Source organism: Pyrus communis, chromosome 15, assembly GCF_963583255.1.
Source record: "Pyrus communis chromosome 15, drPyrComm1.1, whole genome shotgun sequence".
Classification (NCBI taxonomy): Eukaryota; Viridiplantae; Streptophyta; class Magnoliopsida; order Rosales; family Rosaceae; genus Pyrus; species Pyrus communis.
The window spans coordinates 20839472-20908836 of record NC_084817.1 but is presented as its reverse complement, the minus strand read 5'-3'; the positions used below and the strand labels follow the sequence as shown (position 1 = coordinate 20908836).

Genomic DNA, 69365 nt, shown 5'->3' with positions numbered 1-69365 from the left:
CATATATAATGCTTACTTTTTTGTCACGTTTCATAATTAGTGTCTAATTCTTGATCTAGTTTCATAAATATTGTACGGTAGTTAGTACAGTTTCATAAATAGTTTCTCTTTTTTGGTCCAGTTTCATAAATAATGTATAATTCTTGGTCTAGTTTCATAAATAGTGTATAGAAATACAACATTGTTTTTGAAATTAAACACGGGTACTACACTATTTCTTAAACATAACATGAACACTATTTTTGAAACTAAACATATATACATGCAAAAAACGACATTAAATCTTTTTTTTTTCTTCCCATTTTTTGGGTGCTTATCGAATTTCATCTCATTTTAAAGCAGAACACAACATTAATTTAAATGAGGAAGAAGAAGAAGTTTATAAATGTGTTGACCCTAAAAACTACCAAGTCTACGTGGCGCGCAGGCCGAGTATCTAATGAGCTAACTACGTCATTCGATTGATGCGGGTCGTGCTAACTCGGCCGCGCTTGACCGAGGAGTAAAATGTGTTGATGTTACGTTAAGGGTGTTGCTGACTTCTTGATCTTGCGACTGCGGTCGAGGAAGGAACATGTCTCGGCCTTCGAGTTCTAGAGCCTGAAGACAAGGTTGCTAGTCTTGCGAAGTTCACGGATCGTCGGCGCCGGGTTCGGTCACAGTGATTATGTTAGTAAGAGCCGAACCGGTACCAAACTATTCGGACACAAGTACTCAAAAGAGATGTGTGCCTTGATGGTGAATGTCGTTCGACCGTCAGAATGCCGAACTCTAAAACTTACTTGTGAAGATCCAATCATAAACAACTCGATGTTCAGTGTGCCGAGCCCAATAACTCGTAACACCTCATTTCACCAAGAAGGCTAATGAGATGACCTCTACTAACAAAGACTCGAAAATCCTTGTCAGCCGAGACTTGGATAGGTAATCAGTCAGCCTTCGATGCAGTGTTGTTTATCCAAACTGAAGGTGCTCCGCAGTCGGCTCATTCTACGGCAACAGTGTTATTTATCCAAACTGAAGATGTTCGCCGGTTGCCTTCACAGTGTTGTTTATCCAAACTGAAGATGCGTCGGCGAAAAAAAAAAATCTCAAGATGTTTGAAAGGTTTCGCATAGAGCGAGAGTTTGCGCACGACAATTTGTGTGTTGAATTTGAAGGACTTCAATCATGCACTCCCCTATATACATATATATATATATATATATAGCAACGGACCTTCTCCTGGCTGAACCAAAGTTGTATTCGAACTAAAACTCCCAAGCCTAATTTGATTAAGATTCGGCTGACCCGAGTTCCAATAGGTTTTTGAACCAAGCTCCATAATGAACAAAGTTCACTCCCATCTCCTCAACATCTTCAACTCTGAAATCCCCTTGTTGTATCAAGACTCGACTTATTCGCTCTTATCTAGATCAATCCTTCTTGCAATAGGACTCGGCTAACCTAATTGGGCGGTTTGTGACCACTAGACAGCCCATAGCATTAGTGGAAGAGCCTTGGGCCGAATAAAAACCTAAGCTCGGCCCAATAATATTATTTTGGGGCCAAACAAAACAAGGAAGAAGAAAAGGTTCTATTTTTTTTTTCTTTTTAAACGACCTGGAGGTGGAGAGATCATTGTCTCCATGGATATGTAGGCAGAAGGTTTTAAATTTGGAAGAAAAAAGTTTTTTTTTTTCTTCAGTACAACGATATATTTTAGGAAATCTTAATGAAACACTTTTGGTATTGTTCACTTTTAACGAAAAAAATCATTTTGACCTTGAAAAATCACTTCTGGTACTATTTACTTACACCTTTATTTTGTTATTTTGATTAAAAACTAAAAATTTTTAGGACTTTTTGTTACTTTTCGTTAGTTTTCCTTATATTTTATACTAAAGAGAGAGTGGAGTTCGGTTAAACTACATAATGGACAACTTAATTTAGTATCGAATTCATCATCCACGAGATTTGAACTAGGAGCTCTCACTTACAAGTGAAAAGAAATACTACCAAATCGTAGTACTGAGTGACAATTTTATTTCTTTTTAGATGACCTGACCAAAACGACATCGATTTGAGTCAGGTTGTATATAATAAAAATTATTAAAAAAAAGAACCTCTCTTTCCTGTAGACCACAAATCCGAGAACCCTCATTTCCTTCCCACTGTTTAACTCCCAGATTCATTTTAGAAACCCAGACGTTCCAGGCCCAATGTGCAATCTTCCCAATTCTCCACCCCACCAGTCGCCACCACCTCTCTCCACCACCACCTGCCGTGCCACCACCTAATTCATTTTTCTACAAATTCATGTAAGTTTTTCAATCTTAAACTCTTAGTACCAATTTATAATATAGCTGTTAACCATTTGAATTGATGTGTATACTTGCAATGCGAACCAATTATATCTTTGGAAAGTCATAATTGCGTTATGGTGGCGATAAGCATTTGTTGGTTTTGGGAAATCTGAGTTTAACTGTGATTTTTTAATATAAACCAAATTTGATGGAAAATAAAGGTGTGAACCAAATTTGATAGAAACTGATGATGTTTGCAAAGATGGTCAATGCTGGAACTTTTAGAACTTCTACATTAGGACAACCCGGTATTGGAATTCTGATTTCACCACTGCCAGCACCACCGCCTTACTCCAATGGTTGTCAGATAGCGTACCCTAACAACGCACGTACTTACGACAATGTCTTTAATTATTAGACTAATAGGCTACCAAAAGTTGGATTAATCGTCATAATTCAAAAATGAACAATATGAACTGAGACGGAAGGGATGGGGCCAAGTTCCTGAAACGAAGTAAAGGCCTGATTAGGAGAATTAATGAAAAATCCTGATCCATATACTTTTAAAAATCAATAAGAAAATTAAGAAATAACAAATAATAATGAACGAGCGAATGGCAAGCATGTCGAACACGTCGGCGCAACCCATTCAAATTCAAGATTCTATAAGATCAAATTTCAAAACACACCCAATCAAATTGATATTCGACCCAAAAAAAACAAATATATATATATATATATGTATGTATGTATGTATGTATGTATGTATGTATGTATCAAATCGATAAAAGATTTCAAAGTTGTGGTTCAAAAAAATACAAGCATGCACCAACGCTCCTGTGAATTAAACAATTCATGAAGACAATTTATCCTGTACCACTGCTTTCACTTTTTTCTAACGAATTTGGCTAAGGGAAACCCTATTCCGTCAGGGGCAAGGCCGAAAAAAAGTTAATTACATTTTGGGCTATTAATTCAGTCCATGTGTGATTGATGTTTACAGGGTCTCATATAGATTAGTTTTATCCTTATGATTAAATATGAAGTTTTTTTGGTTAAATAATAACATAAGGTAGTTTTTTATTAAATTAAAGTTAACTCAAACCCTTTTCATTAAAGCTTCCGTTTTAAAAATCTCCTCACCGTCGAATTTTTGTTGTCCAACCAAGGTATTTTTTTTTCTCTCCTCTAAAAATGAGGACAACTAGTGGCATTGATATACAAAATCAGATTTTGCTCAAAGCTAAAAGCATAGAAATCTGTTTTAAGACTGTTGGTTCGGCCCAATTTTTAATGGATAATACTTGCATCACTCATGTGTGTGTCAATTTCAGGAACTATTGTAATAAAAACTTGTAAATCTTGTGGGACCCATTTATGTGACACATCAACACTTAATTGAATTTTTAACAGAATTGTGATGAAATGACCACATTGATTTGCCACACCTATTTTCAGGGACTACATTGATTGATTTTCAATTTTAAGAACCATCTTGATGGTGAAGATAAATTTCAGGGATGATTTGTGATAAAATCCTTTCTTAATTGCATCCAACATTGAACTCGGTGAGTTAATTTTAGCACCAAACTAGTCATTGGTTATTATCCAATTATTAATGACAAATTATCGATTCAATAACCTAATCACCGTTCACAAAGAACAATTTCGAATCAATAAGAGTTTAGTCTAAGAAAGTTATCAACCAAGGACCGAAACCAAGTGTCCTTATTATTTTTAACATATTTTGATTTGTATATTTTGTTCTTGGAAATTGTTTCTGCCGGCTCTAATATGATGTCGTGTTGTTTCAGGTACAACGCTAAGCACAAGAACGGGTTTTTAGGTGGATACCCACTCTTCTATTTCTTAAGATTTTAATTATGACAAACAATTTTATATTAATTTCATATTTGGTTTGTAATTTTAACAAAAATTATGCATAGTTCAACAAAATTAAAATTAAAATTACAAACCAAATATGAAATTAAAATAAAACTGTTTGTCATAATTAAAATTTTAAGAAATAGAACAACGGGTATCCACCTAAAAACCCGTTCCTCTACTTAGCGTTGTACCTAAAACAACACTACACCATATTAGAGCCAGCGGAAGCAATTTCCAAGAACAAAAAATGTTAAAAATAATAGGGACACTTGGTTTCTGACACACCCCGATCCAGAAAGTCCATTTGGACCCTGAATCGAGCTGTGACGGCCGACACCTGGAAGGTGACGAAGCCATAAAATGTGATAGTGCATAAAAAGTGAATAAATTTGAATCTAAAAGTGTCTAAGTACCAGAGTGCGCTACGAGTAGAAGCGAACCCATTTCACACGCGATGTCAGAGCATAAGTAAGGTACAGTAGTGTGGGTAAGAATCATACCCTTAAAAGTAGCCACCGATACTAAGATTAGCTATATATCCTCGTCGATACGAACCCAGCAGTTAAAACCTGAAGGGGTACAAAACAGAAAGTGTGAGTAAGCAGTAAAACCAAGCTTCCCAAAACTATTACCTTTCTAACAGTAATAACCCATCACTGTAATTCCCTTATCGTTTTCTATAGGACAGTACAACATATATACATATATCCAAACCATACTTAGAAATGACCAAAACCACGGTTTGCCATCAACTCTATCATACATTAATAAGTAGGCCAAATGAATTTAATCAATACAAAGTGATATATCAGTCAGAGTCATCTAAAATGACATGTACAACTTATCCATATCTCATCAATCATGGCTAGCATATAAGTCGGAGTCACCTATAGTGACCTGTACGACTTATCCATATCTCATCAATCCTGGCTAGCATATAAGTCGGAGTCACCTATAGTGACCTATACGACTTATCCATATCTCATCAATCCTGGCTAGCAAATAGCTCAATAAGTATACCTGCACACGAGTCGGAACCACCTAAAGTGGTATGTACGACAGGACTGGGTGTAAATAAATACGCTCAAGTGCTACGATCATGTGAAGATTGTGCGAATAATCGCGGGTCACCTACGAGTCGGAACCACCTAAAGTGGTCTGTACGACAGGACTGTGCACCTACCTTGGATCCAAGGTGAGCGTAAGGTGCGGGAGGTGAACATCACGTGAATAACTGTGCCCTGGCCACGGGCGGGAGCACTAACACCGAGGTGCAGGTTTATGAGCTCTCAATGTATCTCAATATAACATGTGGAACTCATGGCAACCAGTACGACAGTATCGAAGTTGCCTAACACATAACTGTAGTCATGCTATAACTCAATCGATTCAACTAATACCATAAACTCACCTGAACTTACCTGGGTGTCCTGAGTTCACCTTTGCACTTGAAAACATTCCCAATAACTATATGCAAGTAATATACATATGGATATACCATGATGCAATCTAATACTCAACCATGTCGTAGTATTTTCAATTATAAACAATACGGTGAGAAGTGTACAATCAATAACGCCCTACTCCCAAACTACTTATTTTCACGGATAATTATCCATGACAACCCAATTAAAACTAATTTAGCTAACTAATTCATAAAACTAAAACTTGTCTTTACCAATTTCCTTCGCATTACTCAATTTCCCAAACAAGGCTTTTGTCTCAAATATTTTATAGCTGCATCTAACGTCTCGTTAGACTGCCTACGTACCCTAAATAGGGATCAAGCCATTCGTAGTTCATATAGTACTTCAAGCATTCACAATAATTATATATGAAAGTAATATGCCTAATCAATTTAAAAGTGTCGATAGAACTCTCAATAATATGTACGATAAAAAGGAAAAGATGCACTCACCTGGAGTCCACGCTATGATTCTCTAGCGTACGCATCGAGGCGTCCTAAATGATTGGTCCCTGTGACCAATTATCAAATCACATCTCAGAACTCTTATCTGTAGAATATGTCATTCACATAAAACACAACCTCAACGACATTCTAAAATAGTTTGAGACCCATTGACCACAAGTCAATAGTCGATCAAAGATCGACGATAGGGTTTACAACCCTGTATAACTTGACCCGGAAGATCGGCATATCAGATTTCCAATCCGCAACTCCCAACGATCCACAATATGTTTCTAGAATAACATATTAAAATTTCATTACGATACAACGGTTGGATCTTCGCCATTTGCCCAAAACCAAGTGGATGTGAACATTTATTTTACTAACTTACAAATTCAATTCGGGAAGATCCGTACATCAGATTCCCAATCCATAAATTCCTATGATCCTTAAATATTACGTATTATAATGTACCCAAGTTTGGTGACGATCCAACGGTCGGATCGTCGATTCACATTTTCATCAAGCAATGTATCGTAACGAATTTAGGTTCCAACGATCAACCTATGTCATTCAAATAACAAAACTGAATTCAAGACATTCGACATAGCCTAAAAATAGCATTTGCGGCCCACTGGCCACGCGCCACCGCGGGTGGCGGTCGGCCGCCCCGACTCGCCGGAAAATCCAACTATTTCCAAAAATTCTCAAACTTCACAGAAATGAAGATCTCAGTGAGTGGAGCAACTTTCATACCTGCCACGAAGTCCAAAAGTGGACGGAAGACGGTCAATTTTGCCCACAAAGCCGGTGGGTGCCTAAAACTTCCCGACGTCGATTCGTCGTCTACGGTGGTCCAACGGGGTCAAGGTTGGTTGGGTTTTGCTCCTGGGATGATGGGCTACAAAGCCCAAGTGGTGGCATCGGCCATCGCTTTGCCGATTTGCCGGAAAATCAAAAAGGGTGGCTGGAGCACCATTGATTTTCGTCAACTTTCGTGGCCTCAAACCGCCACATAACATGGTTAATCAAGGTGGTTCTTGGGTGGGTTTTGTAGAGGGGAATGAGAGCTTCAAGATGGTGGTGGTGGCATCGAAAAACTCCACCGGAGTTGGCCGGAATCGGCCTTGGAAAATGGGAACTCGTGGTGGGTGCGGTGGAGGGGAAGCCACTTTTTTTTTTCTTTTCTTTTCCTCCATTTCTGATTGGGCTTCAACTTAAATAACCAATTTCTGATTGGGAATTTAATTTAATTAACACTAAACCTTGAATAACCAATTTCGAACGTCCGTAACTATATCGTTATAATCCGGACTCGCAAACGGCTTTCGCCTATGCGTTCACATCCACGAGTATTACGAGAATATGTTAAAAGAATAAATTATATGTCTCTCTAGACGATGGTCAACAGAAGTCAAAGTCCTTGCCTCTAGGGCAATTTCGTAAATTCACACTTTTAAAATAAAATAAAAACGTAAAATTTGGAACGGGTTGTCACAGTTTCCGTCCTTGGTTGGTTAACAGTTAATTACAGTGGACAAGAACTGGGGCATGTGGTTGGGACCGACCTTAGTAGTGTTATAGTCAGGCAACTGCCATTTGCGGCGTTGTCAAATTTCATTTAGCTGTGACTTATACATTTTACTTTTGCTTTTGGAAGATTGGCAAGAGGATTTACTCTTTGAGTTGGTAGCCAAATGGTTATTATAAATAAGAATAGCCAAATGGTTATTATAAATAAGAAATGGAGAAGGATCCACAACAAAGGAATGAACCTCCAACACTAAAATCATGCCTCTCCTAATTGTAGTCACACCGAATGCTCTGGTCCTAAATGCCTAAAATTAGAGCACACTTTTGGTGAAGCCTAAAATGGCTATTTTCTCTCTTTTTTTTTCTTTTTTTTTTTAAATTTTAAATTTTTTAAAGAATACAATTTAATTTATATAAAAAAAAAACTATAAAAATACAAATGCAAACGCATTTGAAACAATTTGAACTACTTATTACCCAAGCTACCAAGGGTGATGTGTGAGATATTAACCCAAATGTCAATTCCAACTACCACATAAAAAAAGGGGAAAATTAGAATCCCCTACAATTTTTCTATATCATTTATATTAAACATCTGTGCCTTTTTAAAATTTGATTAAAGTGCTTTGACCAATAATCACCTCAAGCTAAATTACATGTCATTATTATGTTGTTTAAAATTAAAATATTTTTTGAATTTATCCTTTTATCTGCATGATACTTTTCGTGGAGATATTAGTAATTTTTTCTCTTCTTCCAGATATGTTTTTTCAATCACAATATTTTTATTTTTTTTGTCATGCAAACATTTAATATTATTTCTTTTTCCAAATGGTTTTTTTTTTTTCCAAATAGTTGGTGTGACATCTCACATCACCCAGGGAAGTGATCCTTAAATGTATATTCTCATCCCTACCTAGTACGAGGCCTTTTGGGAGCTCACTGGCTTCGGGTTCCGTAGGAACTCCGAAGTTAAGCGAGTATGAGGCTAGAGCAATCCCATGATGGGTGACTCACTGGAAAGTTGCTCGTGAGTTCCCAAAAACAAAACCGTGAGGGAATGGTAAGTCCAAAGCGGACAACACCGTGCTACGGTGGTGGAGCGGGCCCGGAAGTGGTCCGCCCCGGGCTAGGATGTGACAATTGGTATCAAAGTCTAACCCTGGCCACGTGTGTGCCGACAAGGACGTCGGGCCCCTAAGGGGGGTGGATTGTAAGATCCCACATCGTCCAGGGGAGTGATCCTTAAATGTATATTCTCATCCTTACCTAGCACGAGGCCTTTTGGGAGCTCACTGGCTTTGGTTCCATGGGAACTCCGAAGTTAAGTGAGAAGGGGGCTAGAGTAATCCCACGATGTGTAACCCACTGGGAAGTTACTCGTGAGTTCCCAAAAACAAAACTGTGAGGGAATGGTAAGCCCAAAGCGGACAATATCGTGCTACGGTGATAGAACGGGCCCGGGAAATGATCCGTCCCAGGCCGAGATGTGACCATTGGTATCAGAGCCTAACCCTGGTCACGTGTGTGCCGACGAGGACGTCGGGCCCCTAAGGGGGGTGGATTGTGACATCTCACATCGCCCAGGGGAGTGATCCTTAAATGTATATTTCTATCCCTACCTAGTACGAGGCTTTTTGGGAGTCACTGGCTTCGGGTTCCGTAGGAACTCCGAAGTTAAGCGAGAATAGGGCTAGAGCAATCCCATGATGGGTGACCTACTGGGAAGTTGCTCGTGAGTTCCCAAAAACAAAACCGTGAGGGAATGATAAGCCCAAAGCAGATAATATCGTGCTACGGTGGTGGAGCGGGCCCGGGAAGTGGTCCACCCCAGGCCGAGATGTGACAGTTGGTGATCAACATAAAAGTTCCGAGTAATTTTTTCAATTTTTTTTATGAAATTATATTTTTTTTTGGATGTTTTTTTTAGTATAGTTGTTGACAAATTATTATTAGGTACAATACATTACGTATATATTATCTGCAGGTATATTTGAATTTACAAAAATCATTAATTGGTATGTTTATTTACAATTTTGGTACATTTGATTTGATACATATTGTTAATATTGGTACTTTTGATTTGATACATATTGTTAATATTGGTACATTATTTTTATTTTGGTACGTTTTATTTTGTACACATTGTGTATTGATACGTTTATATTATTCTCAAATCCTACTTTCTCTTAACATACTAAAAGAAACTTATTTCGGTACGTTTGATTTTGTGGGATTTAAAAATGTTTTAAATTATTTTGGAAAGAAAACATTTTAAATCGTAGATAATTATTGCTAAATTGTAGCATTATTGTGAAAATAAATTGAATCTAACAAACTTTTTTTTTTTTCTAATAATTATCTCTAATGGATGAGATTGTAATTAAAAGGCTAGATTATAGGAAATTTGTTACAATATAATGTGCATATAGCACCAAAATTATGACAAAAAAAAAAGTTTAATCAAATCACTAAAAGACATGGATGTTAAATTTAAAAAATTCAAAACTGCTGCGCCTATATAAAAAGATCCCTAAAAAAAGATGCTGATTCATTTCTGCAATTAGGTGCGAGTTGTCTTCAACACCATTAGACATCAAGGAGGCTGAACAGAATGAAGCATTGAAGCATGGAACTTTATTTTCGTACTCTGAGGACAAAACTCCAAATCTTTTAACCATGAAGAACCAAGTTGTTGCTGAAGTCGCCGGTATCCATGGTACATGTGAGCTCTTGAAGTTGTTGAGATGGCGAGTGTCCACCAAAAGGATCCGGTAAGAGCTAGAATAAAAATCAAAACGACACTTAACTTCAACAGTAGCAGCGTTAACTTGTGCCGACTTCTGGGAGTACCAGCCATGAAGGGATCAGATGCAGAGCCATTTTCGGTATTTCCACGTTTGGAAGGAGAATTATCCGGAGAAATTACTCGAATAGGAAATCTAAATGCAAAACTATTGTTATCAGAAGAAGCTCTTCTGTCCAAATCTTCTTTTTCTGTTTCATCTTTCATTGAGAGTCAAAAATAAAAAATCATTGCTACTGCCATACATCCGCATCCTAAACAGACCTCGATGCAGAGGTCTGGCCATTCTTCGATTTCTTGCAAGCACCGGACCAAGAGTCTAAACGAATAGATAAAATTAAAAATCATACACATTCAAAAGACATCCAGTGAAGCTCAAACAAGAGAAAAACAAGCTGAGAGGCGAAAAAAATAAAATAAAAATAAAATAAAATAAGACAGAAACCCACAAATGTTCTTCTACTTAAATCCCAAGAAAATTGCAAAACCACAACAATTTTGAAGACACAGATCAACAATGTAGCTCCATGTCAGCAGCACATTTAGCAATATCTTAGCCAGGCTATCATAGTTTGTTACTAGCAGGAATGTCTACACTTTGCTGCGGGTTTTCAAACTATATCTGACAACAGACATGAAAATATCCATAGAAATATTAAATGAAAATCCTGCAGCAATACAATCGCATTCTTAAATGTAGCAATTTAGACAACCCACGTTTTACTTAAGCAACACTCACAAACCCACGAACAATCCTAGAAAAGATACTAACTTTAGAATCAATTCAAGTATACACTTTACTTTTGTTTCTTCTTACCTAAGCAACACTCACAAAACCACAAAACCAACTCACAAAACCACAAAACCATTCCAACTGCTTCAAATTGATAAAGATTCATCAGCTATTTAACTCTACAAATAAGATAAACATATAAAATTTCGAATTCAAATCGAATCACACAAACAAATTGGTTATGAATTGAGAACTATACCTTGTATGCATACCTAAGAAAATGTTGATTTTCTTTTGTTTGATACTAATGGAATAGGCGGCTTGCAAATTCTTCTTACTATTTATTTCTGGATTGCTATCAAATTGTGATAAGGAATCAAATTAGACTAATCGGGGTCAAGAAAATAGGAGGGGGTGGGAAGTAAGTGATGCTGGGGGGGGTTAAGAGTCAAGACCAATTAGAAATAAAGTGAAATAACTAGTGTTTTAAGATGTGCAAATTTTAGAAAATGGAATTTAATGGGTCTGAATATTCCGATTTGAATCTACTGGATCCATTGTGGTAACCGTCAAAGTTTATTAGATGGAAGCAAGTTTGTAGCATCAAGATGATCAATCTTGAGCTTTTCGCTTGCAATCCTCCAAATGGGTACTACGGTGACCGTTGAGCGTGATCAAGCAATTTTCTTGCAAGAAGGGTTGAAGGTATATACCCATGCTTTCATATTGCTGCTGATAAGTGCTCTTTGAATTCCTATCCTTTTTGATAAAGATTTTGTGCTATTACCATCTTTATATAGAGGCTTGTATGGTTCATTGGTTTGTTACTTGGGGCCTTAGAAACCTCGCCTTTAAAATGTCTGTAATCATAGTCCAAACTAACTGCTTTGTCAATGAGTTAAGGTAACATATTCATTGCAAATGTCTTGCGTGCAATATTTCTTGGAAAATATAGTTAACAAAATGTGGAAACTCCTAATTCCACAAAAAAAGTGCAAAACTTGTGCTGGCTTCTTATCATAGGCAGACTCCAACGAGACATAGATTACACAGATTTGGCCAACCACTGACCCGTTTGCCCTTTTTATAACAGTGAAGAGAAGTGTGATGGACATCTGTTTATTAATTGCAGCTTAATTTTCTCATAAGTTTGGAGTATTACCAGTGACTGATTGATTTAGGGTTTATACCAGTGATGAGGAGGTTTCGAAGTTAAGTAAGGCTCTCCTCAAATTGAAGATGATCTCAGGCTACTACTACCACCAATGGTCATATGCACAAGATTAATTTTGGTGGGTCGGTTGTACCTTCCCAGGCTGCTGCAGGTTTTGTGTCATCGGAGTCAATGGCTCACCCATGGTAACTGCTGCTTGAACACCATTTAAAGTTTGCAATGGGCGACGTTTTTAGAGATGGTTGTGTTGAAGGACAGACAGCTTTATGTTTATTGACTTTTTTAAATTAGTGCAACCCATCTTGGCATTTGAGGGTTATCAATGAAGACATAAAGGTCATTACCTTTCTATTGCTAGAAATGCTGCAGGTTGGGCAAAACTACAGATGAGAATAAAAAAGGGAACAAATCAGAAGCTAATCTCGCCTAATGGTCATCTCACTTTTAGGTGGGGATGCATACGTCATACGTGGCTTTTAATAAAGAGCTAATTAATCTTGCCTAATCCTTTATTTCTTTGCAAAAGGTGAGAGTAAAAAAATTAGGAAACTCTGATTAAAGAATATATTCTATAGAGTAGGAGAAGAAGTGCCACCGCTCTTCTCTACAAATTGCTTTATAACTTAAAAGCACACTCGAGTCACCTCCATCAGCTTCTTATCAAAATCACCCTTCTCTACATTCATAATTTGGCTGTCATGCAGCAACCACTCAAGAGCTTCTATAAGTTTGCAGTCATAATTTATCATGTCATACAGGTCTATCTTATCGATCAGCTTGAAGGCGGACCTCATGCTGTATATGAAGTTCTGAAGCTTGAACCTGGCATACATTGTTTTCAACAACTCTTCGTCCAGTACAGCAAGTTCCCCAGGCTCCTTCTTCACTATCCCGATTGGGATAAGCAGAGACCTCTTAGCCTTTCCGACCTTCTTCTCCTCTGCTTTCACATGTTGGGTGCCATTTGCATCAGCCAGCGTAGAGCTCTTTATACTTTCATGCACTCCCCAGCTACGTACAGATTCAAAGCAGCTTTTAGTAAATATATAAAGCCTCTCTCAATTTTCACTCCAAGTACATGCATGCTAACGTAGACACCAAGTACTAATCGAAACCAAGAGGCAAAATAAATAAATAAATAACTAGTCTCGTCGGTTTCTAAGTCCCTTCGAAGAGGTGCAGTTCTAAATAGTTCATGGTAATCCTTTCTGAGGCTTCTTTCACCTTCAAACACCTGATCATTTAATTTCCAAATATGCGCATGTATAAGTTAATCTTTTCCATTTTCTTTTTACAGAAGACATATACGTACTGCTTAAAATGCATGCAACAAGTAAAGTTATACCTTGATGGATACTAGGGTTTTCGGGTCTGGATAAGTGCTCAAGGTCCGAGACTCGTTAATTGGAGTAAAGACGGCACCCTTGCTAATCAATTTGGTCATCAAACCAGCATTCATTTTGATAAGGAGACGAAAAGGATCAGTATTATCAAGGAAAAGTTGATCTGGAAGCAAAGTAGAAAAAAAAAATTGTTAGGTATAATATCATCAAACCCTAATTAAACAAGCAAATACAAGTGAAACGAGGATACCTTTAAATTTGGTTTCATCCCCACCTTCTCCTTCTCTGAGTCTGAAGAGGACTCCACCCGCAACTGCTGCACCAGCCTCAATAGGATTGATACCCTTTTTCTTCGGCTCTTTCCCGTCCCGTTGAAGAAGTCCTTCAACAACTTTTGCACCTTAGGAATTCGACCAGTCCTCCAACAAGCACAATCTCATGAATATATGTTTTATTAATGCCAGCATCTTCTAAAGCCTTTTTAATTGGCTCAAGAGCCTTAATCTTCTCCTCGTTGTTGTTGTTGTTGTTGTTGTTGTTGTAGTACTTCCTCCTGAATAATTTGATGAAAGAACCCATCATTCTGAGGACTCCGAAGCTGTCTTTACCTCTCACGTGGCTGTCTCCAGTATTTGTAGCGCCCTTGAGCTCGAACACACCATTATTGATGGTCAAGATGTTAACATCATCAATTTTACCACCACCACCACGGACATGATAAACCAACATGTTCTTCTGTTCTTTGTTGTCTAGACCATAGGCAATCGCTGCAGCTGTAGGCTCATCCAGTATCTTAACAACATTGAGCCCGGCAATGTTGCTTGCACTCGTAGTAGCCTGCCTCTGCGCATCTGTGAAATAAGCTACAACAAGCAGCAATATTACACCAACGAATCCAAGCTATATATATATCATATTCATCATCATCACCATATATGTTTTTCTTATTCCTACATGTATCATCCTAGAAGTAATTTTCATTAAATGTATGCATTAATCCAATCATAACTTGGTCCGTGTGTCAAACGCAGAACACGAATGAGATGTTAATTAATTAAACCATTACTTTAGTGCAATATATATACATGGAACGGTGACGACAGCGTGTTTAATTTTCTTCCCCAGATATGCCTCAGCGTTTTCCTTCAACTTAGCCAATATCATAGCACTGATTTCTTCAGGACTAAACACCTTTGTTTTGTTTCTAACTTTGACCTGAATACAAGGCTTTCCATCCTTGTTCACAACCTTATACGGTAACAAGTTAATATCTCTCTGAACTTCCGGATCATCATACCTGGCGTACGTACCAACACAACTAATAAATTAAACTCGGTTGATAACAGTACACAGATTCAAATTTCTATATATGATGAATATGGATAGATAGATATTTAAAAGCAACATATATTTCCCTAATATCTTCCAATAAGCCTCTTGACATGGAATATAGTGCGTTGTGCGTTGAGAGACGCTTGATGCTTTGCGGCCTCACCAATTAAAGGGCCGGTATCATCATCATCATCATCAGTGAATGCAACCCATGAGGGTGTGGCTGTATTGCCTTGTTCATTCGGTATATCTCTACACGACCACTTTTGTTGTTGTTGATGTACACTCCCACACAAGCATAGTTACTTCCAAGGTCGATTCCAATCACAACATCATCGTCTCCTAATGCTAATGTTAATGCTAATATTGTTATCGCTATTCCAATTCCGATTCCAAACAAGAAGAAGAAGAACTCAGATGACATGATTAAATGAGGGAAAGCATCGTCCATCAATTAGTAACATATATACATGCAATAATTATATGAATTTGGTAAAATATACAGTAAAGCTATGTATCTATCTTGGTTTTGCATTATTGATGGATGGATGGACGGATGGATGATGAACTTCCATGAACATGAAAGCAGTTATATATGTACCAGAAACAAAGAAAAGCAGCAGCGCTAAAGTTGACGGCACTGATTTCATCTTCTTCTTAATTGTTACACTGTCTGGCTTTTTGTTAACGTCTGCCGGCAGTGCTTTTCATCTTCCCTCTTCAAGTAGTTATTCGTCTCTCTAGTCTCTGTGAGTCGGACTGACTCCGAAATTTCATTTATGACGTCAAACCTCCTATGGCAATTCGACAAGAGTCCGGAAACCTATTGCCAAAGATTCGGTCGTGGAAATAAAATTCTAACTTACATTTTTAAAGGGAGTTTTAATGAAAAATTTGCGGTATTGTTCATTTTAACGAAAAATCATATTTTTACACCAAAAAGTCAATCCTAGTATTATTCACTTTACCCTTTATTTTATCCTTATCGTTAAAACTCAAAGTTTTCAAACTCTTTTCATTAGTTTTCCTTAATTTAAATTACATGTTATTAATTTCTGAATAGTTGTTTGATGCATGTTTTTCTTATTTAGTGGGATATTAGTTTTTTTTCCAGAACAAACGATTTTATCTACGGAGAGGGGGTTGGGCTAGCTCGGGTTTAGCCTCATAATGGGCTAGTAATAATGTATTTCAAATTCGCCTTTAACGAGAATCGAACCTAAGAATTCTCTCACTTGCAAGTGAAGAGAAATACCACTAGAATGTAGTATTAAGTGGCAATAGGATATTCGTTATTTACTTTATTATTTTTTTTTTTCCAATTATATTTTTTCGATCAAAATAATTTTTTATGTCCTACAAACATTAAATATTATCTCTTTTTCCAAATAGTTTGTTTTATTGATTTTTTTTTTTTTCAAATGGTTGGTGATCCAAGTGTAATTTTCTTTCACATTTTTTTTCGAACTGTTTTTCTTTGCGGTTTTTTATTTGTAATTGTTGACAAATTATTATTAGGTACAACATTATGTATATATTATTATTGGGTACACTTGAATTTGTAAAAAAAAGTTTGATTCATACGTTTATTTGCAATTTTGGTACGTTTGATTTGGTACATATTATTGATATTTGTACATCATTTTCGATTTTGGTACGTTCGGTTTCATATACATTATCCCTTGCTACGTTTATATTGTTTTTAGCCCTATTTTCTTTTAATGTATTGATATAAAAATTATATTGGTATGTTCAATTTTGCGGGATTCAAAAACATTTTAACCGTTTGAAAAAAAAAAATGATACTAAACCGTACTAATCATTGTTAAATTAGGAAGTTTTTTGAAAATAAATTGTATTTAACTTCTTCTTCTTCTTCTTTTTTTTTTTTTTTTTTTTTTTTTAACAATTACTATAGTGTAGAGTTGGAACTCAAATTGCACTAATCATCTGCATATGAATTCAGGCTTCGATTTTGAATCAATAACGATTGTGCCGGGGTGTGTGGGTGTTGTTCTTCACCCAAAACAGGCGGGTTGGGCTGCTGTATTTGGGCCTGGGGTCAGCTGTCATGCGGGTTGGCCCGGGTTTCCCCGAAAGGGTCAAAATGACTCTTTTGCAGCCTTCGGTCCAGATCCAACGACCACCATTTGGGGCGGTTCATCTCGATGTCGTCGAGGAGATCTTGCAGAGAAGAGGCAGACGGTGACATCGAGGAGACCGTGCACAGGGAAAGGGTGAGGGTTGATGGGAAGGTTTGGACGTGGACAGAGGCCTGTTGGTTGCAGAGAGCAATCGCAACATTTATTTGCATGTATATATATTAATATTTATTTGCATGCATGTGTATTGATATTTATACATGCATATAACTGGCCTCTATCCATCCAAGTTTTAATATTTATACATACAAATATATTCGTATTTATTTCAAAATCTCTATAAATCGCAATATTTATTTGCATGTGTGTGTGTGTATTAATTTGTATAAATTCAATCCTTTTTTTTCTTCTATCATATATGAGAAAACCCAATTTGTGAATATTATTGAAAAACAGGAATGGCAGCTCTTGGGTTGGGCACATATGGCGCCAGTGAATTCTAGACTTATGTCTTTGATTTTCCTTTTTTCCTTGTTTTTTTTATTTTGGTTAAAGCAACGATAGTAGATTCTATAGATAAGAAAAAGAGTTATATCAAAGGCTAGCAAAAATGTCGCAGGTAGGGAAAACACACGCACCAGCAAAATGGTACCACACATTCTCTAGTTATCTCTAGAGGGGAAAGGTTAATCAAAACGCTAGATTATAGGAAATTTGGTTCAATATCATGTGCATTCTTTTGACATGATATTTTAAGAAATATGGGTAGTGGCAGGTCATGTAATTTTGGTACAAAAAATGTTTAATTCAAGACATGTGGCATGCAAGTGTATCTTTATCACAGTGGTAGAAAGGTGTTGAGCATTTGCATGACGATGTGGATTTGAATCCCGTCGGTAACTAATCTAACAAAATTTATCATTTAACCAAAAAAAAAAAAGCATGTGCCATCAAAATTATTAGAAGAAGTGTTTAACAAATCTCTAAAAGGCATATATGTTTACCACAATGGATCTAGTAGCTACAAATTGGAATATGCAGACCCAATAAATTCCATTTTCTAGAATTTGCAGATCTTAAAACACTAGCTGTTTTGTCATTTAGTACTACGGTTTAATAATATTCTTTTTCACTTGTAAGTGAGAGGTCTTATGTTACACCTCGATCCCGACATACGTCTAGAATCTACACATGACGTCACCAAGTACTTGAAAATCTAACATACCCAGCTTCCGGGATATGTACAAAGCATAACTCAGGACTCAAATTGCGTAGTAATTTTTGGTTTACTCTATGATTTCATCTAACCTCTTTGTTAGACTATCTACGTACCCTCCAATGGGATCAAGTCATTCGTAGTTCACCATTTGTTAAATTATGAACTTTTCATAAAACACTTCTTAGCAGAAAACATAGAGTACCACACTACATGTCAACCATAAGTCAAACTCATCTTGCCATTCACACACACATATACTTTCCAACACCATTCCAAAATCACATCAATTAATAACTTATACAATACACCAAAATGCAGGGCTAGAGCGACACAGTTTGACCAAAGCCTACATCTCTGAAGCTTTCTCAATTTAAACCGAATCCAATGAATCAAAGGATGCGATTTTAGACCACTCAACGAAATCCAACCATATCGGGTTCCAGACCACTCAACGAAACCAAAATATCAAGTGAGATTCCGAACCACTCAACAAAATCCAGACCAGGATACGATTCCGTATCACTCAACGAAATCATAGAGTAGAAGGGATTTTAGACTTCTCAATGGAATCCGAGTGGATACAATTCCGGACCACTCAACGGAATCGCGGAGTACAATGGATATCAGACCACTCAACGAAATCCAAAGCAGGATACGATTCCGGGAATCCGAACCACTCAACGGAATCACAGAGCATGGGGGACTCTGGACCACTTAACAAAATCCAAATAGAGCAGAGAACCAGACTACTCAACGGAACCCCAGCAGAACCCAGTTCCGGACCACTCAACGGAACCGAGCAAAAGTCCAAGAAACATATCAACGGCTCAAAGAAACAAGACATGAATCAAAGTACTCAAATTATAACGGTTCAACGAAACGAGAAATGAAACAATGAAATGAAATATGAAACAAGAACAAGTACTAAATTTAGAACGGATCAACGAAGCAAGAAAGGAAATGATATCGAAACAATGAATCCTCATGACAATGGATTAACGGTCCATTGCTAGCCCTCACATTTAACAAACAATCCAACATGCATTTCAAATCACATTTCACAAATAGCTTCAATACACAAGTCAAATCACATTTATAAACATATATCAATGGCTAAATATAAAACATTTCAATATAAATCACATTTATAAAATCAAGTGATATCCACAAAGGATACTAAATACGAAATTAGGGTAATAACCATATCACATACATTAAAGTTACTCACTAACCAATGTAGGCCCACTAGACTTCACTTAGTCTCTAGTAGTACTTTTAGTATTTAAGAACGATTTGAAACATGTTGACCAAAAGTCAACTCTCAGTCAACGGTGGGGTCCACAACCCTACATAAATCAATTCGGAATATCCGCCTAGGGATTTCCAATCCGTAATTTTCCAAGAGTCTCATTTATCTTCTAGAACAATATCCTAAAATTTCAGAACGATCCAACAGTTGGATCTCCGCTAATTGCTAGAAATAGGTAGCAGTTAACAATTAGTTTTACAAACTTAAGAATTCAATTCATCAAGATCTATACATCAGATTCTTGATCTGTCAGTTTCAAATGTCCTGAAATATTACATATTATAATGTACTAAATTTTGGTGTCAATCCAACGATCGGATCATCGATTCATATAATGATCAAGTGGCTTACCATAATGAACTAGATTCAAACAATCAAATCACATCATATGGATATCAAATCTGAAATCAGGACATCTAATTTAACTTAAAAAGGCATCGTCGACTCACTAGCCATGTGCCGTCGCAGGTGGCAGTTTCCGACGAACGGAAACCCAATTTTTCGACAAACTCCAAAAATTACCAATTTTCACAAAAATGTAGAGCAATTCAAGGGGAATAATTTTTATACCTGAGCTGAAGTCCAATTCGGCCGGGAAAAGACCTGAAATGCCTCGATCCGCTGAAAACCCTAGAAATGGGTGTTCTCAATTCGACGCCAAAACGAATTCCAACTCCCCAACCAATGCATGGGCTTTGTTCCTAAGGTTGAGGGGAGTCTATTGGTGGTGGTGGTCAATGGAATTGGCTTCAGGAATGGCGGATCGCCGCCATGGGACCATTGGCGCCACTGACGTTGTCTTTCGTAAAACTAGAGCCAAAACTAGTCGGGTTTAAGTGTAAATGCAGGAATGAGGGTCGTGGAGTGCTTTCTAAGTGGTTGTTTGACGTGGTTTGCAAGAAAAACCGATGAAAAACCATCGTAAGAGTCGAAGGAAATCGGGTCGGGTTAGCGAGTCAAAGGGGATTCAGTGCTCATCTCCTCTCTCCCTTTCCTCCTTTCTCTCATTTCTGATTGGCCAGTTTCTCCCCTCCTTTCTCTTCTTTTATTCCCATCTCAGTCATATACATGGCACCCAAATTGCTGCTCCAGCAAATCTGGGAGCCTTCCAAATAATGATCAAATGACCAGTTCGCCTATCTTTGCTCACTTATATCTTATTCGTTATAGCTCTATTTGGCGAAGGGTTTTCGCCTACACACTCGTAAGGTTGAGCTCTATCCAAATATGTAAATAAAAGTGACAAAACACATAGGAATTAAATAAGTCCGCGAAAAGTCCGTTTAGTTCATTAAGGGCATATTCGTCCTTTTACTTATTGAAAAAAACCTATACGCCATAATTATAAACACGTCAAAACTAAGAATACGAAATACGTAATTTTAAATAGTGAAATCCGGGGACGGGATTTCACATCTTAGGTTAGTTTATCGCTAAAGGTGAATTTGAACTACATTATTGCTACCTCATTGTGAGACGAAACCTACTCTCTCCCCATTAGTGTAAATATCTTTTGTTTCAAAAAAAAAAAAAAAAAAAAAAAAAGAGGCGCAACTTAGAGTATATGGGCGAGTACATGCAAATCGGGTACTAATATTAACTCAGCCAAAAATGTGAATTTCAAGTCCAAACCCATCGGCTAGCCTTGACACACCCCGACCTAGATCAAGGCATGCTGGCCGTCACGTGGAAGTGACGTAACCATGTACACAGTGCGGAAGCTAATAAAAAAATAATGGAAATAGTAATACGAATAAATAGAAACTGGTTTTACATAAAGTAATAACAAGTGCAAGCGTAAGTGTGACACTTAGTTCAGAGCATAAAGCCTAAAGCAGTCCAAATGAAAATGACGCAACAAAAGTACACCCGAAGGTGATCCTACGCTGGTGTCTGTCAGATATGCCGAGAAAGTCCTCAGGGAAACCACCAAACGTGCTAGCCAACTAGAACCTGGAGGGGCGCAAAACAAAAGCGTGAGTGGGCAAAAACGAAGCTTTTCGAAAACCATTTAATAAATACGTACTAACCCCTCGCTGTAAAACCTGTATACTTCCCAGAAAAATAGATATATATATATATATACCAATCATGCTCCAGAATATGCCATGCCAAAACCTTAAAGTAAAATGCAAGTGCTCAGGTAATATCGCATCAATATCATATGATCTGTCAGCCGGAGTCACCTAACGTGACCTGTACGGCTGAGTCTAGAGCTCAAATCTCCATCTCACTAACTATACCTGCACACGAGTCGGAACCACCTAAAGTGGTCTGTACGACAGGCCTGGGTGTAATATAGGTACGTTCAAGTGCTACGATCACGTGAAGACTGGGTGAATAATCGCGGGTCACCTACGAGTCGGAACCACCTAAAGTGGTCTGTACGACAGGACTGTGCACCTAACTTGGATCCAAGCTGAGCGTATGGTGCAGGAGGTGAACATCACGTGAAGAACTGTGCCCAACTCTGGGTGGGAGCACTAACACCGGGAGTGCAGGTTATGAGCTCTCTATGCATCTCAATCACTACTGAATGTAAACATAAATTACACTTACCTGGCACTTACCTGTGCGTCTGCAGCACCAATACATACACATATATAAATGCAATTAACCATGCATAACAAATGGCAATATAATATATGGCATAACTAATAAACGTTTAAATCGATTTCTGGGAAAATATAAGTATATAGGTATATACGGAAAACCAAAAGCCCACTCACTGGTATGTGGAAGGGTCGTAGCCCCCCTGCCTCGAGTGACCACGCTCGTCCTCGGGATAGGATTCACCTATATGTGAAACAACTACAAAAACGTTAATTTTAAAGCACATAACCAATCTTTAGAATTAACTTCTCATACAATGATCAAATGAGGTGTATGAATACACCAACGTGATCTACTCAACCTCATGAACATCCCCATATTTTTAAAATAATTTTTCACCGTCGCACCCGCTGGCCACGCGCAGGCACGTGCCTGGCACACTGACGGCCTCAGTTGACGCCGTTAGGAATATTCTGTTATCCCTAACGGATTTCGTCAACGACGTTAGGAATATTCCGTCAGTTTTGACGGAATATTCCGTCGTCTTCTCCGACGAGACTCCGGCGTCGTCGCCGGCGCCGGAAAACCGGGAAATCTTTAAATCGTCCTATCTTCTTCGTTTTTCAACCAAATTTCACGAAATTGGTACCAAAATGAAGCTTACAACGAGAGGAACAAAATCATACTACTTTCAAGTGCTAAAATCCACGAAATCTCACCTGGAAAATCACCCCAACTCCGGCCAAACTCGAAACTCACTATCCCGACGTCCAAAACCTTTAAACGAACCACCCCGAGCCTCCTAAGGACCTCACCAAGCTTCCTACAAGCTTGAAATTCCCAAAAACATGAGAAATTACGTGCGCATGAACAGTACCCAAAATCGGGTATCCCGAGTTCTACGTGAAAACGAAGGTATCCTTACCTGAAATGGGTATGGTTGGACTCCTACGAGCCTCACGAGCATGGATATGTACTTTATTTCTTCGATCTGTGAAGGTTTGATGAGTTTTTGTGTGTGTCCGTACGTTTCAAGGAAAATGGGAAAGGAATGGGGCTCGGGACAGGGTGCATGAATAGGGAGAAAAGGGTGTGGAGTGTGGGAGAATGTGTGTGGCCCAAAACATGCCAACAAAACTCAAAAACATAACACAAAACGTAAAGAAATCGAACTTGGGGCAAAATCGTCTTTTCACGCGTACGTTTTTAAAATTCTCGGGACGGGCTGTTACAAGCCTTGATTGTGTCCATCATCTTTATTTGCATCAAAAGTGCTTTGAATCAGTTAAATTGTGGATATGATTTTGGGAGTTTTAACGAAACACTCTCTATATTGTTCACTTTTAAGGAAAATGACGTTTTTACTCTAAAAAGTCACTTCTGGTACTATTCACTTACAACACATTTTGTACTTTTGATTAAAATTCAAAGTTTTCAAACTATTTTCATTAATTTTCTTTATAATTTTTTTTTATGATATCCTTTTCACCTTGATTTGTATCGCTACATTATAGATTATAATCAATTAGATAGGAATTTGTAAATTGGGGTACAAACACATGGTGAACATTCAAAACGCTCCACACCCACTGATCACCACCAATCACGTGTAATGTTCAAACTCCACAACCACCGATGATGTCCCACTCTCCAACTCAGAGGCCGTTAGCTATGGACTTGTCTTTCTCAATAGGCTAAACCAATCGTACAGGCATCACATGGAACTGATCCAAATCACAACTAAGTTGAATGATTTGGTTTCGTTTTTATGGAAATCACTTGCCTGTATTAATTCTTGATATTTGACATTTTCTTTTCTTCCTTTTTCAAAAAATTTATTATTACTAAGGGAATGATGTAAAGTTTGAAACTATTACAATAATTTAAAAAATATGTGAATTTCAAACCCTGATTACATGATTGGAAATCTAACACCTTATCCGTTAGAATATTATACCACATACATGTTTATTATGTTTGCATGTTTTTAACTTGAGATTTGTGTGTTTGTCGTTGGTTCGATCTGGACGTGGATTGGCGGCCCCCTTTTTACTGATAATCTTTACATGAAAATAAGGTATCAAGGCCTACGAAAAGAAGGGTACTTTGAAATTGTAACCTACAAAAAAATATGGAGTTTGACACCGAGCAGCATCACTAGATAGCTTGAGACTTGCATCAGGTTGGAGGCTGCCCGAAACCCTCATTTTCCCTTCACTATTGCGCGACTCCATGTGACTGTCGAATTCGGCTTTCCACAGTTTGGTATTTTTCTTTGGCAAACTGGTAACTTTCATTAATTTAAAAAAATTTAATACAAGAAATAGAATGTTTAAACACAATTCAAATACAAGCATAGTTTAAAAGTAAATACAATAAAAAGCACAAACCTACAACAACAAAAATTGTAAATGTGAAAGAATGCACACTCCATCACACTAGTTGCGCCGCCATTACCGATCTACCACCACCAACAAAATTTTTAAAAAAAAACCCGTAAACAAAATGAATGAACAAAAAATGAGGGTAAGCGAGTCATTTGCTTAAAAAAAATTCTCAGTCTGGTCTATAAATTGGGTTTTGGGAGGAGTCTAATCGGTTGTCATCCAATCTTTAACATTATGGCATGACGATATGGTTCTATATATATAAAAACTGAGAAGGATAAAAAGGTGAAACATTTCAAATACCAAAAATTGTCCTTCAAAAATTGTAAAAATTACAATTGAACCATAAGAATTTAAAGTAATTCATCACATTCTAATTTTGAATGAATTTTGAATTTAAAACTTTAATTTAAAAAAAAAAAAAAAAAACTCCCATATTAGTGGGTGGTTTCATGGTTTAGCATTTTTTTTTTTTTTTGAATAATTTTTTCATAAAAATATAAAATAGTTATTTAAAAAAAAATTACAAGATATAATCTAATATAAAAAGACCATACACGTGTAGGAGATGCTAGTCAGGAGTTGGTACGATTCCCAATCGTACCAAAAAAAGAAGAAAAAGTGGATAGATCAGTGTGCGGAATTCATGTCAAGTGACTGACAGAAATAAATAAGCTAGATCCGATTATATCAACTAACATGAACTGAATTTCATCAGAATTTTGAAATTAAACGAGTTTGGATGAAAGTAGCACTAGGATATGTGATCTCCTGAAAAATCCTCGTATTGCATCTTTCCACCTTTTTAGTTCTCCAAAAAAAAAAAAAAAAAAAAAGATTTTAAATAGACCAAGGCAAACACTACAATATTCAACATACGGGTTAAGCGAATGAATTGGGATCCTCTGCATGATTTACCCTACAAGACTATACATGACTTTTAATCCACACCGTCCAAAAGAATCGAAAGGTTATCGATGTGCCACGTATTAAATATTCCAGTTTTGTTCCCCACCCCTCCTGCCTCCTGCCTCCTGCCTCCTGCCTCCTGCTGCATGCATCCACGAATATTGAAGAAATTTATGAGTCATCCATGGATAAATCCATCGCAGAACCATGGTGGAAAGTCACAGCATTGTTAACTTGTTACCATGCTGGATCATTCACGTGGTTTGATGGATAAGGAGCGACAGGAAAGGTGGTGTGAGTGACGACTGACGACGGAGGAGGGAAGGAGGGGTCAGCGGAGGCGACAACAGCCATACGATCTTGCCGCACTTCAGAGAAGCCAAGGGATTTGGGTGGGGAAAGGTTATCAAGCTGAGAAAAAAGTTATAAAACTGGAACATTAAATACGTGGCACATTTATAACCTTTGGATTATTTTAAACGGTATGACAAGTCGTGTATAGTCTTGTACGTAAAAAACATGCAGAGGATTCGTATCTCTCTCATTGTAAACGAATAATTTACACTACGGCTTATTTAATTGATTTGCCTTCAAAGTATCATTTAATCTCACTTATATCTTGAAATGGTTTTGTCTCAACGAAATTGTCATTTTCTGTCATGTTGTCTCAGTTCACCACATTTTATTTTTGACACAATTTTTTGTCTCTAACTTAGCTACTAAAACAATCTCAATTTCATTTTCGATAACTCAAAATTCTGTCTATGTGTCTTGCAGACTGATGCGTATATGTACTTGCAGTCGTTGGATCAATAAGTGGCTTGAACTAGATTTTGAAACATAATCCGCTATTTACTTTCGAAACCCAGTCCATTATTTTCTTTTGCAAATGGCTGCAACTCTAGCCGCACACCAATCCGCAATAGAGACAGACGAGTTTGAATTAGTTATGAAAATAGAATTGGCTAAACTGCTAATTTGCTCCTTGAACTATCACTTAACTTTCGATGTTCCCCTGAACTTTTTAAGTGAATAATAAAGGACTTAAACAAATTTTATTGATTGATTTCCCCCATATTGTTAGTTTTTCATAGATTTCATCCAAATTAACGTTAACTCTTATCACATGCACATTACGTGACTCTCTTTTGTGGACAAAAGTGTCACTTCACCAAATCTTCAGATACAAAAGCTATAGAATCACACATATTTGCATAGGTTTATATTTTAGAAATTTAAAATTTTCAATTATTTTAAAAATAAAGCGATTGAACTATCTTCACATGTTGTGCACATGCTTCCATTTAACAAAAATTTGGATCGAATGAATGAAAAATTAACAGCATGGGGAAAATTGGCCAAAAAAAAAAAAAAACAGTTTAAGTCCTTAATTTTCCAATTAAAAAGTTTAGGGGAGAAATCGAAAGTTAAGTGATAATTTAGGGGGCAAATCGTCAGTTTACTCAAATAGAATTAGGATTGTTTTAACAGAAAATTTGAAAGCAAAGAGCTGTGGTACTACACTTTAATTTAACATTTATTCGATGAAATGGACGAGAATTAAGTGAACTAAGACCAAATAAGATAGAAACAACATTTTCATAGGGAAAAACAAGACAAAACCAATTTTATAGGTTAAAATAAGAGAATTGTTACTAGCACAGTGGCACTTCAAAAATATCTTTTTGCATTCCGAATTTTCTATAATTAGAAAGAAAAAAAACATTTGTTAGAAAGTGTAAAATAAGATTTTCAATATACTAATAATAATCCTCTAAAATAAAACTAAATGACAGTTTTAGAAACAAATTAATTAGAATAAATCTTCTATATATAAAATAAATGTGATCTCTCTGAAGTTTCAATAAAATTTACACTATTGCTTACATATAAAAACCAGCGTCAGATTTTTATTTATTTTTTAAAAGTATATATATCTATATATATATATATATATATATATATAGATATATATGATATCGCCATCAAGGGCAGTACTGACGCGACATTATCCTGCACAAGAGTGAAGTCCCTAGTTTCTGACTAGTTTACTGTTAGACGCGTGTCTTGTTTTGGATAACAAATGCGCAACGAAGTTACCATTTTTGGTCTTGATAATAAGATGCTTGGATAACAGCTTATACGCAAGGAATTTACTATATTTGATTTAATTATAAGGTGTCATATGTGTAAAAAAATATACATATTATTGGTTTATTATTTGAATTGAATGCCATAATAACAGTTACGATGAACTTGTTGAGTGCGATCATAACAATGACGATGAATCCATTCGATATAGTTGCTTTCATAATAAATGGATCACGTGTACACCGACAAGATTTGTCATAGTCGTTGGCTTTTTCTTTCCTCTCTCTGCTTTGCAGCTCAGCAGACCAATAATGTAGCTTTTATCTTTTTTACCAGAATAGCTACATATACTCTTGAAATCTATTTCACTGGAAAGCACTTAGCTTTCTCTTCACATCACATTTTAATGCCTTGCTTTTGCTCGGAAAAAACAAAGACTCTCACACAAGATATATATTCATGTACACGTATATATAATTGGAATAAGAAGCTCAAGCATTCAAGGTTTCGTTCACATTCTTTCTTCTACCATTGCCTTCAGATTATTCTCTATTACCAGGTACGGACTAGAAGAGTAATGCTATTGTTTTATTTATTTATTTTTTTAATTTATTTATACTGTTTTGATCACTTGGTTTTCTTATGATATCAAAACTTTGATTCAGTTTATGTTCATTTTGTATTTTGTAACTTGGTGGTTCGGAATGGTGGATTATAATAAGATCTGTGTTTTTATGAGCTTAATCAAAGTTTGAAATTTGGGTTGTGTTTTTATCATAAAACCTCATCAAGCTGATTGAGCTTACAACAGCAACTAAGCCATATCGTACCAAGTGAGGTCGGTTGTACGAGTCATATCACCCATTGCTTTGGTTAGACAATGGATTCCGAAACGAGGAATAACAGTTTTGCAGTTTCATATATTTTGTTGGTAATATTATGTAATCTATGATTTGTAATTGATGATTAAGCAATGCGTAAATCTTCGCTCTGTTTCTTTATTTTTTATTTGTATTTTTTTTTTCTCTTTCTATATACTTGTTAAATTTTGATTTTTGTTCTGATGGAACTGGATCTTTTGACTATTAAGAAATATCAAGGGTAAGATTTTGGTTGCCCAAACCGGTTTGGAAGATTTGTTTTCGGCTAAATATATTCGGGTTTTCGTAGGATCTTGACAACGTATGGTTCTGTGTTTGTGTAGTGGAGTCTGCAACTGAAGCTGGCAAAAGATGTTTATTTAACTGCTGAAAATTTGTATGTGCAGAATGGCCTGTTCAAGATTAGGCAAATGGTTAACTCTTCTAGTATGTTTACTGGTATTGCTGAAAGCAGAAAGCCACCCTGTGGCACTCACTCTCGTCGAGAATGCAGTTGCTAAAGGAGCTGGTACGAAATACAACTGTACCCCGTACAGTTAACTGATTAGAATTGAGTCTGATACCTGAAGTTTCATTTTCATTGCTCAAATGTCTGTTTCTTTTGAGTTTTATTTTTGCACTGTTTATAAATTTGACGTGCTATGCAGTTTGTTTGGATGGAAGCGCACCCGCTTACCATTTCGACAAGGGATTTGGTGCCGGAATCAACAATTGGTTGGTTCATGTTGAGGTTTGTGTTTTTCATATCATGCTAAAATGGATTTTAAAGATAAGAATGACAAGGGTAGAATTTTAATCTTAGAAACTATTTATCTCCAACTTTTCAATGGGAAGAGAAATCTGTTTATTGTATCCGAGTTCTGTTATAACATTAGTCAAATATAGTTGGAGAATTCGGAGGTCCCGTGCCTCAAACCTTTTTCTCTTTTTCATGCAACTAGGTGTACGATTCGTTAGCTTAGTAAGCTTAGTTATTATAAAATTTTGCATTAAAGTTTACAATTTCTTCCATTGATATTTTGTTGTTAGGGTGGAGGATGGTGTAACACCGTTGAAGATTGCCTTGATCGCAAGAGCAATTACCGCGGTTCATCAACCAAAATGGAAAAGACAATGTCTTTTTCTGGGGTTCTTGGTAACAAGCCAAAGACTAATCCAGGTTCGGTTACCTTTTATATCTCATTTAATAGCTTCTGTATTTCAATCAATGTTTTTGCCTTGCCAAAATCATTTTTCATTTCAATGCTAGACTTCTACAATTGGAATAGAATCAAAGTTCGGTACTGCGATGGCTCATCATTCACCGGTGATGTTGAAGCAGTCGACCCTGTAAGTTTTCTAAAGTTAATGAGCAAACCCATGTTTTACATTGATACAAACATCTAAACCTGGTGTCTGTTGTACGTCCTTAACCATCTGCTTTCCCATCACATAACATGTTTCGAATCAAACTAATTTGATCAGGCAACAAATCTTCACTTCAGAGGAGCAAGGGTTTTCCGTGCCATCATTGATGATTTATTGGCAAAAGGAATGAAAAATGCTCAAAACGTATGGCCCGTTCTACAAACTTTCTACTTTTTTCATCCTATCCTCGCTACCGATAGCTCATTAATACCACTTTTGATCACAGGCTCTTCTATCTGGTTGTTCGGCTGGTGGATTAACCTCGATTCTTCATTGTGATAACTTTCGTTCTCTCCTTCCTGTGGGTACTAAAGTAAAATGTCTAGCAGATGCTGGTTACTTCATTAATGCGTAAGCACTAAGCACGTACTTTATATCTTTAATCATGAAAGCTTGACCGAACGTATTTTATATTTATAATCTTTTCTAGTTTCTAAAACCCTATAATGTCTAACAGGAAGACTCTGTCTGGATCACAACACATTCAAGATTTTTACAGTGAAGTAGTTGCGCTACATGTATTGCCTCTCTCTCAAGCCTCCGTTATGTGCAAGTGATAAGAGTTAGCTTCTAATTCTGATAATCTATGTTTTGTGCAGGGTTCGGCGAAGAACTTACCTGCATCCTGCACTTCAAGAATGAGTCCAGGGCTGGTGTGTGTTTATACTCTTGTATGATTTTGCTATTCGCTCTATCCTTATTACTTCTGACATTTCGCTCTACAATATTTCAGTGCTTCTTCCCACAAAATGTGGTACCACAAACCCGAACGCCAATATTTTTGGTCAATGCAGCTTATGATTCGTGGCAGGTTAGCTGATTCTCTTAATTCTTAATGCGTCCTGTAATTTTGATTGTATTCTACTGTGCAGTGTTATTTAATAATAGTTTTCTTAAGTTCAATGACATATCCTGTATATGAGACCCTGATTATAAAATCGACTAAAAGTTTGGTTTGTAATCGTAATAACTTCTTCTTCTATTTCTGTTTGAAATTTGCTAACAATCAACACTTACTGGTTCTCCCTTTCCACATTCGGAGACTATGTTAGTGTGCATTTTTTTTCTGATTCGTTGTTGTATCCGCTCAGATAAAGAACATTTTGGCACCGGGTGTTGCTGATCCTAAGGGTGCCTGGAAAAAGTGCAAGCTTAATATAAAGAACTGCTCGCCCAGTCAACTTCAAACCATGCAAGGTATTTCATAACCCTCCTTCACTTCATACCAGCAGCTTGTTCATGTTTTTGACATGTTGCAGAATTGAAAAAAAAAAAAACCGTCTGCTGGAAAATTGACTCGTCTTTTCGTCTTGGAATATGTTTCAGAATATAGGTTACAGTTCTTAAAAACAATTGCCGGTGCGAGCAATTCTGCATCTCATGGCGTGTTCATAGACTCTTGCTTTGCCCACTGCCAAATTGGAACGCAGGAGACATGGCTGGCAGCTGACTCTCCTATGTTGAGCAAGACGGTAAGAGTACCGTGATCTGCACTCAAATCTCGGTTTTCATTCAGTTTGAACGTGAAAAACTATAACTTGTTTTTAGTTTTTTGTAACGTGTTTACTGTGTTATGCAGACAATTGCAAAGGCAGTTGGAGACTGGTATTACGACCGCACTGCGTTCAAAAAGATTGATTGCCCTTACCCTTGCAATCCCACTTGCAAGAACCGTGAATTTGACTCAAACGATCAGGAAGATTAATTTCTTTATGTCGAAAATATAGTTTTTATGAGCTATATGAGCTGTGAACGTTACATTGATGTAATAGCCTACGTACTTATGGTTCTCGGTAATATTTATTCATTTGAGCTTTGATTTGAAAGTGGTACCGAGCATCTTGTATAGTGTTGCGAATAAAGTTATTCTAGGAGTGTTATTGTGTAACTAAATGTAGAATTCAATAAGATTTAAGAAGTCTTATCTTATTTTGACTTTGAATTACGTAAAACCCTATCTATGATTAGTATAAATAAAGACACAAGGACAAGTGAAAAATACATCTCTCACAAACAGCTGACCCCTTCTCTCTCCAGTCGTCTCTTGCTCTCTCTCTCTCTCTAATTGTTTTATTTCACAACATGATATCAGCAAGAACGTGAAGGCAAAGTCTTGAAACTGCAGAGAAGGGGACGTTCTGCTTCCTTTTAAGCGCTAGGAGGTGCAATGAACGCATATCCGGGAGGCAATACTGGCGCCACCTGTGCAGGGTGCACCCTGAGGTAGGCCAAGCATATATGCTTTGGTTAGATCTGTCCCTGCCCTCTGAAACAAACGACGAGTCGAAAGAAACAGGGGAAAAACTTCACGTTCTCTCAGGATGACGCGACAAGAACTGTCGCTTCTTGCCTCCTGCTTTGATCTTTCTCTCAAAGGATGAACGCTGCGAGGGCTGGAGGGCTTGCATTTTGGACATGAAGGTTAGCCCACAGTTTTTGAGTAAAAATGCGAAGTCGTAGCCATAGGCTAAAGCCTATCCTTCAGATGGCTATCCTTGAGTTTTCAAACAAATAAAAGTCTATAATTTTTTTTTTTTTTTGAACAATAAAAGTCTAAGCTTATCAAGTAGTCACCAGGCCTCCTATCTCATCACAATTCCATCATCTTTTATATGCCTCCACCCATGTGCCCTTTTCAAATCATGCTTTCTGTTCCAGCTAAATTTTCCACCATGTGTGGTCGAGATGCATGCATAATAAATTGGAATTTAAGAAGAAGTTTCTGATTTGAAATTTAAGAAAGAAGTTTATGATTTTTGACTATATTGTATGACGCGTACGTTGACTCGTGTTTTTAAGTAACTTACACGTCGTTGACTTAACAATAAAATATCATATTTTTAATATTGCTCGGAACGAAAAAGACTTACACCACACACACACACACACACGCACACATCTATATATATACATATACATCTATATACACGCACACACACACATCTATATATCTATATTTATATTTGGAATAAGAAGCTCAAGCATTCAACAGCCTTCAGATTATTCCCTATTATCAGGTGCAGACTACGGTGCAATGCTATTTTTTTTTTTTTAGGTATATTTTTAATTTATATTATTTTAAACAGATAAATCTGTCCTATATTAGTTTCCTTTTATCACTTGGTGTTCTTATGAAATCAAAACTTTGATTCAGTTTATGTTCATTTGTGTAATATAAGTTGGTGGTACTTAGGCCCATACGGGCCGGGCGACCGTCTAGGGCATACAAAAATTAGAGGCACCAAAATTTTTAGAGTTGTATATTCATATATATTTTTATAAGAGTACAAATTTTTTAAATTTGGTTAATTGACAAAGAGATTTAACTAGAATTGGTGGCTTCCATTGTTTGAAATTAATAAGGAGTTCTTGGGTTCACTGTTCAACACACCATGACTGGTGGTTGTGTTGTTTAAAATTGACAAGGATGTCCCGGGTTCGAAGCATTAGCTGTGTTTTTTTTAACTTTCCAACTTTTACAAAAAAAATTTCATAAGAGTTTAAATTTATGAAATTTGGCTAAATGATCAAGAGAGTCAATCATAAGCAATGGTTTTTGTTTATTCTTTTCAATTTTCACGATTCTCTATTTGGTTGTTAATTCTTTTTAATTCCTAGCTAGTAGCTATGTGGATTGCAGTTTTTAAACATTCGTTTCAATTCAAGTCTAACCTTCAACAAAGAGTAATGCATAGACTAAATTTGCAAATTATATGATGTGTCGCTAATAGGTTTTTTTTAGTGCTCGTTCATTGCTTATACATATCAATTAAAGACTTGAAAATATCATTATTTTTTTAGTCCCATATTGCCAAGGTTAGTAAATAAGAAGAAAAAAAACACATCACAATTTATATAGTACACTTTAAAAGTTCATATAGAAGGAAAACAAAACTCATAATCTATCTACTTATAAGCCTATGATTTTTAGTTCCCTTATCTTGATACAAAATAAATTAGTTTTTCCGTGTTTCGAAATTATTGAGTTTGAAGTGCTTTTCTAAATATAATTTATCGAAGTCTCACGTATGTAAACAAATAATTTTCTTATATGAAGTTATGACACTTTTTTGACGTCGTCCTGAGCCTCAAAAATCTTAGGACTGACCTTGGTGGTTTGTACTGGAGTATAATAAGACATGTATTTATAGGAGCTCAATCAAAGTTTGAAATTTGGTTTCTGTTTTTTTTCATAAAACCCCATCAAGCTGATTGAGCTTGCAACAACAACCAAGACCTATCGCACTAAGTGGGGTTGTTGTCACTCATCGCTTTGGTTAGACAATGGATTCCAAAACGAAGAATAATAGTATTGCAGTTTCATATATTTTGTTAGTAATATTATGTAATCTATGATTTGTAATTGATGATTATGCAATGTTTCTTTATTTTTTATTTATACTTTTTTCTCTTACTATATGCTTGTTAAAATTTGTATTTTATCCATTGAATGAATGAAGATTCATGGTCTTGGTTCTGAATCTCTGATGGAATTGGATCTTTTGACTGTACGAAAGATCAAGGGTAAGATTTTGGTTGCCCAAACCAGTTTGGAAGGATTTGTTTTCGGCTAAATGTAGTCGGATTACCGCCCATGACGGAGGATTCCTTTGACAAATATATACACAGACTGTATAGAGAGGGATTCTTTATTAGATTTAGAAACAGATTTTTCAGTGAAGAAAAGCTGCCAAATGCTCTGTATATTAATTGCTGAAAAATTGTATCTGCAGAATGGCCTGTTCAAGATTAGGCCAATGGTTAACTCTTCTAGTATGTTTACTGATATTGCTGAAAGCAGAAAGCCACCTTGTGGGAATCACTCTTGTCGAGAATGCAGTTGCTAAAGGAGCCGGTGAGAAAAACTAGTGCACCATGTGACCATGTCTGTTTCTGTTGAGTTTTATTTTTGCGCTGTTTCTAAATATGACATGCTATGCAGTTTGTTTGGATGGGAGCGCACCCGGTTACCACTTTGACAAGGGATTTGGTGCCGGAATCAACAATTGGTTGGTTTATTTTGAGGTTTGTGTCTCCCCTATCATGCTAAAATAGTTCCCGAATTCGGAGTTCTTGTGTCACAAACCTTTTTCTCTTGTCCATGCATCTAGGTGTATGATTAATTAACTCAGTAAGCTTAGTAATTATAAAATTTTGCATTAAAGTTTATGTTCTTACATTGATATTTCGTTATTAGGGTGGAGGATGGTGTAACACCGTTGCAACTTGCCTTGATCGCTCGAATAATTCCCTCGGTTCATCAACCAAAATGGAAAAGACAGTGTCGTTTTCTGGGGTTCTTAGTAACAAGCAAAAGACTAATCCAGGTTCGGTAGATTTTATACCTCATCAATAGCTTTGTGTATTTCAATTAATGTGTTTGCCTTGCTTTGAAGGTTTGCTTTGTTTAAACAAGCATATATATCTTAAGAATTACTCAATAGTGATGAACATACCTATCATTTTCTTTTCACTAACGGTAAAATCATTTTTCTTTTCAATGCTAGACTTCTACAATTGGAATAGAATCAAAGTTAGATACTGTGATGGCTCGTCATTTACTGGTGATGTTGAAGCGGTAGACCCTGTAAGTTTCAGTTAATGAGCAACCCATGTTTTGCATTGATACAAGTCTAAACCTGGTGTCTAATGCACCTCCTTAACCCTCCGCTTTCCAATCACTTGGCATGTTTCTAATCAAACTAATTTGATCAGGCAACAAATCTTCACTTCAGAGGAGCAAGGGTTTTCCGTGCCATCATGGATGATTTATTGGCAAAAGGAATGAAAAATGCTCAATCTGTATGGCCCATTCTTCGAACTGTCTGCTTTTTTCATCCTGTCCTCACTGCCGATAGCTCATTCGTACCACTTTTGATTACAGGCTCTTCTATCTGGTTGTTCGGCTGGCGGATTGGCCTCGATTCTTCATTGTGATAACTTCCGTTCTCTTCTACCTGTGGATACTAAAGTGAAATGTGTACCAGATGCTGGTTACTTCATTAATGCGTAAGCACTAAGCACGTACTTTAATCATGAAAGCTTGACCTAACATATTTTATTTTTATAAACGTTTCTAGTTTCTAAAACCCTAGACTATAATGACTAACAGGAGGACGGTGTCTGGATCACCATACATTCAAGCCTTTTATAGTGAAGTGGTTGCGCTACATGTATTCTCTCTCTCTCTCTCTCTCTCTCTCTCTCTCTCTTTCAAGCCTCCGTTCTGTGAATGTGATAAGTGTTGGGTTCTAATTAATTCTGATCATCTATGTTTTGTGCAGGGTTCGGTGAAGAACTTGCCTGCATCCTGCACTTCAAGAATGAGTCCAGGGCTGGTATGTGTTTATACTCTTGCATGGTTTTGCTATTCGCTCTATCCTTATTACTTCTGATATTTCGCACTAAAATATTTCAGTGCTTCTTCCCACAAAATGTGGTACCACTAACCCGGACGCCAATATTTTTCGTCAATGCAGCTTACGATTGGTGGCAGGTTAGCTGTTTCTCTTATTTCTTGGATGCGTCCTGTACTTTCCATTTTATTCTAATTTCTTAGCACAACCTACTCCATAGTTCTCTAAATTTGCTAACAATCAACAATTACTAGTTCTCTTTTTCCACATTCGGAGAGTCTGTTAGCGTGCATTTTTTTTTTTTCTGATTCATTGTTGTATCCACTCAGATACAGAACATTTTGGCACCGGATGTTGCTGATCCTGAAGGTGCCTGGAAAAAGTGCAAGCTTAATATAAAGAACTGCTCACCCAGTCAGCTTCAAACCATGCAAGGTATATCAAAACCCTCCTCCACTTCATACCAGCAGCTTGTTTACTTTAGTGTTTAAGATGATAATAAGCAACTTAAAACTCCTCGCTGTCTACGAGTTCCCATAGAAGCTTCTTTGGACCTTACCAAGAAACCGTTTTGATACGTTGCAGCATTGAAAAAAAAAAAAAAAAAAAAAAAAAAAAAAAAAGAGCTGTCTGTTTCGAAAATTGACTTGTCTTTTCGTCTGGAATATGTTTCAGAATTTAGGTTACAGTTCTTAAAAACGATTGCTGGTGCGAGCAATTCTTCATCTCATGGGTGGTTCATACACTCTTGCTATTCCCATTGCCAAATTGAATTCCAGGAGACATGGCTTGCAGCTGACTCTCCTATGTTGAGTAAGACGGTAAGATTGAGTACCGTGATCTGCACTCAATCGTGGTTTCATTCGGTTTTAACGTGAAAAACTGAACTCGTCTTTAACGTGTTATTGTGTTATGCAGACAATTGCAGAGGCAGTTGGAGACTGGTATTACGACCTCACTCCGTTCAGAAAGATCGATTGCCCTTACCCTTGTAATCCCACTTGCAAAAACGCTGAATTTTTTTAACGATCAGCTAGTGGGATAGTTTCTATGTGGTAGCGAGCGTCTTGGATCCAATAAGATCTAGGATATTTTAACCTTTATGGCTTGTATTGCTTTGGGTTATATGATTTGTATAAATAAATGCATAAAGCCAAGCGAAAAATATGCATCTACAAACAGCTGAGCCCCTTCTCTCTATAGAGGTCCCTCGCTCTAATTATCTTATTTCACAAATAGCTGAGCCTCTATTACGGTCTCGTGATATTCCTCTCTTCACTTGTAAGTGAGAGGTCTTAGGTTCAAATCTCATAGATAGAGAATTCGATACCAAATTAGGTTGCTCATTGTGTGGCTTAACCGAACTCCACCCCCCTCCTTTCAATGTAAAATATATCATTGTACTAAAAAAAAAAAATGTTATCAACGTCAATGTGACTTTGCCAAGGAAAGGATTATTAAGAACGGTGTTCTTAAAAGAAAGGTGTTGAGAGTGCTCATCATCTAAGTAATTATGAGCCTAATTTACTTTTCGAATTATATATCCTACTGCATTATTTCCTAAATTTTATGCTACGTTTTAAATGAAGTCTAAGAATGAGTAAATCCTACAACCTTGCAAAATATTTCCTTCAGTCACACAAACCGCAGCCGGAGGAGTTTGAGTACAACGTAACATCGGACCACTAGACACTGGCAGGGCTTTTCCTGTGGAGCCCAGGCACATCAACCCCGATGAGCTGGATAGTTTCCTGTCTAATATATTATATTATCAAATTGTCAATACAATTCCATCAAGTGCATAGCATATAATTGTCCGTTCATCTCATATATACATTCAAACAAGAATCCACTTGAGCATCGGTTTAAATTGGCGCAGTCCGACAAAATAACATGTTAAATTGTCTAAAATGAGTACAGCTCACGAAACTTTCCTTCGACCATTCAAAGGTTCGGACCAATGACCCAGTAACAAGAAGTCGACCTTTATTTTCTACTGGACTGATTGGAAGAGAGAACACAATCGCAAGGCATGGAATTCATGGGCTGTATAGGCTGTACAGCGTCGACATTCCAGGGGCTCAGCTGGTGCCAGGAAGCAATGCCATTTTCCTCACTAGAGAAAATAGTCAGTCCTTTCCAAGGAATTATGTACGTTATATTCGTTTAGAAGGTCCATGATCTTCTAAGCCCAACAATCCTTGATTGCTTCTGTTCCAAGTAATCAATCAGACGACACCATTCATCCATTGAAAGAGCTAAAATTGCTTCCTAATAACCTAATTTGCATTTGATATAAAATAATTAAAAAGTGCTAGGTTATAAAAGCACTTTAGGTGGAAGCACTTGTCAAATCCTTCTTCAGCGAGCACTTACACGGTTACACCTGCTTTTTCACGAAGCATTTAAATTTTTATAGAAATGTCGAAGAGTTTCTAATAAAAGTATTCTAGCGTAAGTGCTTCCTAAAGAAACAACCACAAACAAGCCTTAAGATTGTTTTAGCAAACCTTTAAACTGATTGTTAATAACGGTTATGGACTAGAGTGAGTTAAAGAGACGAGCATGGAAGAAAATAAGTTTCCTTTTTCATGAGATTGCTATGTACAGAGGTAGACAGTGAATACACAACTCAAAGCATGAAAAGTTCAAGGTTACTCAAACATGAGGACCTGATCTTAGCACCCTCTCTAATTTCTCAGCCTTAGTGTAATCATTTTCTGTGAGAGAGCCAGCCGGAAAAGGAGTGATCTCCACAACTAGGTGAGGAGTTGGAAGCTCATCAAACAGTGCCCTCACATTGTTGCAACAGACACTTTCTCCATGAGCGGTCTCCCTCCTGATCTGACAACCCTATGAAGGCCCAAAGAATTCAGGACAAGTGAGATTAGATGGCTTTCTGATCACCGCTATTAAGAATTTGACTAAGAAAAAACTAAAGAAAATATAAAAAATATCAACCAAATTGGAAGAGGAAAAGAAATTGAAAAAAGTTTCCTCAAAGTTGTTCCCCACAGTTGTAATTACCTTGTGGGAGGTTGCATCTACAAAGTGATCGTCGTCTGACAGTAAGGAAGCAATACCCTTCAGAAGACGACGCCCTTCAGATTTAGATGGTACCCTGTAGTTCCTTCTGAGTGTGCCCTTTGTTGTAGGATGCCATTTGCTTACTAATTTCCTTTTATCAGCAGCTTCTTTTGCTGATAAAACAAATCAACAGTCGGGGGTTTACAGCATATTTATAATAAGCACGATGATGATAAAAGTAAAGTGAAGCTCTAAATGAAAAATTTGTGAAGTGAAAATAAACAAATACATAGCCCAAAAATTTATATTTACAAAAGCCAAGAATCATTACCTTCAAGCAGAACACAACAACTAGAGTTTCTCAGCCAAAAACCTTTTACAATAACAAAACAACTTTTCATAAATATTGATCCGAGTAGGTAATCAACAATTCATTGTGGCATGTGAACACATTTTGGTCCATCATGGTTGAGCGTATCTGTTAGTACCAATTCAGGAGGTGATATAGGCAAACCCCCTGTTCTATCACTCCATAACCGCAGAACAAGAGGAACTTTTTTCATCAATAGCAAACCTCATGAAACAAAGACTTTGTTCTGATGTGCTTTGGGCCTTTCAACAACATTAACAGAAATATAATAAATGCCAGCAGTATTCTTCCCGCTCCTCGATAGCCTTGAGGATAGAACCACCATATCCATTCTTCCTCATTCACTATCTTTTTTATTTTTCTTTGGCCTGGTCATTGTCTTTCCGATATGCAAACACCATAAAATGCCAATCTCTATCAATTCTTTTTCTTTAAATAACCAAGGCAAATAGCAATCCATCAATTTTTTACTTCATTCGTCCTAGATATTCAGTGTAACCCATCTTGTAACAGAAGCTAGAACATGCCAAGGGCGGCGGCTAGCACAGCAACCCAGTTAATTAATCACAATGAATGATGCTGAAAACTAATTACATACTATGAAAATCATGTGTCCCTTAGATATTCATAATCCTCATGGCACAGAAGCATTGGAACCTCATGCTAGCCTTAAAAACAAAACTCATCATTGACCATTTAACCATATAAATGTTGTTAGTCCCGTGCTTAAATGCTTATCAAACGGGCATATCCTGCGAACAAATTTATCGTTCTCATTGCATCTTCATTCTTCAGTTAGAAACTGAGAGGAAAGAGCTCTACTTTTCTTTTCCTACCTTTCACATACTAAACATACTTTAAATCTTAACTTCCCAAGTTTTATCTGCAACCCAAGTTAAATTAATGCAACAAAATGTCATTCTGTCAAACAAAGAAACAAACCTGGTTTCCCTTGAATGCTGTTCAACCACTTAGAGAACCCCAAATCAACGGACCCACTAACAACCCCATCACCTTCGTCACCTTCAGTTCTTCCCAAATCTGAAAACCAAGTCAAATAATGAACAGATAAAGGCCATCAAAACTATTTAAAACTTAAAAACCAACCAAGGAAAACAGAAACAACCCATTACTTCTGAAACTTTATCAAGAAAAACACAAATCAAAATTTCAGGAGCAACCCATTATTTCTGAAACTTAAATAATTGGTAATACAATCCATATACTGAATAACCAAGAAAAATAGAAACAACCCATCAAAGAAGTATACCTGACAGAAGTGGACTAGCTGGAGATCCAGCCAAACCAGTCTTCAAGAGAGCATAGAAGATGCAGAGCCTGCCAGCCCAGAGGACCGGAGCTTCAAGCAGAGAAGCATGGATTCTGAGCTTGGGGTTTCTGGGGTTTGTGTAAGAATGCGAGCTTTTGAGGGGATTTGTTATGGGTTCAAATCCAAGACCAAGAAAGGGAGATTTGGGCGGCGCAGCAGTGGGATTGTTGAGAATCTGAAAGTGTGAGGAGTGGAAACAAGGGGATGATGCTAAGGTGGTTTGGACTAGAGAAAGGAGCATGTTTCTTCGATTACAGAAATATACAGTGATGAGATTGATGAGAGTGCCGGAGGATGAGGTCAATATTTGTTTGGGGACTGGGGGCAATGTGTGATGCGGGAAAACGTTGTCGTACCGACCCCCTATATTTATTAGGGAGTGTGATATCCATACACCTCATTTTACTTCTCACACATTTTTTTAATTTTCGGCCGTCGGATCAGATGAATTGAAAAAGATCAATAGACATAAATTATCAAAGAGCATGTGAGAAGTAGAATGGGGTGTGTGTGGATAGCACACCCCTATTTATTACTCCAAAATCTCTCATTTTCAAAATCTTAATTATTGACATGAAAATTTTTCAATGTATTACTGGTATATGATTGTGATATCGTCAATTTTTTTTTATTACTACATGATTAACGTTTAATTTTGATCGATTTTCAACATTTTTATTTTTTTTTTGTGAATTTTCTAGTATTTATATTTCCATAGTATATAATATATATATATATATATATATATATATATATTGGGATCTTTCGAGATTGGATATTTGTTCATTAAATTCTTGATTCGTACATGCAGACATGACTTAATTATGACCGTTCAAATAAGAACGGACGAGAGGGAGAAGAATTGAAGAGAGAACGTAAATAAAAAGGGAAAGAATTTCCGGCATGTGCAATCAACATTAAGCCTTTCCTCTTCACTTTTGTCTTACTTTTCAACTACGTTATTCGGAAATAATGGATAACGGATAACAAATACTGAAACATGAAACGAAACGAACGCATTTACAGAACAAAACCTATACAACTAAAGCCACAGTTCCGACGCGGGACTACTGCGGCAAGAAAAACTACAATCTATGCCGTTTTATACAAGATACTTGGCGGATCAAAAAGGGTAGGCGGGCCGAGAGGGGGTCATAAATACAGGATATCGGAAACTCTTCTCTTCATATCTTTACAAACCGGATGTCATTTTGACCAAACGGAGTTCCACAGGCAGGACACTTTCAACGACGTATCTCTAGATTTTTTTGAACGCAGTATTTGCAAAATAGATGATAGCACTTGACGATTACCACCTGCCAATCAAATAATTAGAGCTAACATCATCAGTTCACCGGAAGATTTAGGAGATGGTAACAAATTTGTATCTGAAACACTGGTTAGACAAGGGTATATGCGACAAATATCTTCCTTACCTCCTTCGGCCTATCAGTACAAACACTGCACTGCAAAATATTTTTGCAGAATTTTATTTCAGTTTGGAGTTTCTGTATTGCAGCCTCTCCGGTTTCAGAACTCATCTCAGCAACTATGCTGTTCAATTCCCCGAGTTCTTCCTCAAGGTTCTTCCTTGAGCTTCTGCACAACAAGAATCCAACTTCTCAGAGCTACATTTATGACCAAGTATTACAATGATTAGCTGCACAAACACATCCTGCATAAAGAATTTCCGTACTTGCAAAATCTGATCAAGCAGGGAAGATATAAAGTTGTTCTAGCTTCCTAGCTTGCATATAAGATTGTAGCCAAAGATTTAAGTAATTCCATGAAATCCATTGTACTTAAAACGAACAAACATTACCTTTCATTCTCTAATTCCAATCGGACGTCATCAATATCCTTTTCAATATGCACATGTTCCTTCTCAGAAGATGCAAAGGCAGATTTCAACCACTGCAACTCCTTCTCAGAATCAGCCAATTCCCACTTGACAGTTTCCACGTTGACTGCGAGTTGCCTATCTTACTCAGTAGTTTTTATGGCATCTGTCAGGAGAGCCTTCACCTGCAAGATTAAAGTACACGCTTGATAAAGGTTAACAAATGGAAAAAGATTGTGCATAGGAGTCACCATACCTGCTCTTCACCATGGGAAACTCTAATTTTTAGAGATTCTAATGATGTGTTTACTGTTGAAGTTGCTTCACCAATGCCTGCTTATCAGAGAGTACAAAGCTCTGTGCTTGCTTTGTCTTCACACTCTCAGAAACGAGACCAAAGACATCATTTAAAAACCAAGGACAATAAGCCACCATTCCACCGCACCAATAAATTTGGTAATAATGTGGTGGGAAGAAGGCAACAAAAATCTTAACAGAGACCTTGATATTGTAGTCATCCCTCTCAGTCACCTGCTGCAACAGATGCTGATTTTGCATCTGCATATCTTCATATGCCTGACCAATGGTCTGCGGGAAAACAATAAATTTATCAGAAAGATAGAGTAGGTGAAGCAGAAAAGTGAGCCAACATCATCGTATAAATTATCAAGGAAGAAAAACTCCGGACATGAATAGGATATAAGCATAAACACGCACCTCAATTTCAGATATATAAGCCTCTGCCTCCTTGTCTTTAATTCCAATAGCCTCAGTAAGCACCATAACATCCCTGCAGATAAAGGTGACGCATAGCATTACAGGTTTCATTTTAGTGAAAGAAAACGAACTGCTTATCTAACAGCTGCGAAACAGAATAGTAATGTACTTTAATCAAAAGAAACAAATATTACTAAGCGAAATTGAATGAGATCTGTGTGCTACTAAAGAGAGGAAACATGTCCATAATGTTTGTTAGTAACAGGGGGGCAAGAAGGACACTGAATATAAATATAGAATAACATAATCCTACCTCTATTGTGTCATCTACTACAGGCCTGTTTGGTTTTTTGATAAAAATTTTGACATGCTTCTAATAAAAGCTCTTCTTGCAAAAGAACTTATGAGCAAAAGTCCTTCCTACAAAAGCAGTCCCATATGCACCCTAAATTTCAGAACGAAAAGCACCCAAGTTTGCCTTGATTAAACAATTTCATCTTCAGGGGTAGTTAAATACATACACTGTTCAACTGAGCTCAGTGTGTCATCTCAACATTCCTATGCTACATATATCGGCTAACAAAAGCCCATCTAATTTACACATGGCAAGAAATTACTGGTCGTTTATATTAATTAACCTACAGACAAATTTTTAGTAATGTTTTCCAAATTATGCCAAATGTCCGGTGAAAACACTGCATCTAGAAATAGAATAACATACTACTACCCTTCTTTTTGTAAAGGAGGCGATAGTGTTGAAGAGCAAAGAAAAGACACAGAGATTGCCCGAGCCAACAAGAAATGAGAAAGCTCAAAAAAATAAAATAATAATAATAATAAACCACCCGTATGCTACTATATTCAAAACTAAAATGGAACCAAGAAAACTAACCGCTCTGATGCATCAAGTTTGGCACTTAATTCAGTTATTTCAGCCTCGGTAGCAGAAAGCCTTTGCTGACAAGCAGCTTCTGCTTCATTGGCTGCTTTCACCCTCAACTCTAGACTATGTTCATCCAATGCATTCTTGAGCATTTCAGCTTGAGAGTAAGCTCTGCGTTCTGATTCTTTGATTTCCATCAAGTCTCTGAAATTTAAAATTCAAATCTTAAATGTACTGATAGAAAATAACCTAGATTTATTTACGTGGAATAGAGAATGTGAGAAGCACATAAGGAAACGTAAAGATGTTTATAATAGATAACCGAAAGCTAAAATAGTTCCAAATAAAACTGTCAAACGAATTAGTCGAATCCACGAATCATATAATGAAGAAATTACTGCATTCTATGTCTACCCCAAAAGAAAACAATATAAACCCTCCAAAATGTATGAGAACAAGAAAAACAAATAAATGTACATATACAAGCTTATGCTTTTATACAAAATCCCTACATTGCCCCCACGTGGCACTCACGAAAAAATGTTTACCTGTTTTCATAGCGTTCCTGTGCATACATGTCTAAGAAGATCTGCAGTTCCAGTTTTTCCTTCTGCAACTTCTCAATCTGCAATAAGTACATCTTCATCAATTACTGACCTGAGCTCAGTTATGGTACAGTCCATGCGTCTTCGAACTTAAATGTTATTAAATGGTTACCGATATCTACATATTTTCTTTGCTAACTATTTTCTTGTTAGGTCATAAGTACATACATATTTGTTTATAACATTTATGACCTTTTAAATAAGTAATCCATTGATAGAACTGAAAGAAAAAAAAAACAGTAATTCCAAAAACAAATTGGACAACACTACCACAAGGATATAAACAAATAATTCCACCACAGCATTATTGCCTTAAAGATCAAACTGAAGAATTAAATTGAAAGTTCCAAAAACATTCATGAGGCAAAAAATGAAACAAAATTCTTAACCGCCAAAAATTAATAAACAAACTTTATTTGACTGAGAAACACAGTATACAGGGTAACTTATCAGGTTCATACAGTCAAAGTGAATCTTAAATTCTCAAATTGGATAGAATTAAAATCAAACATCAGGCACAGATATACAAAGGACCTATATGTAGAGGAGTTGATATAAACTGAAACATAGAAAGGTATATATCAAAAACATTGATGAAGCTGAAAAAAGAAAATCCTATATTTAAATGGTCAAAAAATCAAATAACATGGATCCAATAGAAGTGAAGGCAATGGTAATCAAGACTAATAGAGAATCTCACCAATGCCTTAAGAGACTTTATCTCTATCACCTGTTCACCACACTTGTCCCCAAGGATCTTTTGCTCATTTGTCTTCCAAAAACAAAGAATTCGAGAAATTCAGAGAATATTCCACAATTAAATACTAATCAACAGTAACAACTAAAAAGTAGAAGTTGTAAAACTATTAGAAACCCATTCAGATAGCATTAATAAGAATCTTTTACTTTAAGATCAGAAAGGAGTTCTCCCAAAAAAACAACTTGCAGAAAGAAAAAAAATGATTACATTGTATGTGTATATAACTATATATACATGTGTGTGTAATTTGATTCAAGCAACATAATCATAAATATCATTATATCCCTTTCTTTCTGGATTGCACGAGTACCCTTGATCTGTATTCATCACCTCCAAGAAAATAAATAGAAAAAAGAGCAGTGCAACTGATATGAGTATGAGAGAGTTAACTGGGAATGGAAGTAGACCTTTGTACTTAATGAAGCTTTCAATGATTGGGCTTTGTCACGTAAACAAAGTGTTTCATGAGCTGTTTCCTTCCACTGCTTCAACCGAGTTTCCACCATTTCCATTTCTTTACACAAAGATGAGGCCATCAAATGAAACTCTTCTATAATGTCCTTTCTTCCTGCAGCAAAGAGCATTTTCAGTGCCACAAGCTTGGGTAAATTAACAGTTAATATCAACAATATCAAACTTATAACACTTTTACCTGAATCCTGGATAGCTTCTTCCATGTTTATCTCAAAGTCATTTTTTGCAATTATACACTACTGCAGCTGAAGTTCTAGTTCTTCAATCCTAGAATCAGAATAGTCAATGGGATTCCTAACTGCATCTGCTGACTCTAATTTGACATTTAGGTCCTTCTCCCTTCTCACAACAAGAGTCCTGTCAGCCTGAAATTAAACTTTTAAAACATAAAAAATATAGGGCAAGCATTCCAAACATCTGCACATAAACCAAGCATTTTAACCTGCAAAGAATCAGTCAATGCTTTGTATCAGTCCAATTCTGCATTCCAATGTTGGAGTTGATCATTTAGCGTAGAGAACAGTCTTGATGAAAGTACGTATTTGTCATCCTTCACTTCATCCTGGGACAACATATAGCTTTTTTTATCAAAGAAGTAAACAGACAATGAAATCTTTGAAAATATTAATAACTATCAAAACTTGAATTTAAGTTTAGAAACCTGAAATTCTTGCAATTGTTTTGACAGCGGTAAATTTTCTTCAAGTGTGTCTTGATACTCAGAAAGGCGGTCGGCTTCTAGTATCTGCAACAAATGCTGAGAGAGAGAGAGAGAGAGAGAAAGAGAGAGAGAGAGAGAGAGAAGAGAAAGTAAGACGGTGCAACGGAGGACAGGGTTCCATTAACTGCACTAGAAGTATGGTTCTGCACCCCAGGCCCAACATCCTTTTGCATTTCTAGGTCAGCCATTTTGTCATCCAGCTCACCGGTCACCCATAACAAAAAATTTACGCATTCAACAGACACTCAAAAGGCAGCATACCAAAATTTGGTAAAATTTGACACTTGCTCTGTCACAAATTGAACATAGATCCTAAAATATATAGGTATCAACTATTATGAAGTTTTGCCCAAAAACAAAACAAAAAAAAAAAAATATATATATATATATATATATGATGATGATGCATCTCTACACGTGCTGCCATGAACTTTACTTCAAGTGACATGTGCATAAAAAACAGAGGCTTGTCGTAATAAAAATCTCAGAAACCTGTGATGCGCCTAATTTCAGACTGATCTCTTGAATGGCTGCTGAGGTAAGTCTGAATTACGTCAGTATACTCTTTATGCTTCAGATGAAGAAAATCAATCCCTTCGTGTAGATTTTTAACCTCCCTTTCCATCATATCATCAATTTTAGAAAACTGGATGATAGCATCTGAGAATAGCAAGAAAGAAAAGACAATCTATATTCAATACATATTTCCTGGTGCACTTACTCCCTCAAAACATGTTAGAAAATGCAAATGTGATCTTATGAAATTAGTTTGTGCAACTACGAATATAAAATTGAAGCGCTGACCTTCTGAAGATATCTTTCCATCCAAAGTGTGAGATATGTTCATTGGTTTTTCCCTATGAGCATAAATGGTATGTTCTAAGAGTTCCAACAAGTCCATAGTAGACACATGCCACAAAGCGAGAGTTTCTTCAACATATTTAACAATTTCATCATTGCCATTAGCTTCTAGAGAATCTTGTTGTAGGAGTCTAAAAAGAAACATCTCTTCTGCAGAACATGATGGAATTGAACCTACAAATAACTTCAGGTTAATCCAATTTATACGATGAGACAAAAAAACTAAAACTTGGGTTTAGTAACATAAATTTGGACATGCTCGAAAATACCACGAGAATACTCAGCACCATCTAAAATTTCTAAAGCATTTTGGGCTCCTCCAGCACATAGTCCAAGAAGAATTAGATCATCAACCAACGAAAGAGCAAAATAATGAAACCGCCATCAGCAGAAAGTGCATGTCATCCTGGTATACCTAATAGAGACTATGAAAAGGAAGGAAACCAATCAAACATACGAGATAACCTGATTCCATAGCTGATTCATTGTGATTAAGAAATCATCATAAGAACCTTGCTTATCCTTTAATTCCTGAATTTTCGCTTCAAGATCTTGCAAGTCAAGTTTCTGTTTGTCTACCTGCTGATTAAGTTGCTGGTTCTGGAGCTGGAGAGCTGCTGCATTGACCTGGACGGACATACATACACAAACCGCATACAAATATCTTCAATCTGCTTCCAATTTCAAATCAAAATTAATGTGTACTTGAGGCACATTGAACCATAAACGTGCACTCATCTAACTCTGGGCATATTCATGGAATATCATACTATATCCAGAAATGGCTGCATCAAAAATTAGAAATTAACCTCATAACCGTGCTCGTGCTGTTGTTACCCCAAATTACAACATTATTAAACAGAAACCCTTTTCTCTTGATCCCAAAATTTCAATTGGATTCCCCTTTTCTTACACTTTCTCCCCAACCAAACAGAGAAGAGCAGAAATGATAATATTCTCGAACGCAAATCCAAAGCAGAAATTAAACACACCCAATGACTCTCATCACCCTTCAATCACACACCTTTGATCTCAAACCCAAAAATTTATTAGAAAAGCAACAAGCAGACAGTTGAGGGAGAGAGAGAGAGGGATTACGCTGTGGTTCTTGGGCGGAGAGGTGGAGGAGCTACGGGCCATGGTGGGGGAAAGGGAGTTCAAATGACGTCTCTTCTTCTCTGGTTCGTCAGAGTCTGAGTTTTCCATTTACTGTAAATTACAGGAGCTCCTTACGGAATCCACCACACCATTACAACTCTCTCAGCTTCAGTTCAGAGCTTTTCCGTCTCAAAACTCTAGAAGAATAAATAAAATAAAATTCCGCTGATCCGCAGAGAGTATTTGGAGCTGGAGAGGGAGGGAGAGACCCTCGATTACAGTCGGACTCGTGACGACGTTGTAGGAGTATTTATCAAGTATACACACCTCTATTTTCAAAAATGCCAGTTTTTGTATAAACTTTTAAATATATTCAAAATCTCACTTACATCGAGACAAACACCTCAAAATTTTAAAACAAAATAAACTAAAAAACCTAAAAAATGGTAGAGACATGGTGAAGGCATTGGCTGCTGTTGGAAACTTGTGTAACCCTAAACGGCGATGAGTGTAGATAGTTAATTTTTTACATTTTTTCTCCTTTTTTTTTTATCAATTTCTTTCCATGTTTAAATCGTTATCTTTGTTTTTTTGTTCTTTCATCTCACTGATTTTTGGGAAGGCTAGAGAAAGAGGATCGGATCCTCTTTGTGAGGATTCTAGGGATCTTTCAATCATATCCGTTTATCGTATATCGTGTGATTAGTTTTCGTCAAGTACTGTTTATATTCAATTTTAAATAAAAAAGTTTATAATGATTTTTTATCGCATTATGTACGATAAACGAATATAATTTAAGAATCTTCAAGATCCTTACAAAAAGAATCCAGAATACGACGAGGATCCTCACTCATACGTAAATGTGGTTTCGTTGAGTTTTGGTTCTTTGCTAACGTTTGGAGTTCCATATGTAAATATCTCTGTAATTGTGTCAGTTCGTCTAGGCACAAAAAGACAAAAGACAAAAACAAAATGCAGATGGAGAAAAAGTTGTGTTATAAAATTGTCACCGTTGATTTCTTATTTATTATCTGGGCAATATTATACATGGTCCCATATTTAATTGGAACATCAGTGATTGCTACTATTTGAAATGCCAAATTTTCTTTGTTTGTGTTTTTATTCTTCTTATCTTGGCTTGGAAATTGTCAATTAATTGTACTAATAATCTGGACAATATTAAATCAAACATTTTGCTTCTGTAGTTTCTAATCTATGCGGCAGTGTTGTAGTTCTGGCTAAATCAGTATGCACTTCTCCTACAAATCATTATTTGCAAATTGCTTTGTAGTTTTTTTTTTGCGGATTTTTATTGTTTTTCGGTCCTTCTTTTGTTCTAGTAATATATACACATATATATTTTTTGCTGAGGAATATATACATATACATATATATATATGTATATATATATATGCGAATATGCAGGTATATATATGCGAATATGCATGTATTGTCCATCACAGCTTATAGTACAAAGAATCTTTTTATCAACAGCTGATTATTCATATAAGTTGAAGGTATTTTTGTCTATTTAAATGGGATTTTGGACAAAATTGAAAGTTTTTATAAAAAAATGATATTTTTGAAATTGAAAACTAATTTTTTGCTATTATTGATAAATTTCCACGTTGCAGATCACAAGGAATTTACAACTATCACATTTTCATTTTATTTCTCTCATTCTTTATACAAGAAATGTACAATTTCAAATTTATTAAAAAAAAACTAGCAATTTTGACAAGTGGGGCATATAATAAAAGCCGTTATTATGAGAAGTACTTTCATGGCATGGACACACCTCTACTATAGGTTTTTTTCAGTTAGTTATTATGAGAAACACTTCAATGATATTGACACTCGTATTGTTGTTACGACAAAAACTTCCATTGATGTACCGCTACAACAACATCATATCCAGTTGTGAAAAAAAAAAAGGAAATAAATAAATATGTAATTAATTTTTGTTTTTATTATAGGCGGTAATACTTTTTTATATAGGAGAATACAGTAGCAATTTTATTACTTGATAAGTAGTATCTTTAAAATGTACATCTAGATGATATATAGAGGTCGTCGAATCAAGGATATTCAAATTTATAAAGCAAGTCCAATTTGGCCAAATGATGTGCCACAACATTGGTAGAAGGATGGGACACATGTGAATCATCGAAGGAGCGAAGCTAATGCTTCATGTTATAAACAACTAGACCTAAAGAAGAAGAATCCTCTTGAGGGCTTCCAATCGCATGAACTAGCTGAAAAGAATCACTCTCCAGATGCTTGCGGTTTTGATGATGCTCCAAAGCGAGATGCACACCCTCCCTTGATGACATGAACTTCGTAGCCTTTGGACTAGTGATATGAGAGACCATATAAACAAACAGTCCTATGACTACGGCTTTGTGTCGAAAAACAACACCAACGCCACCAAATTTCAACGATCCATTGAAAGCCCCATCAACTTAGAGCTCTTGAAATGGTTTTAAGCCATTTGTTGGAAGTGTGTTCTAAAGGTTAATCATAAGATGATATTTTTACAAACATTTCATATATTAGACTGATTTAGTGACTCATAAGAAATAAGAGGCTTTTCTTAACAATTGCAAAATCATCAAAAAGTGGTGCAATCTTTCCCTCGTGGGCATCAGTTGTAGTGGCTTTGATTCATAGGCTTGTTTTTTTTTTATCGTTTCAAGGTCTTTAGGTGAATAGTACGATGTTTACCTTGTGTATTTGATGGTGTTGGGTCCATCTTGTAGAGTTTATGCCTTTTGAGCTTATCTTTCTTGTTGGTTACGTGTGGGTCTTTCATGGTTTAGAAATCGTACTTCCACGGAGTTTGTTTTGTGTTTTTTTTTTTTTTACTTTTTTAGTTTGTGATGTTGTTGTTTTTCCCTTGGCAAAGGACTAAAAGAACATCTTTTTGATGCCTCGTAGCTAGCAAGACTTCTTTGTCGATGGAGCACTGTCTGTTGCAAGTTCATCAAAATATGATGCAAAGTTTTGTCCTCATAAGCGTTGCCTTTCCTTTTGGTATGTGTAATCATGATACTATTGTTATGACGTTCTTGATTGAGGATCAGTCAACAAATGTGGGTTTCATCTATATTAGAAAGATGGTACAAATGATAGAACAACTAGGTCATACAAGTATCATTTTTTATTATTAATGAAATGTTTCTTACCTTATGAAAACAGTTTGGTTTCATACGTTCTATTTTTTTTGCTTCATTCTCCCTCCCAGTTCTACCTCCCCTTTTCATTTTCCTTACAAAAACTGGAACTTGAATGAAACTTAAACTAGTCACCAAACATTAATCACCATGCAGTGTTTCCTTGTGCAAGCGACAATATATGAATAAGAAAGTTTAATCAGTTGACAACGACTTCAGACTTTAAGGGCAGCAAGAATATTTGGTGAGGTTCGCAAAACATCACATTGAGATCATCCAATTCCATCTATACGTCCAAAGTTAAACTTATAATATCTGTTAATTGTAACCTAAAGCAGGAACAGATATGCACACATTGTTCATGACAGATGGGTTTGGTGTGGCCTTTTGCTTTTTGCATATCATAGAATAATCCACTTTTTCAAATCGCACGCAAGAGAGAAGTAAAAGAAAGAACGCTTAATTTTGAAGTTGAAGAAAACCCAGCACCAGCAGAAAGACAACTTCTTTATATATATGCAATTCATGAAGTACCTCAAACGCCACACTGTCATTGAGATTTTTGTTCTGCCAAAGGAGCAGGCTCGTAGGATCGCTATAGCTAGAGATCGATCGATCGAAGCCTCACTATATGTCATCTCAGAGCGTTCAACTGATTATTCAGGACCGTTATGTAAGTTTCATCATGCTATATATATATATATAGAACCCTAATGAATGTATATGCATGTATTTCAAGATTAGCTTGATCGTTAAGCGAAGTGAATGGATCCTATCTTTGGTCTTAGGATGTTTAACAGGATGCAAATCATGATAGAGCGCTACTTAATTTCATGTTAATTTGGTTTTGATGATCTCGTCACTTCGTCATTTTTGTTTTGTTTTATGGCCTTTTTCTGCGTAAATTTCACGAAAGTTACAATATGCATGGTAAACCAAGTGTGTGGGTGTACTGCGAAATTGTTGGAATTTCAGACAAAACAATACTGGCTAGCCAATCAGGCAATCATGATTACCATATGGTTGTGGTCATCATAGTGAAACATAACTTCTAGATTATATTTTGATAGAGGTGGCGATGAGTTCAAATCTCATGATAAAAATAAAAAGGTTACAGAATCAACCTTATTTGTTGAGTGGACTAGCCAAATGTTAGATTAAAACAGAAGCACTCGAATTTTTACCCTAATGCCCATTCACATAATTTTGCTCGAGGTCTTGAATTTGATTCTCCTCTCTCAGTATCACTAAAAACATTGCAAGTACAGCCACACATAGGTTAAAGGCTTAATTAGAGCAAATCTCCGTTATCTTTTTACTCCAATGAGCATTTGGCATTACCAAATTGTGGTTTTATGTTGAAATTAACCTAAACAAAGTGTATGATGACCCCAAAAAAATTGTCATTTGCGTAATATATCGTATTGAACCTTTTTCGCAAACAGGTGGTCATGGATAATGGCATACTCCAAGTCACTTTATCAAAACCAGATGGAATTGTTACCGGAATACGATATAGTGGCATCGATAATTTGCTCGAAGTTCTAAATGAAGAAGTAAATAGAGGGTATATATACTTCACCATGTAACTGCTTATAGTTCCTTTCTTCGTTTATGATCAATGTTGAAACAGTACCAAAATTAGGTTTGAACAGTTTTACTTATACTAAAACTTGGAAATTTGAAGGTATTGGGACCTATATTGGAGTGAAGCAGGAAGTGTGGGCACAACCGGGACATTTGATGTGTACGTAAAACTACTCTACTATTAAGGTGTTGAGAAAACTAGATATAAATCCAGTTTTGCAGGCCAATTGGACTAAATCCTTAAGGGGAAAATGTGGCAGAAAAAAAAGGTCCATTGGACCTATCGATTAGAAAATGAATTGTACTAAATCCAATAGCAGCTTAAGCTTTGGACTTAATCTAAGAGTATTTAAATTATTGATCTTTATATCTCTTGTATCAAATCGTTTAGTCAATACACTACAAGAAAAATTGCCAATAACCGCTAACATATTAGTGGTACAACATGAGGTTGATAAAACTTTATCAGCGGCTAAAGATGAACATTGCCTTTACCCACCTCATTTTGTACAATAATGCTAGTGGCAATCTTGTCAACTTTTCTTGTAGTGTTCGTGGCTTCTCTTCTAAGCAATAAGTATGGCTCCTGTACAGGATTAAAGGGACAAAATTCAAGGTTAGAGTGGAAAACGAGGAACAAGTAGAGATCTCCTTCACAAGAAAGTGGAATCCGTCTCAAAAGGGAGAACTTGTCCCTCTCAATATAGATAAAAGGTTTGATAATTCATGTAGTTCTTAAGACATGAAAAACTTGAAATAATAATCGAGTGTCACAGTCTTGATCACATGACATTACATTTTGCAGATTTATAATGCTTCGTAATTCTTCAGGCTTCTACTCATATGCCATCTACGAGCACTTGAAAGAATGGCCTCCTTTCAACCTTCCACAGACCAGGATTACCTTCAAGCTCAGAAAAGAAAAGTAGCGAAAACTTTCTTCATTGTTTTCTATCTATAATCAAGTTAGCTATATAATATGTAGTCATTGTTATGGACACTTAAAAATAGTAGTCGAAATAGTAATCGTTGTTCCTCCATAGTGCAAAGTATGAACGCAAAATGATTATTTTGTTGTTAAAAATTGTGATTCCTTGCAAGAGATCATATTTCAGATTCACAGCACTATGAAATCTTGATTCAAATAATGTAACGTTAACAACTTTTGTATATAAGCTAGTATGTTATTTATTGGGAATACTAATTGACTATCTTTAATATTTTTGGTGGGTGATTTATCAGGTTTCACTACATGGCCATAGCAGATAACAGGCAAAGATACATGCCCCTCCCTGACGATCGATCACCTGAGAGAAGTCAAGCCCTAGCTTACCCTGAAGCAGTCCTTCTTGTCGATCCTATAGAGCCAGAATTCAAGGGAGAGGTAAATCTTTCCTCCTCTATAAAGAGGTCTAGCTACTAGCTAGGGTTAATTACGAAAATATTCTTGAACTTAATTGTATCAGAGTTCAAGAGACTAGGGTTTATGGTTGGCTTAGTAAGGTTAGGGTTTACCGAATTTATATAGTTTCAAAATTTCATAGAAGTTTTTTCGAAGAAAAGTACTATATTCATTAATAATAATAAGAATACAATTGCAAATTGTAGGTGGATGATAAATATGAATACTCATGCGAGAATCAAAATCTGCATGTTCATGGTTGGGTCTGTATGGACCCACCTGTTGGCTTTTGGCAAATAACGCCTAGTGATGAATTTCGATCCGGTGGACCTCTCAAACAGAATCTCAGCTCCCATGTTGGCCCCACTTGCCTTGCGGTAAATGAAATAAACTGTTGCATGCAACGACAGAACTAGGAATTTAAATAGCGGTTAACTAATTCAATTTTCTTAAAATATGAATGTGTAGTGAAATTTAAACATTGAGGGTAGGCTAAATTTTTGTTTTGTGCAATAAAGACCATAGCATGCTTATCTCAACAGCAAACAATTTCATCTTTTAAAATTTGGGGTGTGCTAGAGGCCAGGGCAGTCACTAGTTGGCTCCGCCCTTGGTTGCATCCATTGACAATAAGTAGTGTTACAAAATACAAGATACACATCTCTCACGTCGAAAACTTAACATATAGAATATTTGAAAAAATCTACAGAATTAACTATATTATACTTTTTTTTTTCTTCTTAGAAATAAGTTTGATTTATATTGTTGAAAATACAAAGCAGATGTTTCTTAGCGCTCATTATTCAGGAGAAGACCTAGTACTGAAGCTGAAACCAGATGAGCCGTGGAAGAAAGTTTTTGGCCCTGTATTCATTTATCTTAATTCTAAGTCCGATGCAACTGATCCATCACTACTTTGGGATGATGCAAAAAAACAGGTCGACCTTTTTTCTTCGAATTTAAACAAACTCTAAAAGTATTTATATTCATTTATGTTCAAAAAATTCAGAGACTGATAACTAATAAGTAGCTAGAACATTTACTTTGGATATTCAGATGATGACAGAAGTGCAAAGCTGGCCTTACAAGTTTCCTGCTTCCAAGGATTATCCGCCGTCGGATGAACGGGGTAATGTTAAGGGTAGAATACAGATTCTGGATAGGTACTATTACTTAACCCAAATAAAAACACCTCGTCAAGTAATATTACTTAAGCTAACTAATTAGTAGATTATTGGAAGTACATAGATATCATGAGAATTGAATATACTGTCTTTTATTCCCAGTTTTTGTGAAATTCGTCCAAAATTTTACTTAAATCTATACATGTCTAGGTATGTTAGTAAAGATCGCGTACCTGGAAACGGTGCATATGTAGGCTTGGCACCACCAGGAGACGCTGGATCATGGCAAAGAGATTGTAAGGTGATTTGTTTTCTCAACTTTATAACCGAGCAAGTACTGTTTTCCAAGAACTCGGAAAACAGGAACTAGTAGGAAAGAGTATTGCAACTCAATTGGTTGACAATATTTGCATTTTATATATCAGGGCTACCAGTTCTGGACTAGGGCAGATGAGAAAGGATATTACTCTATACAGAATATACGCGAGGGTGACTATAATCTCTATGCATGGTGTCCTGGTTTTATCGGAGATTATCGATATGACGCAACTATTACCATAACCACAGGTCTCTCTCATATTTTTCTCTTCCAGAAGACTTGATGAATTACCGTTATGATCAATACTTTAATATATGTCTATATTAATAAGCAGGTTGTGATATTGATGTGGATGATATTGTATATGAGCCTCCAAGAGATGGACCAACGTTGTGGGAAATTGGCATCCCTGATCGTTCTGCTGCTGAATTCTATGTTCCTGATCCTAATCCAATGTATATCAATAAACTTTATGTCAACCATCCTGATGGGTTAGTTTTCGAGCTTGGTTAACTGATCACTCCATCTCTATGGAATTTAAATTTAGTCAAAGCAATCTACATCTGACTACTATAGTACTATAGTACTATAGTAGTCCGTGAACGTATAAGCTACTATACATCACAGATAAATGTTCTCTTACCAGATATCTTTGGCAAAGATAAGATGGCTGGTTGCCACCATTCATCTGTTGGTATTTTACAGTTTACTAACTCAATACCAAAATATGTGGGTGATAAGTTTACAAACTCTATCACACCTCTTTCACTTTGCACTCTCAAATAAAATTGGACAAAGAAAGAAATAGAGAAAGGAGGGAAGCAACAAGCTTTGGCAAAACACTTGAACTTTGATATATGAAAAGGTTTACAAACTATTGGAATAAGAAAGCTTACAAGCTTCTTCACAATTGGAAGTGGGATTTGGATGGGATGATTTACAATGCTTGAGAACTTGGGTATTTATAGCAAACCAAATGATTAAACTAAGATTATTTATTACCACACAAAACACATTAATTGCACCTAATAATTTTTATTCAACCATACCTAATATTGCCTAACTTTCCATGCCTAACTTTGACATTGTTTTTCAACAATGGCTAGCACCAACTTGTTTTGAGTTGAATTTCCAACACACCTCCTCAAATCAAAACGCCTTCATTCCTAGCATTTCACGCAGTAGCCGGAATGTTTCAATTGGCAATGGCTTTGTGAAGATGTCTGCCACTTGTTCCTTGGTGTGACAGTAGACAAGTTCAATTGTCTTTTGCTTCACATGGTCCCTTAGAAAATGGAACCTGGTATCAATGTGCTTGCTCCTTCCATGTTGAACAGGATTCTTTGCAAGTTTGATTGCAGACACGTTATCTACGTGAATCACAGTCGATTCTACTTGTGGATGACACACTGACTTCAACAGATTTCTTAACCAAATTGCCTCACACACGGTTGAGGCTACAACAACATACTCGGCTTCACATGATGACAAAGCAACAATTGATTGCTTCTTTGAAGTCCATGAGAAAGCTGTTGATCCTAGAAAAAACACATAGCCAGTTGTGCTTTTCCTTTCATCTTGGTCACCTCCCCAATCACTATCTGAATAACCAAATAATTTTGCATCTTCACCAAAATTATAAAATAGACCATAGTTTAGAGTACCTCTTATGTACCTCAAAATTCTCTTGGCGGCCAGCCAATGAGACTCCCTTGGTGTTTCCATGTATCGACTCACGAGTCCAACACCATAAACTATATCAGGTCTTGTGATTGTAAGGTACCTTAGGCTTCCAACGAGGCTTTTGTACACTGTTGAGTTTACAAACTCACCCTCTCCTCCTTTGGACAGCTTCAATCCAGTTGCGACTGGGGTATTGACAGTGTTGCACTTGTCCATATTGAACTTCTTCAATATGTCTCTCATGTACCTTTGTTGAGAGATGTAGATACCATCACTTTCTTGCTTCACTTCTATGCCAAGAAAGTATGACATTAATCCATTGTCAGTCATCTCGAATTCACTGAACATGGATTGCTTGAACTCATGGAACATTGCCTCATTGTTTCCTGTAAACAATAAATCATCTACATAGAGACAAATAATTAAGAACTCCCCTTTTTCACCATTCTTCATGTAAACTGAATGCTCGTATGGACATTTCTGAAATCCATTTTGGTGAAGGTAGTTGTCGATCCTTGAGTTCCAAGCTCGTGGTGCTTGCTTGAGGCCGTACAAAGCCTTCTTCAAACGATACACCTTATCTTCTTCTCCTTGTACTTGGAAGCCTTCCGGTTGTTCCACGTACACTTCTTCCTCAAGTACTCCATTAAGGAAGGCTGACTTGACATCTAGTTGATAAATTTTCCATTTATGATGTGCGGCAAGAGAGATTAGCAATCTTACCGTGTCAAGTCTCGCAACTGGAGCATAGACTTCATCATAGTCCACTCCATACTTCTGTTTGTAGCCCTTTGCTACAAGCCTTGATTTGTATCGATCCACACTCCCATCTGCAGTGCGTTTGATCTTGTAAACCCACTTGACACCAATAGCCTTCTGATTTGGTGGGAGCTTTGTCAGCTCCCAAGTGTCATTCTTCTCGATGGCATGGATCTCTTCTTCCATGGCTTTCTTCCAACAATCTTCTTCCATAGCTTCATTGAATGAGAAAGGCTCGTGGTCTGCATACAAGCAGAAAAGGTTGGTTTCTTCTTCTTCTTCTTGTCCATAAATCTCTGTGAGACTCCTTAACCTCACTGGAGTTGAGGAGCTGCTTTCCTCACTAGATGTAGGACCACTCCTTGCAATTCTGTGCACTGGAGTTGTTGTGATTGTTTGAGCAGGCTGTTGCTCAATCGGTGGTACAACTTCTGGTTCTTCAAAATCAGTGGAGACGATCTTCTCTTTACTGACTTCTTTGTTGTTCCACGTCCATGTCTCTTCCTCACTGAAGATGACATCTCTACTAACCACTAGTTTGCCAGTTAGTGGGTTGTAGAGCTTGTATGCCTTGGACTCTTCACTATAGCCCACAAACACACACTTCTCACCTCTATCATCAAGTTTCCTCATCTTGGCTTCTGGAACTTGAGCATATGCAACACACCCAAAAATTCTTAGGTGTGTAACATTCGGCTTGTATCCACTCCAAGCCTCTTGTGGTGTCATCCTCTTGACACTCTTTGTTGGACATCGATTCAACAAATAAATCGAACAAGCTACAGCTTCTGCCCATAACTCTTTTGGCAAATTCTTCTCCTTAAGCATGGACCTTGTCATGTCAAGGATGGTTCGATTCTTTCTTTCGGCTATCCCATTTTGCTGTGGGGTATAGGCAGCAGTAAGTTGATGCCTAATTCCTTGCTCCTTGCAGTATGCTTGGAAAGCATTGGAGGTGTACTCTCCACCTCTATCTGATCTCACAGCCACAAGCTTGTGGTTACTTTCTGCCTCTGTGAGTGCCTTGAACTCCTTGAAAATTTTTAGGGCAGCTGACTTCTCCTTGAGAAAATAGACCCAAGTCTTTCTACTGAAATCATCAATGAAGGTAATAAAATACCTATTACCTCCATAAGACATGGGATCCAATGGACCACATATATCTGTGTGCACCAACTGCAGTGGTGCCTTTGCTCTCCATGTATCACCAACAGGAAACGATAGTCGTGCTTGCTTGCCAAGCACACAACCTTCACATACTTGGCGTGTGGCTTCAATATGGGGTAGACCACGAACCATTCCTCCACTTGACAGCAACTTTAGGCCATTGAAATTAAGATGGCCAAATCGAAGATGCCATTTCCATGACTCATCTTCCATTACACCGATGTTGCAGCTTCCAATCTTTGTGTTCAAATTCAACGGAAACATCCGGTTCTTTGACATTCGAACACGTGCAATAAGCTTTCTCCTTGCATTCCTGAGAGTGAGAAGCATGTTCTCCATATGTATAATGTACCCTTTCTGGAGCAGTTGACCAATGCTCAGAATGTTGCTCTTCATACCTGGTATGTAGTAGGTATCGGAGATGTATTCTTCTCTTCCATCCTTCTGGATGATCTTGATCTTCCCTTTGCCTTCAACTGGCAACTTTGAGGAGTCACCAAGACTTACAGATCCATAGGCCCCTTTTTTTGAGTTCGGCAAAAAACTCCTTCTTTCCACACATGTGATTGCTTGCACCAGAGTCCAAATACCAAACATCTTGTTGGCTACTGGAATCATGGTGTGCTAGTAAGACTGTAAGTTCTTCATCAGTATTTCCACTTGATTCTGCCATGTTAACATGCTCACCATTTTTATGTGAACATTCATTGGCATAATGTCCATATTGCTTACAGTTGTGACACTGGATATGCGCCTTTCCTCGAGTAGATCTCCACTCCTGAGACTGACCTTGATTTTGTGCATAGCCTCGACCTCTTCCTCGGGCTCGTCCTCGGCTACGGTTGGATGAGCTCCCACGACGTGAGTTCCACTGCCCACGACCTTTATTTGGTTTGTCAATATTCAACTTTGACTCCAAAGCTTGCTCTAGCGTTGTGGGGCTTGCATTCTTCTGAATGCGTTGCTCGTGAACTAGGAGGGATCCTAGTAGCTCTTCTGCGCTCATTACCTCCAAATCCTTGGATTCCTCAATGGCAGTCACCACATACTCAAACTTAGATGTGAGTGACCGGAGTATCTTCTCCACAACTCGTACTTCATCGAGTCTCTCGCCATTTCTCCTCATCTGATTTACTATCACAATGAGCCTTGAGTGATAGTCGGAGATGCTCTCCCCTTCATTCATATGAGCAGTTTCAAAATCTGCTCGAAGTGATTGTAACCTCACTTTCTTGACTCGATCTACTCCTTTGTAGATTGTACTGAGTGTATCCCATACTTGCTTGCTCGTTGTTGCTTCTGCAACCTTCTCGAACGTTGAATCTTCCAAACCCTGGTATAGAAGATACAGCGCCTTTTGGTCCTTCTTTCGTAAGTCCTTGAGAGTGTTCCTTTGATCCGCAGTATATACGGCTTCTTGCTCGGCAGTGGGTACAACATACCCACTACTGACAACTTCCCATAGCTCCTGTGATCCAAACAATGCTTTGAATTGGATGCACCATCTTTCATAATTTTCTTTCTTCAATGTGGGAACTTGGAGTTGCACTAAGTTGGACGCCATAACTGCTGCACCTGCCAGAGTGGTATTCTGGCTCTGATACCAATTGTTGGTATTTTACAGTTTACTAACTCAATACCAAAATATGTGGGTGATAAGTTTACAAACTCTATCACACCTCTTTCACTTTGCACTCTCAAATAAAATTGGACAAAGAAAGAAATAGAGAAAGGAGGGAAGCAACAAGCTTTGGCAAAACACTTGAACTTTGATATATGAAAAGGTTTACAAACTATTGGAATAAGAAAGCTTACAAGCTTCTTCACAATTGGAAGTGGGATTTGGATGGGATGATTTACAATGCTTGAGAACTTGGGTATTTATAGCAAACCAAATGATTAAACTAAGATTATTTATTACCACACAAAACACATTAATTGCACCTAATAATTTTTATTCAACCATACCTAATATTGCCTAACTTTCCATGCCTAACTTTGACATTGTTTTTCAACAATGGCTAGCACCAACTTGTTTTGAGTTGAATTTCCAACATCATCAACTTGATTTTGGCTTTTGCCTGAATGTGTGATCTAGATTCACAGTAAGCTACCAACATAGACATCAGTCTGGCAAGAGAACCAACAGAACATTTTGTTGGAAAAGTTAGCAAGTTAGCAATTTGGTTTATTTTTATGTTAGGGTATTCTTTTGTGGTATTTTATGTATTAGGGCTTTCTAGTTAGTAGGATATAGATTATGTTTGCTTTCCTATTAATCGTGAACCCTTTTGTTTCAAGATCAGGTCTCTATAAATACACCTTTTATGATTTTATAGAAGTTTGTGTTCTTCTTTGTTTTAGTCAATAGAATAAGAAAAATTTTGCAATGAGTTTTTTTTTCTTTTGTCATCCTTTCATTTGCTAACACATTTTCCTATGTGTGTGTATGTTTGGTTGGGAGTATTAATCCCACATCGGTGAAAGAAGAGACCTTGCACGTACTTATAAATAGTTGGTTACTTCTCATATTGCCAATTGGTTTTATGGTGGAACCTCAACTTTCTTCACTTTCCATAAAAGATCTTGATCATTTTCTTACCTACACTTTCAGGTTTAGGCAGTACGGATTATGGGAAAGATACCAAGAGTTATATCCTGATGAAGATTTAATTTACAGCATCGGCACCAGTGACTATACTAAAGATTGGTTCTTCGCCCAGGTTCCTAGGTGGAGTTCTTCCTAACCTGCATTGGCTTTACTTTCTCAATGTGTCATTCTTTGTGAGTAGTTAAATTAACAAATAAATTTCGAAATTAAATCCGTAGCCTTAACTTCGAGCCTTTTGTTTTACAATATATAGGAAGAAAGATGATGACACGTATCAAGGCACTACATGGCAAATCAAGTTTCAACTTAAGCATTTCAGTGAAAGTGATACCCTCAAACTTCGAATAGCCCTTGCCACTGCAAACATTGCAGAATTACAGGTACATGTTATGTGTAGAATTGCATGTAAATGTAACCAAAGCTCTAACTAATCTGGTTGCTTTTGTTGTTCTTTTCCTGTTGAAGATTCGAATAAATGATTTGAAAGCAGACCCTCCGCTGTTTACGACCGGAGTGATTGGAAATGACAATACAATTGCTAGGCATGGAATCCATGGTCTGTACTGGCTGTATAACATAGATATACCAGGCACATTGCTGGTGGAAGAAGCCAATACCCTATTTCTAACGCAACCAATGAGCACTAGCCCTTTGGCTCCTTTCCACGGACTCATGTATGACTATATTCGTTTAGAAGGTCCATCATCTTCTTCTTCCAGTACCACCTAAATTATATCTGTGCTTCTTTAATTAACACAAATTAATGAGGATAATATTATAATTTAATGTATAAATACCTTAAACTTATCATACTCTCTGGCAATTTCTTATTTCTTATTTGTTGCGTGTGTTTTATGCACTTGTTGGATCATATGTGAAGGCACATTATTTACACATTATAAATAAGTTAAAGTAACGGTAGTGCTATTCACACACCTATTTTGACTTCTTATACATTTCTCTTAATTTTCTGCTATCGGATTGAATAAACTAAAGAAAAAAAAAATCGATTTCTTGTATTCCTTGAAAAAGCAATTCGATTGATGGAATTTAGTATGATGCTTATGATATCATCCAAATCGATGATATTTATGAGATTGATATTCAAACTATTTTTTGGAACAAATTAACATGGGAAGTAAAAATGGGTGAATACTGTACTATCCCAAATTAATTGGTAGGATGTGAAGCAACAATTTTTCTTCTTATATTCTAAGAAGGACAATGCATCTAATTTGGAGGCAAAAGAATTTAGTTGAAAGAGAAATTCAGAAATCAAACAATACAAATCAATTCAAAATTTTAAATTGCAAAATATATTCTGCTCAATTATAACAAAACAAAGAAAGGTAGAACTGTTAGAGCAATTACATTACATTAGGGAGACTTGTGGAGTCTGTTTTTGGTATCCTCAGCGGCATCAGCTGCTTCAACTTGGATTTTGGCTGTCTGAAGCTCTGCTTCTGTTGCTTCCTGCTCATTCCTTGCGGTCAACTTCTTAGTCTGCTCCAATATCAATCAATCGTCAAAAAAATTAATATCGCACAAGAAAGAACACACCTTTACATACATCCGTTCCAGCCGGTGGGACGGCTCAAATCCGCTTTAGCCAATGTGGTTACGCTCACGTCTGTAAATAGCTATGCCATTAAGGCAAGAACAAACTAACCTGACCAACAAAGCATGCCTTCTTAACATAACGAAAACCCTCTTGCAATGAAACAGTGAAAGACAAGCAGTCGTTCTTCAGGCGAGACATGATTGAGTACGAGTTTGAGATTAATTTCTTTACTTTCAGAAGTCGGGAGGATTAGCAAACAACACATCCAAAATCCACAGAGAGAGAGAGAGAGAGTGAAGAGAGAGAAGTTGTGTAGACGTTTTGTTTTGTAGGGAGTGTGCGCAGAGCCACGAGAGTCGTGGCAGCTAAACAACACATCCACGTAATCAAACTATTTTTTCTTGTCCTCTAAAACGTGGCTTTCACGTCAACCACTTATGTCTCATATGTTGCATCAGCGCCAACATCCGGCGTGATCTCATCTCTAACACAAAATTTTCGTTATATAAGTAGACGATGAAATTGATATGTAATTTTTAATTTTATTTTCGTTTATTTAAATTATGACACGTAATGTATGGGAATAAGAAATATTTACATGAAATTGTGCATCAAACATTCTAATCTAACAATTTAAGAATATGTGTTCCTTCATGTGATATTACAGTATACACTTAATATATCACGTACCGATAAATTTGTTCTACACAAGTTGCCCACATAACAAAATATTTACCATAAATGTCACATTACCGCATGTAGCAAAGTCTAGGTGTATGTTGTTGATTGTAAATCCTTTTTGTTCAAGTGGGATATTATATATGTGCAATTTCCCAAACAAAATTACTAATTTGATAAAAATTGAATTTGACTTAAAAAATACAAAGGACTTGGACACGAACCTAGGCCACGATATCATTCCGAAAAATTAAACCAAGAGCAACATTTACTCAATTTCATGGGGAACACATTTTCTTATTTCCGTGTCATGTTTATTTTTAATCTATTCAATTCGAAGGTCATAAAAAATTAAGGTGTGCAGCAACTGATGTGCAACTCAATTTTGGTAGAATATTCATAAGCACACAAAATTAATAAGACGTGATAAATTTAAAAGCACAAAGGAAACACATATTTGAACAAACAGCAACTTCACAGGCTTGTCTTGCCATACAAGTTACAACTAATAAGTTGAAGCAACTGATATGAGTACGAGAGAGTTAACTGGGAATGGAAGTAGACCTTTGTACTTAATGAAGCTTTCAATGATTGGGCTTTGTCACGTAAACAAAGTGTTTCATGAGCTGTTTCCTTCCACCGCTTCAACTGAGTTTCCACCATTCCCATTTCGTTAAACAAAGATGAGGCCATCACACGAAACTCTGCTATTTTAAACAAAGTGTGTTCTTCCTGCAGCAAAGAGCATTTTCAGTGCCACAAGCTTAGGTAAATTAACAGTTAATATCAACAAAATATCAAACTTATAACACTTTTACCTGAATCCTGGACAGCTTCTTCCATGTTTATCTCAAAGTCATTTTTTGCAATTACACACTTCTGCAGCTGAAGTTCTAGTTCCTCAATCCTAGAATCAGAATTGTCAATGGCATTCCTAACTGCATCTGCTGACTCTAATTTGATATTTAGGTCCATCTCCCTTCTCACAACAAGAGCCCTGTCAACCTGAAATTAAACTTTTAAAACATAAAAAATATGGGGCAAGCATTCCAAACATCTGCGCATAAACCAAGCATTCCAATGTTGGAGTTGATCATTTAGAAAGTACGTATTTGTCATCCTTCACTTCATCCTGGGACAACATATGAATAACAGTTATCAAAACTTGAATTTAAGATTAGAAACCTGAAATTCTTGCAATTGTTTTGACAGCGGTAAATTTTCTTCATGTGTGTCTTGATACTCAGAAAGGCGGTCGGCTTCTAGTATCGGCAACAAATGCTGAGAGAGAGAGAGAGAGAGAGACGGTGCAACGGAGGACAGGGTTCCATTAAGTGCACTAGAAGTATGGTTCTGCACCACAGGTCCAACATCCTTTTGCATTTTCAGATTAATTAGTTTCCTTCTCTTCAACTCTAGGTCAGCCATTTTGTCATCCAGCTCACCTGTCACCCATAACAAAAAAATTTACGCATTCAACAGACACTCAAAAGGCAGCATACCAAAATTTGATAAAATTTGATACTTGCTCTGTCACAAATTGAACATAGATCCTAAAATATATAGGTATCAAATATTATGAAGTTTTGCCCAAAAACAAAACAAAAAAAAAATGATGATGCATCTCTACATGTGCTACCATGAGATTTACTTCAAGTGACATGTGCATAAAAAACAGAGGCTTGTCGTAATAACAATCTCAGAAACCTGTGATGCGCCTAATTTCAGACTGATCTCTTAAATGGCTACTGAGGTAAGTCCAAATTACGTCAGCATACTCTTTATGCTTCAGATGAAGAAAATCAATCCCTTCGCGTAGATGTTTAACCTCCCTTTCCATCATATCATCAATTTTAGAAAACTGGATGATAGCATCTGAGAATCGCAAGAAAGAAAAGACAATCTATATTCAACATATTCCCTGGTGCACTTCCGATATATATATATATATATATATATATATATATATATATATATAGGCAGAACTAACAACAGGCGGCAAAGCCAGCCATAGAATATAAAGTGCGGAAATAAAACATAAAATAGCAGCAGGCGGCATAGCCGTCCATAGAATTTAAAGTGCAGAAATAAAACATATAAAAACAGAGTAGCATATCAAAATAATGAATTAAACGTAATGATGCAAATATATTTGGAAAATAAGTTTTATTGAAAACTTACTGCAATGCAGATAACAAACAGGTATTGCCTAATGGCAGATGAAACAAGTAAACAAAGAGATGGAGCTCGCAGGCATCCTGAATAATATATATGTACTACAAGTGTTTGAATAATCTCAGAGAGATGATATTGAACTGAGCTTTTTGAAGTTAAAAACTTATATTCTTCTTCTGAAGATGAATCCTCGTTATATAGAGCGAGGAGACTGAAAGAGACTTGGCCAATTGATCCGGGAATCCTGCTGTCTGCTAAAGCTGGGTGAATGAATAGTGAAGATGCTTTGATTCTTTTACAAAAGTTAAATGAATAGTGACCTTTTTTGTTTTTCACTATTGTGAATAGTGACCTTTTTGTTTTCACTATTGTGAATAGTGACCTTTTTGTTTTTCACTATTGAAGAATAATGCTTTGTCTTTTGCGGAAGAGATGAAAGCAACTACTGCTGATGATGTTGCTGGGCTGACACAATCACATGGGCAAATATTGTGTCTCAGATATCAAATGGGTCCTGGGCATCTTGAAAATCTGCTTGATCAGCCCATTTGGCGGGAAGCTGAGACGAGGCAACAGAATTATCTGAATCTAAGTCTGAACCTTTTTTCTTTTGCAGCAATGCTGCTTCCGCCATTAGTAGCTGAGCCATATCCAGCAGTTGGGTAGTTTTTTCTTTCTTTGAGCTGGAAGACTTGGCTGACTTGGAAATTCCTTTGAGAGAGGAAGATGGACTAATGTCTGATAAGGACTGAACTAGTTCCTGAGCTTTTGGTAATTCAGGAAATTGCTGATTTTCTGGCAAAGCCTGTGATGAAGAAGCTGAAATCTTGATTGGCTGTGCCTGAGGAGAAACTTGAGGAAATTTCATTTTTACAAAATCAATAATTTTTTGGTGGTTGAATTTGTCCCACCATTTTACCCATCGGGTTCTGTAAATTCCACCAGTATCAACTTCAAAGTTCCATTTGAGAATCCAAGGGATTTTGTACTTGGCCATGAGAAGTGAGAAAATAGTAACTCTGTTGTCGAATCGACTTCTATCAAATCTGGGCTGGAAATTGTTGATGAGAACATGACGGAGGTCTTCTGGAATGATGGAAGAACTTGGGCTATGAGAAGCCCACCAATCTGGAAACCAGGCGGGAAACCGAAGTTTGAAATTCTTATCAAAAGTTATGAACCATGAATGGCTGAAATCTTCTGTCTGATGAAGAAAAATGTTGGTCCATGCTTGGATGTAATCATAATAATTGTAGTGGTTATTCGGGATGAGAACATGCTGAGTATGGAGGGGTTTTGTGTGATAAAGGGGAATTCCCCATTCGAGTTCAGAAAGGAATTTTCCAATATGGAGAGAATGGTACAATATTTTGTTTTGATGAGTGGTACTGTAAATTGGCTTAATAGCAATGCTTTCTGTTTCTGAAAGGATAGCCTGGTAATATTTTAGGCTTTTATAGGATTCAGTTGGTAAGAAATGAAAATTTGGTGGAAGGAGTAATTTGGCAATGCGTTCTGGGGGTTGGTTTTTGTCAATATGAAGAGGAATGCTAAAAAGCTTTTCAGAATGAGGGTTCTGGACATATGGTGATATTTTAGCATAGCTAGGTGTTTTTGGTTGTGAGGGAGCTGGAGAACGAACTGATGAGTAAGGATCATAAGGGGTGGCTAAGGCCGTTTGGTAATTTGGTCGGATATTTCCTACTGTTGATCCTAAGGGAGTAAATCTATTTGTAATGGTGAGGGCCGATGAAGAGTCGGGAATAGACTCTTGTTTTACTGGTGCTGGGGTTTGGGTAAGGGTGGCTGGGAGCCTTCGTTGCTGAGTAGGTTAGTACCCATTCTTCCCCTGCAAAAATTCTCTGGTCAGAAAATCTGGTATGCAATTCTGGCTGCCTTTAATGTATTCAATTTCAAAATCAAAAATACTTAATATGGCTTGCCAGCGTGCAAAAATCTGTTTTGATGCAATATTTTGAACATCTTTTTGTAAAACATGTTTGGCAGATTTGCAATCAACACGTACTAAAAAATTTTGATTTAATAAATCATCTTGGAATTTGCTAATGCATAATACAATTGATAAAATCTCTTTTTTAATAGTACTATAGTTACTTTGAGCCGGATTCCAAATTCCTGAATGGAAACGAACAATTTGTTCAGGAGATTCGGAAGAAGTTTTCTGTTTGAGGATACCTCCATAACCGATATCGGATGCGTCGAT

At 36.8% G+C, this 69365-nt stretch overlaps 4 protein-coding genes and 2 pseudogenes across 8 annotated transcripts; 3 read left to right on the top strand and 3 right to left on the bottom strand.

Annotated features, from left to right (window-relative positions):
- Nucleotides 1-10210: 10210 nt before the first annotated feature.
- Nucleotides 10211-15426, bottom strand: LOC137717173 (luminal-binding protein 2-like; annotated as a pseudogene).
- A 12574-nt stretch (nt 15427-28000) lies between these two features.
- Nucleotides 28001-31791, top strand: LOC137717247 (pectin acetylesterase 8-like). Its single transcript, XM_068456547.1, has 13 exons — nt 28001-28131; nt 28840-28961; nt 29101-29183; nt 29483-29612; nt 29703-29782; nt 29918-30004; nt 30087-30211; nt 30318-30378; nt 30460-30513; nt 30594-30671; nt 30952-31057; nt 31187-31332; nt 31440-31791. Exons 2-13 carry the CDS (start codon nt 28841-28843, stop codon nt 31563-31565), a joined length of 1197 nt encoding a protein of 398 aa, XP_068312648.1. The 5' UTR covers nt 28001-28131; nt 28840; the 3' UTR covers nt 31566-31791.
- Nucleotides 28011-37395, top strand: LOC137717248 (pectin acetylesterase 8-like). 3 transcript variants are annotated; one of them, XM_068456550.1, is made up of 13 exons: nt 28011-28131; nt 34594-34715; nt 34803-34885; nt 35058-35187; nt 35368-35447; nt 35576-35662; nt 35745-35869; nt 35973-36033; nt 36145-36198; nt 36279-36356; nt 36546-36651; nt 36892-37037; nt 37135-37395. In XM_068456550.1, the coding sequence occupies exons 2-13, from the start codon at nt 34595-34597 to the stop codon at nt 37240-37242; spliced, it is 1179 nt and encodes a 392-aa protein (XP_068312651.1). In that variant the 5' UTR covers nt 28011-28131; nt 34594; the 3' UTR covers nt 37243-37395. The 3 variants fall into 3 exon arrangements, with proteins under 3 accessions (XP_068312651.1, XP_068312652.1, XP_068312649.1); XM_068456551.1 differs by lacking the exon at nt 28011-28131 and adding an exon at nt 31933-32281; XM_068456548.1 differs by lacking the exon at nt 28011-28131 and adding an exon at nt 32788-32877.
- Nucleotides 37396-38782: 1387 nt separating this feature from the next.
- Nucleotides 38783-41263, bottom strand: LOC137717249 (uncharacterized). The gene is made up of 4 exons (XM_068456552.1): nt 40884-41263; nt 40556-40654; nt 39244-39416; nt 38783-39069 (listed from the first exon to the last, which is right to left on the bottom strand). Exons 1-4 carry the CDS (start codon nt 41182-41184, stop codon nt 38875-38877), a joined length of 768 nt encoding a protein of 255 aa, XP_068312653.1. The 5' UTR covers nt 41185-41263; the 3' UTR covers nt 38783-38874.
- Nucleotides 41264-41819: 556 nt separating this feature from the next.
- On the bottom strand, nt 41820-49424 carry LOC137718509 (E3 ubiquitin-protein ligase BRE1-like 2; annotated as a pseudogene).
- A 3211-nt stretch (nt 49425-52635) lies between these two features.
- LOC137717772 (uncharacterized) lies at nt 52636-63592 on the top strand. 3 transcript variants are annotated; one of them, XM_068457252.1, is made up of 15 exons: nt 52636-52748; nt 53521-53642; nt 53763-53822; nt 54257-54376; nt 54468-54587; nt 54905-55046; nt 55271-55441; nt 55847-56002; nt 56121-56227; nt 56399-56489; nt 56614-56755; nt 56842-56998; nt 62731-62847; nt 62981-63107; nt 63193-63592. In XM_068457252.1, exons 1-15 carry the CDS (start codon nt 52707-52709, stop codon nt 63454-63456), a joined length of 1938 nt encoding a protein of 645 aa, XP_068313353.1. In that variant the 5' UTR covers nt 52636-52706; the 3' UTR covers nt 63457-63592. The 3 variants fall into 3 exon arrangements, with proteins under 3 accessions (XP_068313353.1, XP_068313352.1, XP_068313351.1); XM_068457251.1 differs by having other exon boundaries at nt 62981-63113; XM_068457250.1 differs by having other exon boundaries at nt 53521-53660.
- The last annotated feature ends 5773 nt before the right edge of the window (nt 63593-69365 follow it).

Coding starts and splice junctions, on each gene's coding strand:
- LOC137717247 (XM_068456547.1), top strand. CDS start 28,841: ATGGCCTGTTCAAGATTAGGCAAATGGTTAACTCTTCTAGTATGTTTA. Junction 28,962..29,100: donor TGCAGTTGCTAAAGGAGCTG/GTACGAAATACA, acceptor CGTGCTATGCAG/TTTGTTTGGATGGAAGCGCA. Junction 30,672..30,951: donor CAGCTTATGATTCGTGGCAG/GTTAGCTGATTC, acceptor GTATCCGCTCAG/ATAAAGAACATTTTGGCACC.
- LOC137717772 (XM_068457250.1), top strand. CDS start 52,707: ATGTCATCTCAGAGCGTTCAACTGATTATTCAGGACCGTTAT. Junction 56,228..56,398: donor AGAATACAGATTCTGGATAG/GTACTATTACTT, acceptor ATACATGTCTAG/GTATGTTAGTAAAGATCGCG. Junction 56,999..62,730: donor TATGTCAACCATCCTGATGG/GTTAGTTTTCGA, acceptor CTACACTTTCAG/GTTTAGGCAGTACGGATTAT.
- LOC137717248 (XM_068456550.1), top strand. CDS start 34,595: ATGGCCTGTTCAAGATTAGGCCAATGGTTAACTCTTCTAGTATGTTTA. Junction 34,886..35,057: donor ATTGGTTGGTTTATTTTGAG/GTTTGTGTCTCC, acceptor TTTCGTTATTAG/GGTGGAGGATGGTGTAACAC. Junction 35,663..35,744: donor GAATGAAAAATGCTCAATCT/GTATGGCCCATT, acceptor TTTTGATTACAG/GCTCTTCTATCTGGTTGTTC.
- LOC137717249 (XM_068456552.1), bottom strand. CDS start 41,184: ATGCTCCTTTCTCTAGTCCAAACCACCTTAGCATCATCCCCTTGTTTC. Junction 40,655..40,883: donor AGCTAGTCCACTTCTGTCAG/GTATACTTCTTT, acceptor CTTGGTTTTCAG/ATTTGGGAAGAACTGAAGGT. Junction 39,070..39,243: donor TAGATGCAACCTCCCACAAG/GTAATTACAACT, acceptor GGGCCTTCATAG/GGTTGTCAGATCAGGAGGGA.